General features: G+C 40.1%; 1 protein-coding gene across 2 annotated transcripts; it reads left to right on the top strand.

Annotated features, from left to right (window-relative positions):
- The first annotated feature begins 12,251 nt into the window (after window positions 1-12,251).
- PPM1D (protein phosphatase, Mg2+/Mn2+ dependent 1D) lies at window positions 12,252-66,525 on the top strand. Of its 2 annotated transcripts, none has more exons than XM_027087303.1 (6): window positions 12,252-12,949; window positions 29,705-29,933; window positions 40,705-40,829; window positions 54,086-54,276; window positions 60,308-60,550; window positions 65,025-66,525. In XM_027087303.1, exons 1-6 carry the CDS (start codon window positions 12,478-12,480, stop codon window positions 65,580-65,582), a joined length of 1,818 nt encoding a protein of 605 aa, XP_026943104.1. In that variant the 5' UTR covers window positions 12,252-12,477; the 3' UTR covers window positions 65,583-66,525. The 2 variants fall into 2 exon arrangements, with proteins under 2 accessions (XP_026943104.1, XP_026943105.1); XM_027087304.1 differs by having other exon boundaries at window positions 12,270-12,949; window positions 29,708-29,933; window positions 65,025-66,515.
- The last annotated feature ends 5,564 nt before the right edge of the window (window positions 66,526-72,089 follow it).

Below are 72,089 nucleotides of genomic sequence, written 5' to 3'. Positions count from 1 at the left end.
GGACACAGGTTCGAGCCCTTGTCCAGGAAGATCCCACATGCTGCGGAGCAACTAAGCCCGTGTGCCACAACTACTGAGCCCGCGTGCTTCAACTACTGAAGCCCGCACACCTAGAGCCCGTGCTCCGTGACAAGAGAAGCCACCGCAATGAGAAGCCCACGCACCGCAACGAAGAGTAGCCCCCACTTGCCGCAAGTAGAGAAAGCCCGCGCGCAGCAACGAAGACGCAACGCAGCCAAAAAAAGAAAAAGTAAAAACCATTTTTAGCTTGTGGGCTGTAAAAGCAAAACAGGTGGCTGGCCAGATACGGCTCACGGGCTGTAGTTTGCTGACCTAGACTTATCCTCACTCAAATATGAGTAAGAAGAAACACAACATTGTAATCAATTATACTTCAATTTATAAATATATGTATGAATAATGAGGAAGAACACTGGGTCTATGAATGTTATGAAACACAGAAGAAAAAGATAAACATGGCATACACAGAGATAGCTATATTAGCTAAGATACTTTCAGTCGTGACAGAAATCCAATCTAAACTATCTTAAGTGGAAAAGGTTTATTAGCTCAAATAACGGAGGACTGGTGAATCAAAAGGGGAAGTAATGTGGTCTTTTTCTTCCATCTCTTTTCTCAGCTCTTCTCTATGATTCAGTCACTTTCAATCCACAGATGCAAATTTAAAGAAATATATTATATTGGAAAGCTGGATTAAGCAAAAGGTTTGGGAAAAATAAAGTAAAACTGACCAATAAAGATCTGTACAAATGCATAAAATGAAAGTGATCTAAAAACTAGTTGAGAGGGAATTCCCTGGCGGTCCAGTGGTTAGGACTTGGCACTTACACTGCCGGGGGTCCAAGTTCAATCCCTGGTTGGGGAACTAAGATCTTGTAAGCCGCAGGCACAGCCAAAAACAACAACAACAACAAAAAAAACTAGTTAAAAGCTAGTTTAAAAACTAGTTAAAGAGTAAGCTGCAGGACTTCCCTGGTGGCGCAGTGGTTAAGAATCTGCCTGCCAGGGCTTCCCTGGTGGCGCAGTGGTTGAGAGTCCGCCTGCTGATGCAGGGGACACGGGTTCGTGCCCCGGTCCGGGAAGATCCCACATGCCGCGGAGCGGCTGGGCGCGTGAGCCATGGCTGCTGAGCCTGCGCGTCCGGAGCCTGTGCTCCGCAACCGGAGAGGCCACAACAGTGAGAGGCCCGCGTACCGCAAAAAAAAAAATAGAATCTGCCTGCCAATGCAGGGGACACTGGTTCAATTCCTGGTCAGGGAAGATCCCACATGCCGTGGAGCAACTAAGCCCGTGCGCCACAACTACTGAGCCTGCGTTCTGGAGCCCATGAGCCACAACTGCTGAGCCCGCTTGCCACAACTACTGAAGCTCTCACGCCTAGAGCCCGTGCTCCACAAGAGAAGCCACCGCAATGTGAAGCCTGTGCACCGCAATGAAGAGTAGCCCCCGCTCACCGCAAGGAGAGAAAGCCCGCGGGCAACAACGAAGACCCGACACAGCCAAAAACAAAGGTTGAAAAAAAAAAAGAGTAAGCTGCAGAGTGAGTAGCTTTGGATTTAAGGGGGCTTGAGGGGAGTGGGGGAAGCCTCGGAAAGGTGTGAGAGTAGAATGGAAGAGGAAGAGAATCGATCAAGGGCAAGGAATGAGGTTCTTGAGTAATGCTCTGGGCGTACAGATCCAGGAATTTGAGGCAACATTTATCCTTGTAGCATTCCTCATCATTCTTGGTATAGGGGCAGAGAAGCCGGCATAGGATTTGTTTTCGAGAAGGTGTTTGATATCCAGGTTGATAGAAGAAGGAAGTGATGTGAGGGAGGTGAAAGTGCTCCTGAAAGAGTAGTTGAGGTGATAAACCAGGGAGGTCAGACTAAAGAGTGAAGGAAGTGAGGCAGTGATAGGTTGAGAAAAGAAAGATCAAGAACCTATATGTCTCCAGAAATTTACACAACATTGTAAATTAACTATACTTCAATAAAAAAAGAAAACCTATATGTCTCTTTTTTATTTGTCAGTCAAACCTCAATAAAGCTGGGGAAAAAAAGAACCTATAGGACTCTGTATGACCTAAGAACAGTAGTAATAACAATTAGGGCTTGGAAGAGGTGGAAATAGAGAATGGTAGGTACACTGAAGTCAAAGGTTTCTATTTTAATTTTATTCTATTATTATTATTATTATTATTATATTTATTTTTGGCTGTGCTGCGTGGCTTGAGGGATCTTAGTTCCCTGACCAGGGGTCGAACCCAGGTCCCTGGAAGCACAGAGTCCTAACCACTGGACCGCCAGGGAATTCCCCAAAGATTTCTAATATGGAGTAGTTTTTAACATGGTCATGTATGAGTCTGATTGACCTGGAGTGAAACTATATGTCACTTGAGTTGCATAAGCCACTGAAGTGTGAGGTTATGAGGTTTGTTTAATGGTTCTTTCAAGGGAAAATGAAGTTATCTGGGTGCTGGCACACTTGGGGGGGGGTGGTTAGCAGTAGATAGGAGCCAGGTGCTACAAGCTCTTATAAATGTAGAATAGAACCATAAACTGGTAGATGAGAAAGAAAAGCGGTGGAAGAATTTTTACCCACCTGAGAGGAGTACTGGCTTAGTAATAATGGGAATGAAAAAAATGCAAAGTTCCCTCCAGCCCCTATAATGTGTGGATTATGGGAGACCATGAGCCCCCTAACTTGAAAAGAGTAGTCCCAGGAGCAGGATTTTTGAGATAAAACATGAAGGGAGGGGGGGAAGATTATAGAGGAGAAGAAAATGTGGAGGAGTTTGTTTATAATGGAAGTAAATATCGAGAAGGCACAGTGGAAAAATATTTTAGGGAAGAGAGCAATGGGAAGATGAGTCAGGGAAGAGAATAAAGTGGCTTTGGTCTGGAAGTCTGGGAGAGGAAAAGAGTGGGGGATACAGAAGCTAAGTGATGAGCTGCCCATATTTCGGGTAAAATCCAAGAATGATAGGTGAGTTCAGCTGGCCTCTATACAAAACTCTGGTGACCTGTTCAGGTATGTCTGATATTCTGATATAGCTATATTCAGATAAAGTCTCAGTGGATTCTGTATCATGATATGCAGGCTAGGGAGCTGGGGTGAGCATGTTGGAGCAGGTCTAGTTTGGCTCTATCATTCAAAAATTTCCAAGCCGTTGTTTACAGTACGTGTTCAATGTATACTCATTATTTGTCCAATGAAAGAGGGACTGGGTGTAACCAAAGAAAATAGGTGAAGTCTCCAAAGGACTGAAAAGCCTAGAAGATCTCAGCTATTTTTCCTTCCTTTCCCATTTCGACAGTCATAAAACTGGGAAATGGGGTGGGGCTGAGAGTTGGCCGCCTCAGAGAACTAGAGTGGCTGAGAGACTGTCCTGCCCAAAGGCAAGGGTATTGACCAGATGAACTTAATCTTGGATAGGAGGGTGTGTTTGTTGAAAGGGCGGTGGAGGAGGAAGAACTCATTGTACTCTGTCCCCTGGAACATGTTTAAAACAGTCACTCAATGAACGGTCTACATGAGAGTCAAGCTTCTGAAATGAATGTAGGGAAATCAATCCATTGACAGATGAGGTGGAGGAAAAAGTCTTTCTTTTAAACAGAGACTCTTCCTGCCCCCCACCTCACTCCCTACCATCATCTCCATCAAATTACCCAACAATTCTGACATATCCTCATCTCACTTCATCTTCTGAATTTTTTCTCACAGATATAATCTCAATGACATTGTCACTTGTCCTTTGGGGATTTCACTATTTTGTACTATATTTGTTGATTGATTTGTTTCCTCCTCTCTTTGCTGCAGTAGAGAGGTGCTGAATAGGATTACCATTAATTACTCAGAACCAGACGGAAATAACACCTCAAAAATTGAAGGTAAAGCTCTGTTAGGGAGATTGACAGACCCCAAAGTCCTGAAGTTCAATGTACACTACTTTGTCTTGAAATAATTATTTTCAGTCTAAAATTTGGGAAATAGGAAAACTTTGTTGACCTCACGCAAAAAAAAAAAAATTTTTTTTTTGTTTTTTGGCTGTGTCACGCATCTTGCGGGATCTTAGCTCCCCAACCACGGATCGAACCGGGCCCCGGCAGTGAAAGCACCAAGTCCTAACCACTGGACCACTAGGGAATTCCCGACCTCAAACAAATTCTTAACTTCAGATTTTAATCTGTTAAATGATGTATTAATATTTACCTTTGCAGAACAATTGTATTAAGCCTATGGTATATTAGGGATCTAGCATGAAATAGGCCTTCAACAAATAGTAATCATTATTATAATTTTCAATCCACATAAACTATATTACTTAAGTATCATAACAGTCCAGTTAAATAAGGATAATTATTTGGCTACCTCAATAGTAGACTATCGAGATTTTGTGTAAAATAATATGCTTAAAGCTAATAACTGGTTAATTGGTACCACGCCCTGGTGGTCACTCCAAGGTCATCTTCTTGGGATCTGAGCGAAAACAGAAAGAGCTTGTTCCTGGACTTCCCTGGTGGCGCAGTGGTTAAGAATCCGCCTGCCAATGCAGGGAACACATGTTCGAGCCCTGGTCCGGGAAGACCCCACATACTGCAGAGCAACTGAGCCCGTGCACCACAACTACTGAGCCCAAGTGCCACAACTACTGAAGCCCACGTGCCTAGAGCCCGTGCTCCGCATCAAGAGAAGCCACCGCAACAAAGAGAAGGCTGTGCATGGCAATGAAGAGTAGCCCCCTGCTCACGGCAGCTAGAGAAAGCCCGCGCTCAGCAGTGAAGACCCAAAGCAGCCAAAAATTAATTAAATTATTTTAAAAAAGAAAGAGCTTGTTCCTGAAACCATATCCTAGATTCTGAAATCCTAAGTTCTTTAATACCAAATGACAGCTACCTCATCTGATCCACTTATTTGACACATAATCTGAAGTGAATTCACATTACAGAGCCCCAAAGAGGCTATATTCTGAGTTGGTTTGAGTATATAGTCCTGGAGTTAGACTGCGTGGGATCAAACTCTACCACTTATTTTTTGTGTGACCTTAAGCAAATTATTTTCTTCAAGTGCCAGTTTCCTCATTTGCAAAATGGGGAGAATAATAGAACCCATCTTATGGCGCTATTGTGAGAATCAACTGAATTCATATGTGTAAAGTGCTTAAAATAATGCCTAGCACACAAAAAAAATGGCTGTTTTTTTGAGTATAACTCAAACTAGGGAAAGCCCACACACAGCAGCGAAGACCCAATGCAGCCAAAACTAAAAATAAATATTTTAAAATAAATAAATAAAACAAATTGTATTCCTAAATTTCTTCATCAAAGCACATAGCAACAAGATTCGGGCTTGGCAATTCCCAAAGCAGGTGTTTCTAGTTACCTGCCACAGGAAAATCTTAATAATTCTTCCACTGCACCGCATAACTTCCTTGTCAACTTGTCTGGATGAATTAATTGAAAAACATTCCTTTAATAAGTAACAAAACAAATTGACCTTTTGTGCAGTGTTATGAGAATAGCTAATTATAGAGCAATAGCCTTCACCTAATATTTATAGTTCCTGAACCCATCAGTCTCTCCCTTGCTCCCAGCTGATTTCACTCCTCCTTCGCTGAGACGATATAGGCCAATGGGCAGTAAACTCCTCAGCATCCTACCTCCCCACAAATCTACAAACTTATCTGCAACCCTGTCAATCTCTGCCTTTTCCTTATCTCCTCAGTGGTGAAGCTATCTCTGTTCTAAGGTGATTTTCTCCATTTATTTACTAAATCAATGGTTCTCAGATGTGATCCCAGGACTGGAAGCATCAGCAGTACCTGGAAACTTATAGAAATGTAAATTCTTGTGCCCCATTCGGGAAGTACTGAAGCAGAAACTCTGGGAGTAGGTCCTAGGAACCTGTTTTAACAAGCCCACAAGGTAATTCTGATGCACACTGAAGTTTGAGAACCACTGCTCTAAATTCTTACTATTCAAAGTGGAGCCCATGACTGGCAGCATTGGCATCACCTGGGAGCTTGTTAGAAATGTAGGCTTAATCCCACAGGTGACTCCAATATCCCCAGTATATTAAAGTTTGAGAAACTGCTCTAGATAGCATTCTCTTCTCAGGGACCATCCACATTCCCCGTCTCCCTTTCACTTTTTACTCTCTTTTGGATCTTTCCTGTCGGCATTTTAAAATTACCTTTCTCTTCTTTTTTTTTCCGGGCCATGCCATGTGACTTATGGGATTTTAGTTCCCTGACCAGGGATCGAACCTGGGTCCACCACAGTGAAAGCACGTAGTCCTCACCACTGGACTGCCAGGGAAGTTCCCTGTCTCTTCATTATTTAAAAACGAATTATTGGGGAGTTCCCTGGTGGCCTAGTAGTTAGGATTCCCAGCTTTCACTGCCGTGGCCCAGGTTCAATCCCTGGTAGGGGAACTGAGATCCTGGAAGCTGAGTGGCTTGGCAGAAAAAAAATAAAAAAATTATTCCCTTGACCCTTCAGCTCCTTCTCCTTCCCCTTCCATTCACAGACAAGCTTCTTGAATGACTTGCCTACACTATAATCAGGGTCTCTTGGTCATCACCTCTCACTCACTCAATCCATATCCGCCAAACTTCGGCCTTTACCACCTACTGGAACTTTTGGGGCAAAAGTAACAAGTAACCTCTTTAGCGATAAATCTAGTGAATGGTTTTTAGTCATAAACTTACTTGACCTCTCTACAGCATTTGACACTACTGACCATGTTTGCCTTCTTAACATTCTTCTCCTTTGGCTTTTTTTTTTTTAATAAATTTATTTATTTTTGATTTTGGCTGCGTTTAGTCTTTGTTGCTCCATGCTGGCTGTCTCTAGTTGCAGTGAGCGGGGGCTACTCTTCGTTGAGGTGTGGGGGCTTCTCATTGTGGTGGCTTCTCTTGTTGTGGAGCACGGGCCCTAGGTGCACGGCCTTCAGTCGTTGTGGCACACGGGCTCAGTAGTTGTGGCTCGTGGGCTCTAGAGCGCAGGCTCAGTAGTTGTGGTGCACGGGCTTCGTTGCTCCGTGGCATGTGGGATCTACCCGGAACAGGGCTCGAACCCGTGTCCCCTGCATTGGCAGGCAGATTCTTAACCACTGTGCCACCAGGGAAGTCCCCAACATTATTCATCTTATATCTTGTAACATTATTTTTGAGATGCATCCATATTGACAGAGCATAACAGTTAGTGATGCTTCTGGCTGAGAATAGTATAAAATCCAACCAAGGGTGACTTAAAGAAGGATTTTTTTCCTCACATAACAAATACTCTAGAGGTAAACAGCTGTTGGTATTTTTTCCATGGCTCAGTAATGTAAGGACCAGAATCTCTATATTTCTCTTGGCATTTCCTTCATGGTTGTATGCTGAGGGAAAAGCCAGTGCCAGCTACATTTGTCTTCAGAATCCCCCAACAAACTTCCATTTATATTTCATTGATCTTTATTATCTCAAGACCCAGGTGCAGTAGAGTTTAGGAAAGGGAGTGTTGAACCTTTAAATCCTCTACAGAGGAGACAGCAAATGGAGAAAGGAGTTATGAATGGTTGGTAGGTCAGTCAAATAATGTCTGACACACTATGCCTAAAAGAACATTCCTTCCAACTGCTATCACAGTCACATGAATACATCACATATTCTTATCTATTCCTTTTTTTTTTTTTTTTGCCATGACACTGGGCATGTTGGATCTTACTTCCCCGACTAGGGGTCGAACCCATGCCCCTTGCAGTGGAAGCACAGACTCTTAACCACTGAACTACCATGGAATTCCCTCTATTCCATTTTTTAAAAAATATTTTATTTATTTGGTCTTAGTTGTGGCATGCGGGCCCCTTAGTTGCAGCTCTCTGGCTCCTTCGTTGTGGCATGCAAACCCTTAGCTGCCGCACGCATGTGGGATCTACTTCCCTGACCAGGGATGGAACCCAGACCCCCTGCATTGGGAGTGCAGAGTCTTAACCACTGCACCACCAGGGAAGTCCCTATTCCATTTTTGATGGACGTTTTTGATTTTTGCTATTGCAAACAATGGTGCAATGAACATCCTTGCATATGTCTTCTTGTAAGTTTGTAAAATCTTTATCACCTTCATTACACACAAAAACTGGCTCTATTGAATTATATATTTTTGCATACCAAGGATTTTGAAACAAGAAAGTTGAATATTTAACTTTTTTTTCCCCTCTAATATCACTTTCCTGAGATGTAAACTCAAAGCGAGTTCACGAGTTTGTGAATGAAGGAAGGGTCTTGAGGTAATAGGAATTTCTGGGAGTAGTAAACATAAGAACAATTTTCTGCTACACATAAATCAATAAATAAACTGTCAGTGTATGAAAACTGTAATTTGAATTAGTACATAAGCAAAAACTAGGACATATCAAAAGGAAGCACAAAGAAGCAGAAATCTCAGAACAAACTACATGGGATGAAAGCAGCCCTGAAATACAGAAGAATGTGGGATGGTTCAGAGCCCACAGTGAGAGGCCCGTGTACCACAAAAAACACAAAACAAAACAAAACAAAAACTATGCATTTAAAAAAAATTTTTGGGAGTCATCAGTGAATAGTTTTTAGAGTTATAGTCCTGGATGGTGTTACCTGGGAAGAGTGTATAGGAAAAGAAGAGATCCTATGACAAAGCCTTGAGTACTCCCAACAACCTGAGGTCTAGCTGGGGATAAATAAGCAAAGGAAAATGAAAAGGGGTGGTCAGTCTATGTGGTAGGAAGAAACCAAGAATAGTGTGGTCTCTTACAAGCCAAGAGAACAAAGTTTCCAGAAAGAAGCAATGGTTTGAATTGCTACTAAGTTTCAAGAAGGAAACAGTGGTTCCCTTGCTGCTTCAGTTGGAACAGAGTCAGTAAGATCAGAAAAGTCATCATTTAGCTTTGGAAACAGAGAGGTCTGGTTATGTCATTAAAAACAGTCTTAGCAGCATTACGGGGATGGTTGCTTGACTGGAATGGGTTAGGGAGAAATTATGCAGTTGAATTGGAAGTAGACTCTAGATAGAGAAAATTCTTTTTTTTAAATTAATTAATTTATTTTTGGCTGCGTTGGGTCTTCGCTGCTGCTCACGGCTTTCTCTAGTTGCAGCGAGCGGGGGCTACTCTTCTTTGCAGTGTGCGGGCTTCTCATTGCGGTGGTTTCTCCTGTTGTGGAGCACAGGCTCTAGGTGTGCAGGCTTCAGTTGTTGTGACACGCAGGCTCAGTAATTGTGCCTCGCAGGCTCTAGAGCGCAGGCTCAGTAGTTGTGGCGCACAGGCTTCGTTGCTCCGCGGCATGTGGGATCTTTGCAGACCAGGGCTTGAACCCGTGTCCACTGCACTGGCAGGAGCCTTCTTAACCACTGCTCCACCAGAGAAGTCCCTGAGACAACTCCTTAAAAATTTTTTTGGGGACAGGGAGCAGAGAAATTGGGTAGAATCAGGAGTCAAGGTAGTTTGTTTGTTGTTTGTTAAAATAGAAACCAGAACATATTTGTACAAAGATGGAAATGACCCCATAGAAAAAGAGAAATTGATGAGGTAGGAGCAAGAAAGGATAACTGGTGGAGCAAAGCTCTTGAGAAGGAGTGAGGAGACGGGATCTAGAATACAAATGGAAGGGTTGCCTTTAATGGTAGCAAAGCCTTGGCATCATGAAGAGGAGGATGAGGAATTGAGAAGCCAGGATATTGGATGGAAAATGTAGATAACATTTTGAAGAATAAATAGTGGAAGAAAGGATTTCAGTGAGGCATGAACAAATGAAGGGGGAGTTAACAGGGATCAGTAGGTGACAGCATGTTGGTGTGGTGGCAGCTGGCATTAACGTTAAAAGAACTTGGGTTTTGTGTGTTTTTTAAAAAATATTTATTTGTTTATTTGGCTGCGCTGGGTCTTAGCTGCAGCATGTGGGATCTAGTTCCCTAATCCGGAATCGAACCCAGGCCCCCTGCATCGGGAGCGTGGAGTCTTAACCACTGGACCACCACAGAAGTCCCAAGCTTGGGTTTTTGAAGGAGGAAGGAAGAGAAATGATTTGGGGGCAACAAGAGAAGTTGGTTTGAAGATAAGAATACCTGTGAGAGGAAAAACAATCTCCTGTACTTGAAAAGTTGTAAGGGAGGTAGTTTTGCTAGGCGACAAACCAGTTTTCAGTTGGAAGAGGAAGTTGATGGGACATTTAGAGAAGAGGTTAAGAATAAAGAGGAAATGGCTGATAAAGATGTTGAAATCTGAAGGGTGGAGTGAAATGGTTAGGATGATTGGTGAAGAGCAGAGTACTGAATCAGATTAATAGAAGTAGAGAGTACCATGGAGATGCTAATCAGGGTAATGGTGGATAACCTGGAGGCTACCGGTTGTGACTGAGTGAAAAGGATTATAGAGCATGATGGAATTAACTTTTTGTAATCTCTAGGAGTGGAAGGGAAGGTGAGTAAGCTGTTTAAGATGAGTAATATAGAGAGCTACACAAACTGTTGTTTCTTGCAGGTCTTGTGTTATGGAGGGTACTGAACTAGAATTGCTAATATTTCACTTAGGTTTTTTGCATTTAGTTATAAAATATGGTCTACAGATATCTTTCCAGCGTTACAATTATTAGGGTTTAATAACAGGATTATGATTAACTTTCAAAACAAGCTGGGATTTTTTTCTAGGTGTTTTTACACTCTGGAACCATCTGGTGTAGTAGTGCATTTTGACATAGGGTATATCTTTGATTACATTTTCAATTTAATTGATCTAGTCAGACTTGCTACATTTTGAGGTGACTTAATTTATTTTTAAAAATTTATTTATTTACTTTCGGCTGCGTTTGGGTCTTTGTTGCTGTGCGTGGGCTTTCTCTAGTTGCGGCGAGCAGGGCCCACTCGTTTTGTTGTGCGGGCTTCTCGTTGCGGTGGCGTCTCTTGTTGCGGAGTGCGGGTTCTAGGCGCACGGGCTTCAGTAGTTTTGGCACGCGGGCTCCGGAGTTGTGGCTCGCGGGCTCTAGAGCACAGGCTCAGTAGCTGTGGTGCACAGGCTTATTTGCTCCGCGGCATGTGGGATCTTCCCGGATCAGGGCTCGAACCCGTGTCCCCTGCATTGGCAGGCAGATTCTTAACCACTGCACCACCAGGGAAGTCGCAGGTGATTTTATTTATATGTTTATTGGCATAAGGATTTTTTTCTATTTGTATTTCTTGTCACATGTGAAAAAAATGAACATTTTCCCCATTCCCAGTTCAGAACTAGTATCATTCCTTTTGAAAATAACTCCAAGGCTGTAGAGGAAAGGGCACCCAGAAGAGCTGATGGTGATGTGGCCCAAAACTGGAAGAGTGAACTTTGATTCACGACAAGAACGTGTGCTGTTGAGAACATACCAATCTGCCCACTCTGAGGCTTATTTTAATGCCGTTGAAGTCCGTGCAAAGGTTTAGACTGTAACCTACTGGAGGAAGACAGAAGATAACCGAACTGTTGGAGCACTGGAGCGCTGGGTAGTTTTTGTAAGCTATTTTCTGATCCCGCCTAAGGAGGAAAGTGCTGCACCCAGGGCTCGTCGGAAAAAGTACTACTTTTAACAAAAGCTGAAAAGATGTTTAAAAAAACAGTTAAGCCTTTTAAGTCTCCGACATACCCAGGTATATGAAACGAGACTGTGCAGCCGACAGTGGAAATTTCCCAAGTTTTCTTAACACAAACTGGATTTGCTCTCTCAACTCCCGGTCGGATCCATCCCACCGAAATCCAGTTCAGCTGTGGCATGCTTTTTCCAGCCTGTTCGCAAACCACCTTCCGAAGTGAGGTTTCCCGCCATTTAACTTCAAGAAATGAAGGTCTTTCCTCCCAGATTCTCTACACTCGTGGGAGGCCCAAGCCCACACGAGGCGAGCAGCGGAACGCCCAGGGCAGCAGACTGCATCATGATCCCCGGGATTGAGCAAAAAGGTGACATCAAATTGGTAGATAAGCGTTTAGCACCCGCCGAAAAGTGGGAGGGCGAAAACACCCACTGCAAAGCGAAAGCCAGCCAGGTCGCGCGCGGGCCCTGCGCCCACGGCGGGAGGAGGGAGGGCGGCCGTTGCGGGGAGGAGCGAGGGTTGAGGGCGGCCGTTGCGGGGAGGAGCGAGGGTTGAGGGCGGAGGGCGGGTTCGCTCCAACTCGACTCCGGATTGGTCGGGCCCAGAGAGCCGAGTGACGTAAGCCGGGAAGAACGTCTGATTTGTGTGGTGGGCGCGGGCAGCCGGCGGAGGCGCATTGCGCAGACGCAGCTGGTCTGCTCCTTTCCCCCTAGCGCTTCTGCCCAGCTCTGGCGGACAAGTCTCGACATCGTGCGCCCCCCCCACCTCCGGGACCGCTCCCTCCCCCTTCTCTGCGTAGTCGAAGATAAACAATAGTTAGCCGGCGAGCGCCGAGTGTGTATCCCGCCGCCGCATTCGGCGGGCTGCGTGGGACCGGCGGGATCTCGGCCAGCCTGCCATGGCGGGGCTGTACTCTCTGGGAGTGAGCGTCTTCTCAGACCAGGGCGGGAGGAAGTACATGGAGGACGTTACTCAGATCGTGGTGGAGCCCGAGCCCACGGCTGAAGAAGAGCCCTCGCCGCGGCGGTCTCTCTCTCAGCCGTTGCCCCCGCAGCGGTCACCGCTGGCTCTTCCTGGCGGCGAAATCTCGGGGAAAGGCCCGGCGGTGGCAGCCCGAGAGGCTCGCGACGCGCCGCCGGACGCCGGGGCCTCGCCGGCTCCCGGCTGCTGCTGCCGCCGCCGTTCCTCGGTGGCCTTTTTCGCCGTGTGCGACGGGCACGGCGGGCGGGAGGCGGCACAGTTTGCCCGGGAGCACTTGTGGGGTTTCATCAAGAAGCAGAAGGGCTTCACTTCTTCCGAGCCGGCGAAGGTGTGCGCTGCCATCCGCAAAGGCTTCCTCGCTTGTCATCTCGCCATGTGGAAGAAACTGGGTAAGTTCCTCGGCTTGTTTGGCGCCCGCCTCTTTTTCAGGCAGTTTGGGGCCTTTTATAGCGCCAGTCCCGTGGTCCCCCAGCACGGAGAGCGCTCTCAGTGTCAGTCGATGGGAGGGAAGACTTTTCTGGGTCTCAGCGCTCTTTCCACGGTGGAGGTGCGGGCAAACAAAGTGGCTTTGGGAAGGATAGGATTGTTGTCTCCCTTCAAACGCTCCTCGCTTTACTTCCCTCCCGCCCCAAGGATCAATGGGGAGCAGTCCTCTCCCTTCGAGACTTCACTTTGGCGGCCGCCAGCGGAAACGTGTTTGAAACCTGGAGCCAGATTTTGGCCAAAAGATGCACTGAAGACACGTTGCTATCTGGGACAGGCGAAGGAAGCGGGAGGTGGCAAAAATTAGACGAGATCGGGTGCGTTCAGGGTGGTATGGCTGTAGACAAGACGGCAAAAATTAGAGTGTTTCCTTCCGATCTGTCATAATTTTGCTCTTGAAGGACTTGTCCCTGTCGGTTGCCTCCTACTGGTGGTGTCAGTCCTCCAGAATTGATCCTGGGTGGCTGGTGGTTGGAGTAAGCTGTTGGATAATTCAGAAAGTCTAAAAAGTTATCAGCTAGCGACTTAAAGTCTTGGAAGGAATTCGCTGTGGTGGTCATGAAATGTTTCTAAGATCTTTATGCTTGTACGGCTTATGAAAAACGAAAGCGCAGAATGCGTTCCTACCGCTTAAACTGGCCGGGTTAAGGCGCTGTGTTAAATTCAGCTAGGGCTTTTTAAGAGTGCGCTTCCCCCCCCCCCCCCCCCCCCCCCACCCCGCCCTTTGGTAGTTGCCTTAGCTAATTGCTGTCAGGTCGTTCTCCACAGTTCCTAGTTAAAAGTACCTGCAAATTGTAGCTGCCCGTCAAGGTAGCAAGAGGTAAGGAATTACTGATGTGCCAAAAGGAGAGACCTTCATTTCTAAAAATTTGGTGTAGTTGTAGTTTCATCTAAGATTTAAGTGTTCTCTAAAGCAGACTATGTTCCTGTACCCAACATATGTTATCATACAGAGTTATAATTGCTTACCCATTGCTGTGAATGAATGGTCTGAATCTTTTTTTTAGAGAAAAGGTAATACTACTTCTGTCGTTTTAAAAGTCCTGTGGTTTATGGAAGAATAGTGTTGCTTTATTTTCAGCAGAGGGACAGAGACGTAGAGAAGAGTGTAAAGGTTGGTCAAATACAGAACATTTTAAAAAGGTATTGTCATAGAGTTGTAGAGTAGCTTCTTTCAAAGTCTGTTTTCTATTTGCCTGGCTTTCTGCCAGGAATTATTTGATTGACTCATAGAACAACCAGTCCACCGGTGGGAGGCGTTTTTCCATCCAATCCCAGAGGTCCCTATTATGGATTTGTTTTGTTTTTGTGTAGGCAGAGCACAGCTGAAAGCACCAGGAGTATATTCCAGAAATTTGTCATTTCATTGCTTGCAGGGCAAGTAGGAGTGGACAGCAAGACAAGATAGAGGAAGATTAGACACAAAGAACGATTTAGAGTCCTGTTTATTTTGCAGCACACTTGGGGCAAGGTGAATTTGCCGTATGTTTTCACTAAAAGGATAAAGTATAAACCCTGTTACTTGAACATATATTTTTTTAAAGTAAATTTATTTATTTTTATTTTTGGCTGCGTTGGGTCTTTGTTGCTGCACGCAGGCTTTCTCTAGTTGCGCTGAGCGGGGGCTACTCTTCGTCGTGGTGCACAGGCTTCTCACAGCAGTGGCATCTCTTGTTGCTGAGCACGGGCTCTAGGCGCGCGGGCTTCAGTAGTTGTGGCACGTGGGCTCAGCAGTTGTGGCTCGTGGGCTCTGTAGTTGTGGCTCGCGGGCTCTAGAGTGCAGGCTTGGTAGTTGTGGCTCACGGGCTTAGTTGCTCCGCGGCATGTGGGATCCTCCCAGACCAGGGCTCGAGCCCATGTCTCCTGCGTTGGCAGGCGGATTCTTAACCACTGCACCACCAGGGAAGCCCATTGAACATATTTTTAATAAAGCAGAAACCATGCTGTTAAATGTGAATGTATATGTTTTTTGACATATATGTACTTTTTGAACCAAGATTTATACACCAAATGTTAAAGTTTGCTTTGTTGCACAGTTAACCTCGTACTCCATCATCAAAACTTGAATTAAAAAAAAAAAAAGAGTATGCTGAGTATATGGAAGTCTTGACACAGGAAACTCCGTGTCAAGTTTCCACTTTTGTAATTCTCATTTGGTTATTGTAGTGGTTCTCAAACTTTTTGCTCTCAGAACCCTTTGTACTCAAAAATGATTTAGGGTCCTAAACAGCTTTTGTTTATGTGGGCTACATCTATCATATTTACTGTTTGAGAAGTTAGAACTGAGAAATTTAAAAAATATTTATTAATCTATTAAAAATAAACTTATTGTATGTTGACATTTTTAAGTGAAAAATCAGTTTTTCCCCCAAATAAATATTGAAATAAGAAATATTCTCATCTCTGCCTCTGCATTCAGTCTGTTATGCTATGTTTTCTGGTGAAGTATGTAAAGGAAAGGCAGTCTCACACACATATATAGTAGGAAAAGGGAGGAATAGTTTGTCTTTTCAGATAGTTGTGGATATTCTATACCGAAGTGATAGTTTCTTAAGAGTAGTCAAAATAGAATCTGAAACCTCATCAATGAACTTTTCTATTTTTACATTAAGAGCCATTGGTCTCTCTTGCACTTTGAATCAATTTTTTACCTATGTGTGATTTTGTGACATGGTGCATTAGTCATTTGGAAAATAATGGTTCACTGAATTACGCGGCTCTTCCAAGTATTGATGCATTTCATTATACAATATTAAAGTATCCACATTTGTTAATATCACTAATCTCTTCAGAAAAATCTTAAGGTTGGGAAGTTATCAAGTTCATTGTAGTGGACACACATATTCTAAAATACGAGGTTTTGGGATTTCACTGGCAGTCCAATGCAGGGCATGTGAGTTTGATCCCTGGTGGGGGAACTAAGATCCCATATGCCACATGTTACTACGGCCTAAATAAATAAATAAATAAGAGGTCTTAAGCAGCAGTTAGAAATTTATCACTGGCAACAAATACTGTCAGTTGTTTCTCTTGAAATGAAAAACTCACTTTGTTCATTTTGAAGAAAATGTACACTAAATGGCCAAGTCATCTTCTTATTTTTTTTTTTTGGCCACGCCATGTTGCTTGCAAGATCTCAGTTTCCCGACCAAGGGACACGGCAGTGAAAGGCCAGAATCCTAACCACTAGGCCATCAGGGAACTCCCTGCCCAAGTCTTATTAACCCATTTTATCAGTCTTTCAAGTAAAAATGATGGTCTGTGAAAATTGTGGCTACTTCATTTCATAACTCACACAATCACAAGTGCTTTTCCTCTATACAGCCCTAGTATGTAACAGAAGTCTATTATTCATGCTTCTCTTCTTGTCTTACAGAATGTTAAAAAGACATGTATTCATGGGTGGGAGTTTAATAAAATTAATTTTTATTGCATCATCAAGGATATTATTTTTTAAATTTATTTATTTATTTATTTTTGGCTGTGTTGGGTCTTCGTTTCTGTGCGAGGGCTTTCTCCAGTTGCAGCAAGCGGGGGCCACTCTTTATCGCGGTGCACGGGCCTTTCACTATCGTGGCCTCTCTTGTTGTGGGGCACAGACTCCAGAGGCACAGGCTCAGTAGTTGTGGCTCATGGGCCCAGTTGCTCCACGGCATGTGGGGTCCTCCCAGACCAGGGCTCGAACCCGTATCCCCTGCATTGGCAGGCAAATTCTCAACCACTGTGCCACCAGGGAAGCCCATCAAGGATATTCTTAAGTTAAACTGGTTTGCCTTTTTTTTTTTTTTTTTGCGGTATGCGGGGCACTCACTGTTGTGGCCTCTCCCGTTGCGGAGCACAGGCTCCAGATGCGCAGGCCCAGCGGCCATTTCTCACGGGCCCAGCTGCTCTGCGGCATGTGGGATCTTCCCGGACCGGGGCACAAACCCGTGTCCCCTGCATCGGCAGGCAGACTCTCAACCACTGCGCCACCAGGGAAGCCCCACCCCAGCACCACTTATTGAAGACTGTCTTTTCTCCACTGTATATTCTTGCCTCCTTTATCAAAGATAAGGTGACCATATGTGTGTGGGTTTATCTCTGGGCTTTCTATCCTGTCCCATTGATCTATATTTCTGTTTCTGTGCCAGTACCATACTGTCTTGATTACTGTAGCTTTGTAGTATAGTCTGAAATCAGGGAGCCTGATTCCTCCAGCTCTGTTTTTCTTTCTCAAGATTGCTTTGGCTATTCGGGGTCTTTTGTGTTGCCATACAAATTGTGAAATTTTTTGTTCTAGTTCTGTGATAAATGCCAGTGGTAGTTTGATAGGGATTGCACTGAATCTGTAGATTACTTTGGGTAGTAGAGTCATTTTCACAATGTTGATTCTTCCAATCCAAGAACATGGTATATCTCTCCATCTATTTGTATCATCTTTAATTTCTTTCATCAGTGTCTTATCATTTTCTGCATACAGGTCTTTTGTCTCCTTAGGTAGGTTTATTCCTAGATATTTTATTCTTTTTGTTGCAGTGGTAAATGGGAGTGTTTTCTTAATTTCACTTTCAGATTTTTCATCATTAGTGTATAAAAATGCCAGAGATTGCTGTGCATTAATTTTTTATCCTGCTACTTTACCAAATTCATTGATTAGCTCTAGTAGTTTTCTGGTGGCAGCTTTAGGATTCTGTATGTATAGTATCATGTCATCTGCAAACAGTGACAGCTTTACTTCTTTTCCGAATTGGATTCCTTTTATTTCTTTTTCTTCTCTGATTGCTGTGGCGAGAACGTCCAAAAGTATGTTGAATAAGAGTGGTGAGAGTGGGCAACCTTGTCTTGTTCCTGATCTTAGTGGAAATGGTTTCAGTTTTTCACCATTGAGGACGATGTTGGCTGCAGGTTTGTCATATATGGCCTTTATTATGTTGAGGAAAGTTCCCTCTATGCCTACTTTCTGCAGGGTTTTTATCATAAATGGGTGTTGAATTTTGTCGAAAGCTTTCTCTACATCTATTGAGATGATCATATGGTTTTTCTCCTTCAATTTGTTAATATGGTGTATCACATTGATTGATTTGTGTATATTGAAGAATCCTTGCATTCCTGGGATAAACCCCACTTGATCGTGGTGTATGATCCTTTTAATGTGCGGTTGAATTCTGTTGACTGGTATTTTGTTGAGGATTTTTGCATCTGTGTTCATCAGTGATATTGGCCTGTAGTTTTCTTTCTTTGTGACATCTTTGTCTGGTTTTGGTATCAGAGTGATGGTGGCCTCGTAGAATGAGTTTAGGAGGGTTCCTCCCTCTGCTGTATTTTGGAAGAGTTTGAGAAGGATAGGTGTTAGCTCTTCTCTGAATGTTTGATAGAATTCCCCTGTGAAGCCATCTGGTCCTGGGCTTTTGTTTGCTGGAAGATTTTTAATCACAGTTTCAATTTCAGTGCTTGTGATTGGTCTGTTCATATTTTCTGTTTCTTCCTGGTTCAGTCTCGGCAGGTTGTGCTTTTCTAAGAATTTGTCCATTTCTTCCAGGTTGCCCATTTTATTGGCATAGAGTTGCTTGTAGTAATCTCTCATGATCTTTTGTATTTTTGCAGTGTCAGTTGTTACTTCTCCTTTTTCATTTCTAATTCTATTGATTTGAGTGTTCTCCCTTTTTTTCTTGATGAGTCTGGCTAATGGTTTATCAATTTTGTTTATCTTCTCAAAGAACCAGCTTTTAGTTTTATTGATCTTTGCTATCGTTTCCTTCATTTCTTTTTCATTTATTTCTGATCTGATCTTTATGATTTCTTTCCTCTGTTAACTTTGGGGTTTTTTTGTTCTTCTTTCTCTAATTGCTTTAGATGCAAGGTTAGGTTTTTTATTTGAGCTGTTTCCTGTTTTTTAAGGTAGGACTGTATTGCTATAAACTTCCCTCTTAGAACTGCTTTTGCTGCATCCTATAGGTTTTGGGTCATCATATCTCCATTGTCATTTGTTTCTAGGTATTTTTTGATTTCCTCAGTGATCACTTCGTTATTAAGTAGTGTATTGTTTAGCCTCCATGTGTTTGTATTTTTTACAGATCTTTTCCTGTAATTGATATCTAGTCTCATAGCGTTGTGGTCGCAAAAGATCCTTGATACGATTTCAATTTTCTTAAATTTACCAAGGCTAGATTTGTGACCCAAGATATGATCTCTCCTGGAGAATGTTCCATGAGCACTTGAGAAAAATGTATATTCTGTTGTTTATTGATGGAATGTCCTATAAATATCAATTAAGTCCATCTTGTTTAATGTATCATTTAACACTTGTGTTTCCTTATTTATTTTCATTTGGGATGATCTGTCCATTGGTGAAAGTGGGGTGTTAAAGTCGCCTACTATGATTGTGTTACCGTCAATTTCCCCTTTTATGGCTGTTAGTATTTGCCTTATGTATTGAGATGGGGAGCGCAGAGTCTTAACCACTGGACCACCAGGGAAGTCCCCTAAGCCCTTCTTGATTTATTTAATTAACATTGAGCTTGACCTCTCTAGCTTTGTTCTAGTGCTTGTGTACTCTTGCCAAATAAAAAAGGAAAACTTAATTTATCCAAAAATTTTTATATGACTTATTTTTGTCTTGAGGCCAGGGGATTTGATAAATATAGCATAGAGTGAGAGAGTATGTGAGTATATCCTTTTGGGGTTTTTTTTGGCCGTGCCATGCGGCTTGTGGGATCTTAGCTCCCTGACCAGGGATAGAACCTGGACCCCTAGCAGTGGAAGCGGGGAGTCCTAACCACTGGACTGCCAGGGAATTCCCAACATATCCTTTTTTAAAAGTATTTTTTTTCATATTTTTATTACTTCTTGATCTTAAGTTACAGTATGTGTGTGATTTATGTATTTTCTTATGTCTGGATTTACCGTTCTTGTGTTATGCTTGCCTTCTAAGAAATAATGTTTCAAAGTTTGTGTGTGCTTCTTTAGGTTTATTCATTTGAAATAATGTTCTTATTATCCTTTTCTTTTGATAGTTCAGAGAAGATAGTGAACAACATGCAGCTTTTATTCCACTGAGCCAAAGTTCATTGACTTATGTTATCAAAAGAGCCATTAGAAAGATAACGACATACTCTTGAAATAAATGTAGTGTGATCTCTGATGTGATTACAGGAAATTTGCCACAGTATTTGTAAAGGAAGATGAAATATGGGACGTTTTGTTTTTTTAATTTGTTCAAATGAAAATCAGAGCATCTACTTAAAAGAATATGGCCAAATGAATGAATTATGAAGAAGCTGGTCCTAACCTAAATTGTTGGTTCTGGTTTTGGCACATAGTTTTCATTCTCTTAAGTTTAAAGACAGAGACGGAGACAGACAAATGCAGAAGAGGGGTGGAAGGGGTAAAGGGAAAGACAGGGAAAGCCAGATAGAACTAAACTGGAAGAAAACCTTTGTTAAATCGTAGAATTTTAAACCTGTATCTTTATTGTAGTTTGATATTTCTCAGTTTTTACCGTCAAGGACCTTCACCCTCTCGCACATCACATGTTCCGAATGAGTTTGCCATATTTATCAAGTACCAGTTTTTTCCATTTTTGTTAATCAGTCATTACTTTCAATCAGTATTAGATAATCTCTGCTACATGTTGTTGCATATATCGATAGTTCATTCCTTTTTTTATTACTGAGTAGTATGCGGTTGTCTAGATGTACCACAATTTGTTTATCCATTCACCTATTTTTTATATATATATATGTACACACACACACACACACACACACACACATATACATATATATATATATATATATATATATATATATATATATTTAGGCTGCGTTGGGTCTTCGTTGCTCCACACGGGCTTTCTCTAGTTGCAGTGAGCGGGGCCTACTCTTCGTTGCTGTGTGCGGGCTTCTCACTGTGGTGGCTTCTCTTGTGGAGCACAGGCTCTAGGTGCACGGGCTTCAGTGGTTGTGGCACATGGGCTCAGTATTTGTGGCTCGCGGGCTCTAGAGCACAGGCTTAGTAGCTGTGGTGCACAGGCTTAGCTGCTCCACGGCATGTGGGATCTTCCTGGACCAGGGCTCGAACCCATGTCCCCTGCATTGACAGGCGGATTCGTAACCACTGCGCCACCAGGGAAGCCCTCCATTCACCTATTGATGGGCATTTGGATTGTCTACAGCTTTTGGCTATTACAAATAAAGCTGTGTTGTAAAGCTTTTCTTTACAGAAGTCCACTAATAAATGTAGAAGGAATGGGGACTTCCCTGGTGGTAGAGCGGTTGAGACTCCACGCTCCCAATGCATGGGGGCCTGGGTTTGATCCCTGGTCAGGGAACTAGATCCCACATGCATGCTGCAACTAAAAGATCCTGCATGCCACAACTAAGACCCAGTGCAGCCAAATAAACAAATCCATATATTTTTTTAAATGTAGAAGGAATGATAGAACTCGAAAATCTCATTTGGTAACCATCATAATAGTTGATTCAGCCAAGAAACATCAATAAATGTTACAACTAGTAGGTAAAACTTTGAGGAACAGCTATATTACTTTCCTAGAGGTGCTGTAACAAATTAGCACAAATTGGGTGGCTTAAAACCACAGGAATTTATTCTCTCATGGTTCTGGAGGCCAGAAGTCTGAAATCCAGGTGTCAGGAGGATTGATTCCTTTTTGGAGGTTCTGAGGGAGGATCTGTTCCATGCTCTCCCCTAGCTTCTGGTGGCTGGCAGCAATCCTTGTCATTTCTTGGCTTGTAGATGCATCACCCAGTCTCCACTGTCTTTGTATTGCCTCCTCTGTGTCTTCTCCCCTGCTCTTCTCTTTTTTTTTTCTTTTTTTTTTTTTTTTGGTACGCGGGCCTCTCACTGCTGCGGCCTCTCCCGCCGCGGAGCACAGGCTCCGGACGCACAGGCCCAGCGGCCACGGCCCACGGGCCCAGCCGCTCCGTGGCACGTGGGATCCTCCCGGACCGGGGCACGAACCCGCATCCCCCGCATCGGCAGGCGGACTCCCAACCACTGCGCCACCAGGGAAGCCCCCTTGCTCTTCTCTTTTAAGGACACTTGTCTTTGGACTTAGGGCCCACTCTAATCCAGGGTGATCTCTTCTTAAGATCTTTAACCTAATTACATCTGCAAAGATCCTTTTCCCAAATAAGGTCACATTCAGAGGTTGTGGGTGAGCATATCTTTTATTGAAGTTGGGGGGGCACCACTCAACCCACTCCAAGGATATTTATGTCGTCTCAGATAATCTCCTCATGCACACTTATTAATTACAAAAGGAAAAGGATTATAGGGGGAAACCTGGTAGACAGAACCTTAATCAAGTGATCAAGAGTATCATCACTTTTAACGGGACAAATTGAAATTGTATACTGCCTGCAGGGAGAAGATCATATTTAATACTTCTGTGATATTCCTGCCAAAAATGTGTAATCTGATTACAAACAGGAGGAAATATGAAACAAACCCAAACTGTGAGACATTCTTGAAATGACTGGCCAAGTACTAAAAAGCATCAAGGAAACACTGAGGAATTGTTCCAGATTGGAAGAGAATAAAGATAAATAAAGATACATGATAAGTAAATATAACAAGGGATCCTGAATTTTATTCTTTTACTATAAAAAATATTGTTAGTATAGTTGATGTAATTTGCATGAGATATATGGATTAGATGGTTGTATGGTATTAATGTAATTTCCTGATTTTCATGGTGTATTGTAGGAATTAGATACTATAATAATATTTGGGAGTGACGGTATATTTTGTTGGCAGTTTGCTTTCTGTTGGTTCAAGAAAAAAATTCTTTGGATTATTCCTAGGGAAAAAAAAAAAAGTAAACCTGAAGAAGCAGGTCTCAGATCAGAAACCTTGGATACCTCCAGGAATCTAGGTAGCAGTTTCACCAGAGCCCTGCTGCTGGATGCATACCAGGCTATATTTATTTGTTTCAGTACAGAGACTAAATCAGAAACTTGGCAGCAGCATTTGGAATCACCATTTGATTATAATTCCCTGTCATTTTCCAAGAGCTATCAGACTTTTGCAGTGGTCAAGTTATAGACTGGAATATATCGGATCACCACCTCAGCTTCTGTTTTAATGGTGACACCAATCTTTGTTATGCTTTGAGAGGTGTGATAACGCTTTTAATTTTCTGTTTTGGAAGAGAGTATCATTGGTGGTCTTGCACTTGGCCTTTTCTACCCTAATAGGCTTTCGACCAATCAATGAAGAGCTATATTGGGAAGCTATTAGTTGCTGAGGTTATTTGGGGACCAAACTAGCTGTGGCATAGGTTTGGGATTCCATTGGTTCTGAGGTGGACTGGATTGAAAGTCCTATTTAGTACCTGACCTCCATGAGCCTTATGTCTTATCAGTGGACTGTGGCTGTGTTTTGTAGCCCCAGAATTATTATCTTAGAGCCATCGTTCAGTAGTTACTCAATGTTGTGGGTATTTCTTTTTCCTTGGTGTATAGCTACATGTGAAAATGGCCACATATCACTTTGAAGAAGGTTAACAATTCTTTAAACGTGTAAGATTTTCTTTTTGTTTTTTGTTTTGTTTTCTGTGAAAGACCATTCTGCAGATCCAATTTTTCTTCTGCCCTGTTGTCAGTGAGGTAACTGTACCAGATTTTCTTTAGGTAATTAACTGCTCCTATCTGATCTCTGTCACCTCAGGTTCTCCTATCCACAGAGATCAGGGAGCCCATTTTCATTGCAGCCTCTTCCCTTAGTATTTCTTGCCTAGAGAGAAGAGTCAGTAAAATGTGTTTAAAAGATTTTAGTGTACCATATATAAAATAGACAAACAATAAGGATTTACTGTATAGCACAGGGAATATATTCAATATCTTGTAATAACCTATAATGGAAAAGAATAATATAAAAAAAAAAGAACATACAGGGAATTCCCTGGTGGTCCAGTGGTTAAGGCTCCGCGCTTCCAGGCTTCCTTGGTGGCGCAGTGGTTAAGAATCCGCCTGCCAGCGCAGGGGACACGGGTTTGAGACCTGGTCTGGGGAGATCCCACATGCCGCGGAGCAACTAAGCCGGTGCGTCACAACTACTAAGCCTGCGCTCTAGAGCCCGTGAGCCACAACTACTGAAGCCCACATGCCATAACTACTGAAGCCTGGGCGCCTGGAGCTGTGCTCTGCAACAAGAGAAGCCCTCGCAATGCGAAGCCCTCGCAATGAGAAGCCCTGGCTCGCCGCCACTAAAGAAAGCCCGCACACAGCAACGAAGACCCAACACAGCCAATCAAGCAAGCAAGCAAGCAATAAATAAATAAACAAACAAACAAACAAATAAATAAATAAAATCTATTTAGGAAAAAAAAAGAATCTGCCTGCCAATGCTGGAGACACGGGTTCAAGCCCTGGTCCAGGAAGATCTCACATGCCACGGAGCAACTAAGCCCGTGCGCCACAACTACTGAGCCCGCGCTCTAGAGCCTGCGAGCCGCAACTACTGAAGCCTGTGCACCTAGAGCCTGTGCTCCACGACAAGAGAAGCCACCGCAATGAGGAGGCTGTGCACCGCAACTTAGAGTAGCCCCCTCTCGCCACAAATAGAGAATGCCCGCACACAGCAGCGAAGACCCAACGCAGCCCCCCCACCCAGCAAATAATAATAATAATAATAAAAAATTAAGGAAAAAAAGGACTCCGCGCTTCCACTGCAGGGGGCACCGGTTCAATCCCTGATGGGGGAACTAAGATGCCACATGCCGTGTGGCATGGCCAAAGCGGGGGGAAAAAAAGTACATAAATCACTTTTTTTAATAACAATGATTTTTTTTCAATTTATTTTATTTATTTATTTTTGGCTGCACTGGGTCTTCATTGCTGCACACAGGATTTTTCTAGTTGTGGCGAGAGGGGACTACTCTTTGTTGTGTTGTGCAGGCTTCTCATTGCAGTGGCTTCTCTTGTTGCGGAGCACGGGATCTAGGCGTGCAGGATTCAGTAGTTGTGGTTTGCGCGCTCTAGAGTGCAGTCTCAGTAGTTGTGGTGCACGGGCTTAGTAGCTCCGAGGCATGTGGGATCTTCCCGGACCAGGGCACGAACCTGTGTCCCATGCATTGGCAGGCAGATCCTTAACCACTGTGCCACCAGGGAAGTCCCCTAGTCTTTGTTTTAATGACTTATGCACATTTCCTAAAGGATACTTATGTCAGAGTTCATATACTATCAGATACTGTCTTTTTAATATACTCCTAGTTTTAAGTCATTTTTTTAAATTAAAAGATTAAAATGTAAAGTAGAAAACAAGAAAGGCTAACTAAGGAAGACAAATTAAAGAGGTAGGTTCCTTAATATATAAATTTATTGCAGTTTCAATCAGAACCTCCACAGGGTTTGTTTTTTAATTTTACAAGTTGCTTCTGAAGTTCATATGGAAAAATACTTAAGAGAATATTGAAAAAGAAGAATAATTGGCGGATACTTAAACTCCCTATTATTAAAAAGCACCATAAATAGATTAGTAGGATGAGTCCAGAAATAGATCTGAGGCAAAATGTAACATATGATAAAAGGTGACATTTCAAATGAATAGGGAAAGCATGGATTATTCAGTATTTTTAGATCATTGCGGAATTTCTTTCATAATATGTTAGTGCTTTTGACAAAAAATGTGATTTAAATATTAACATTGCTTTGAATATCCTTTTTATTTTTAGCTCTTTTTCATCTTGTTTTAGGTGCTTTTTGCAAACAGCTAAATTACTTGTATGCTGTAGGTAAATTTTATTTTCTGAATGTAGTTAAGAACCCTTGTTTCTGGGAGTTCACCTCGTTTGCATTTATTATGATAATAGATTTTTTTTTCAGGTTCTTAGCTGCAGAAAACCATGTTTTCTAGTTTGTTTGTTTTTTTTAAAAAAAAGGAAAAAAGAAAATGTTTTAGCAAGAGCTACAGTTAACCCATAAAATAATTGAAAGGACTAAAGAAACATACACCATATTCTATGCTGGGCTTCTGGAAATGACGTCTGTAACCAGACTGCAAAACTGCATGGGCTAGGGAACTGTCTGCTGTGATCTATGTTTGTAAAATTGAAGCCTTCTTCCTGCTGCTTGTTTTTCTTTTAACTTAAAAAAGGTGTGAAATATAACATAGCATGCATACATAAAAGGCCATGAAACATAAATGTACACTTTAATAAATAATCATAAAATGAATACCATCCAGTTACAAAAGAGAACATTGCCTGTACACCAGAAGCCCCTGTATGCCCTTTCTGATCTCATATTTCTGTCGTCCCCCAAGAGGCAACCACAAGCTTGACTTTTGTGATTATAGGTCTGTAGTGATTTACTTATTTTTCTTAATAGTTTTACCTCTTGTCTGTAAACATGATAGTTTTTTTTTTCTGAAGAAAATCATGCTGAATGTATTCTTTTATCTCATCCTTCTTGTAAGATTGTCACCCATTATATGTAATATAGTCTGTTGTTATGTTGAAGGACATTTGAGCTGTTGCCCGTTTTTAGTCCATATGAACAGTGCTGGTATGAACATTCATATGTATTGTGTGTCATGAATTTATGCTATATACCAATGGGTAGTGAGTAGTCAAGAGTATACATATCTTCACCTTTACCATATAATGCCTAGATGTTTTCTAAAGTAGTTGTACCAGTTTATACTCCTACCAGTAGTTGATGATAGAACATGTTACTCCACATTCTTAACTTAACTCTTGTCAAACTTTAATTTATGCAGCAATCTGATAATTATGTTGTGGTATCTCATTATGGCTTTTATTTATTTATTTATTGAGTTATTTGTTTATGGCTGCGTTGGGTCTTCATTGCTGAGCACGGGCTTTTCTCTAGTTGCGGCGAGCAGGGGCTACTCTTCATTGTGGTGCGCAGGCTTCTCATTGCGGTGGTTTCCCTTGTTGCAGAGCACGGGCTCTAGGGGCGCGGGCTTCAGTAGTTGTGGCTCGCGGGCTTCAGTAGTTGTGGCTCACGGGATTTAGAGCGCAGGCTCAGTAGTTGTGGCACACGGGTTTAGTTGCTCCGCGGCATGTGGGATCTTCCCAGACCAGGGCTCGAACCCGTGTCCCCTCCATTGACAGGCAGATTCTTAACCACTGTGCCACCAGGGAAGTCCTCATTATGGCTTTTAATTTGTATTTCCGTGATGATTAAAGAAGCCAAACACCTCTGCATGCTTTTTGGCTCTTTGGATTTCCTCATTTGTAAAAGCCTGTTCAGGACCTTTATCCATTTTTCTATTGAGTAGTCTTCTTGATTTGATTTGTTTTAGCATTTTATATATTCTGGATACCATTCTTTTGGTGTGTATATATTATAAATATATCATCTTCCATTCTGTGAGTTGTCTTTTCACTCTAGTAATCATATCTTTTGATGAACAGAAATTCTTAATTTTGATGGTAGTACAACTTCACAATCATTTTCTTATATGGCTAGTGCATTCTTTGTCTTTCGGAAATCCTTCCCCACCTTGAGATCGTAAATGTACTTTCTTGTGCATTATCTAAGCATTTTAGCTTTGCTTTTCACGTCAGGTCTTTAATGTACCTGGAATTGATTTTGTGTGTGCGTGTGTGTGTGTGTGTTTGGCATCAGGGACCCAAAGTTGTTGTTGTTGTTTTTTTATAATTTTATCCCGTTTCCATTTATTGACTGTCCTTTCTCCACTGTTCATATATCAAGTGTCTGAATATGCATGGATCTGTCTCTGTGCTCACTGTTGTATTTGTTCACTGGCTTACAACTTTTCCATACAGGTCTTATTAGAGATTTGTTAGCATTGTTGGCAGGTATATCACACCTTTCACTGTTATTGTGAATGGGATCTTTTTTCTTTAAGTTACATTTTGTAATTTTTTGTTGCTGTTTTACAAAAATAGAATTCATATTTTATATAACTACTTATATCCAGTAGCCTTATTGAACTTTATCAATGCCAGTAATCTATCCACAAATGTTTTCTTTAGGGCCTTTTTTTGTTTCTTTGTTTCGGCGACTCCACTTGGTGCCTCTCAGGCTGGTTGCTTTTCTTAAATACATAATGGTGATAACAACAAAAACTAATGTTTATTGAGCACAAACTATGTGTCTGGTGCTGTTGCTGATAGTTTTACATGTGTATATGCCTGTGTGTGTGAATTTCTAGCTTCATCAATATTGGTAGCTGTTCTGGTTTCCCTTAGCATTTGTGAAGGTCATTATTTCGTATACTGCAAGCAACCCCCTGTTGTGAGTGACAGGTCACTCTGGAGGGTGGGTTCCATCTGTGGGATGGGATGGGATGGGGAGATGCACTGTAGTGTTCAAGAGATGGCTTTTCAGCATATATAATATTGGAAAAGAAAAGAACTAGTTAGCCCAAACATATTAGAGAAGGCTTGTGGCTATAAAAGTTGTGTGGCACCCGTCCATTTGGGGAGGGGGCTTATTTCTTCTACCACATCCCCTTTGAGACCCTGTTGTCCCTATCAGCTGATGCACCACTTTTCTTAAAAGAGAGGTATTATAGTTACCGGCATCTTAGGAACTTAAATGTTTCACCTTTTACCATGCAGGGAATTTAGGCACTGACCTAGCTCCTGCAGTTTTAAATGAATCTGCCAGGCTTCTACCATCCATTCCTGACTTCAGCCTTTGCCACTGCCTCTGAGTTTGAACTTTTCTGGAACTCTGTTAATGGGGAATACTGATGTACTGCCTCCTTTACTGACTGTGCTTTTTCCTTATGTTGGATTACAAATTTTGCATTCTGATTTTTCCCTCAATATAATTATTTGTTTAAAATTCCAGGAATTCCTCAGATTTTCTTATGACCCTTCTCTGTGTTTCATGACTGCTCTGGACTTTTTCTAATATTTATATTCTGTCCTTTCAGTAGGATTTTGGTGGGGAGAATATGTCAGTGTTTGGACTTAGTTTGCTGTCTTGAACTGTAACTTGAAGTTTAATATTACAGAATATTTCAGAATTTTAAATGATAGTGAATATAGTCAGTCAGTATAGGTTTTGGAATTAGGTATATGGGATCTTTGCCACTTAAAATACTTGAGTTATTTTGAGCAAATTTCTTAACCATTCAAAGTTTTGGTTTCCTCATCTGCAAAATGAAAATAATGGAACTAATCTTACCTATCACTTAGGTGTATTATATGAGATAATACAATACATGTAAAGCTCTTAGCACAGAAAGTGGTATCCAGTAAGTGCTCAATAAATGTTATTTATTAGATTATGAATATTCAACAGTTGTTTTAAAAACAAATCCAGTAGCTTTTTCTGAAAATCTTCTTGAAGTGAAATTAATAAACAGATGATAAGCTGCTAGCAGTATGGTATCAAAACTTTTAACATATCCTTGCCACTAAATGTAATTAAGACTAAGACTTATGTGGAATTAGTAAATCTGTGCTGTAACATTTTTCTCCTAGGATCAGCTTGATGGTCATAATATAATTGCATTATTTATAAAATTAATTTATTAATATGTGAATGAAGGGATTAATACAAGTCCTTCTTTAATAGCTTTCAAAATATTTTTCTTAAATATTTTCCTATGCTAATTCAAAATTTAACATGCTAATTCAGCATATGTTGGCATTTTTATTCTGCCACAGGATTAATGTATACACCTGAAAGAGTAAAATGTTTTATTTTTTATTACAGCAGAATGGCCAAAGACCATGACAGGTCTTCCCAGCACATCAGGGACAACTGCCAGTGTGGTCATCATACGGGGCCTGAAGATGTATGTAGCTCATGTGGGTGACTCAGGGGTGGTTCTTGGAATTCAGGATGACCCAAAGGATGATTTTATCAGAGCTGTGGAGGTGACACAGGACCATAAGCCAGAACTTCCCAAGGAAAGAGAACGAATTGAAGGACTTGGTGGGAGGTAATTATTGTCCTATTTTGTCTTTCTTCTCTTGGTTCTATTTAGTCGTTTTCTGCTTTATTTACCAGATTGACCTACTCCTCCCTTTTAATGAAGTTACAGATTTTCAGTTTGCCTGATGAAGTACTTATGTATGTTCATATTTATCTTATTATTTTGAGTTGACTGTTTTATTTCTGATAATGGCTCCAAAGGGAAATAATATTTTAATATTATTATTATTAAATAATAATAATAATATAACTAATAATAATAATAATTTTGTTACTCAAGTAACAAAACATACAAGGATTTATTTAAAACCTTTTACATAAATACTGATCAGCATGCCCTTCAGAATCTGGACAGAGCAGCCCTTATAGTTCCAGAGTAGAACAATTTGATATTTATTTCTTTAGGCTGCGCTGGGTCTTAGGTCGTCTTTGTTGCAGCATGCATGCAGGATCTAGTTCCCCGATCAGGGATCGAACCTGGGCCCCTTGCACTGGGAGCTTCGAGTCCTACCCACTGGACCACCTACTCTGGGGAAGTCCCCCAGAGTAGAACAATTTGAATCTGTCTTTGGGAATAGAATTTTGTTAGAATTAGCTTTCAGTTTTTCCCTTTTATTTCTGAGTCATATATGCTGCAAACCTCTGTTTCAACTTATTGTCTCAATATGTATCGAGATAGTTTGTAAACTATGAACTGAATTTGACTTCAGCATATTTTTATGCTACGAACTAAAATGTAAGATTATTCTAAAAATCAGAGGAATGAGTAACATAAGAAAATTTAAAAATTATTCCAATACTAATTTTTAAAAATCAAGGATTAAGGCAAGTTAAACAGAGTTTGGTGTTTTCTAAATAATCATTCTAACTCAAGTCTTACAATGATATTATTACTTGCCTCCTCTTTCTTGCTTTTTTTTTTTTTTTTAAGAAGCCCCAGGTTTTTGTCGTTGTTTTTTCTTTTCGGCTGCATCGGGTCTTAGTTGCGGCATGCAGGATCTTTCATTATGGTATACAGGCTTCTCTCTATTTATGGCGCGGGCTCCAGAGCGGTGGATGGGCTCTTTAGTTTGTAGCACGTGGCCTCTCTCGTTGAGATACGCGAGCTCAGTAGTTATGGCGTGCAGGCTTAGTTGCCCCACAGCGTGTGGGACCTTAGTTCCCTGACCAGGGATTGAACCTGTGTCCCCTGCATTGGAAGGCGGATTCTTTACCACTGGATCACCAGGGAAGTCCCTCCTCTCTTTCTTGCTTTTTTTGTTTTGTGGTACTGGGGCCTCTCACTGTTGTGGCCTCTTCTGTTGCGGAGCACAGGCTCTGGACGCGCAGGCTCAGCGGCCATGGCTCACGGGCCCAGCCGCTCCGTGGCATGTGGGATCTTCCCGGACCGGGGCACGAACCCGTGTCCCCTGCTTCAGCAGGTGGACTCTCAACCACTGCACCACCAGGGAAGCCCTCTTTCTTGCTTTTATTAAATCAAAATGGTCTTTTTCAGAGAAATAATAAACTGAAGGAAAGAATTAACATCCTTAAACTACCAGGAGTTCAAAAGATAAGTAAGAAAAACACTAAAACTCTGCTGCCTTCAGATAGATGGATAATGGAGAGGAAGTTTGAACAAAAACAGATTCTCAAAAAAATAGTATAAACATTCGAAAAAATGTTTAACGTTATTGAAATGAAATTATATTTTTTGCTGTTGGGTTAGCAATATTTTTGTTGTAATGGGTATCCTGTTGATAGGATTATATATTGGTATGACCTACACAAAATATAACACCACTAATTTTAAATGTATATAGACTCAGTAATTTAAGGAATCTACTCTAAAGAAGAAATATGAAATGTGGACCAAAATATCTGAATGGAGCTATTGATTGCAGCTGTGTTTATTGACTGTTAATTTAGCTGAAAATAACTTGAAGGCCCAACAGCTGGAAAATGGTTAAGTACATTTAATATATATTCATAACATTGGATATGATATGAACATTAATTTTTATATGTAAATTTTAAAAAATCATGGTGTTATGAAGAATTTCAAACATAAAAGTAGAGGTAGGGGAATTCCCTGGCAGTCCAGTGGTTAGGACTCTGCACTTTCACTGCTGAGGGACTGGGTTCAATCCCTGGTTGGGGAACTAAGATCCTGCAAGCTGCGTGGCGCAGTCAAAAAAAAAAAAAAGTAAAGGTGGAATAGTGTAATGAACTCCCATACGTATGGGGAATTTTTCTTTAATATATGATTTTTTTTCCCTGTTTCACTGAGAAATAATTGACATATATCACTCTATAAATTTAAGACATGCCACATGATGGTTTCATTTACTCATATTGTGAAATGATTACCACAATAGGTTCAGCTAACATCCATCTTCTCATATAGATACAATAAATAGAAAAGAGAGAATAAAGGAAAAAAATTCTCCTTGTGATGAGAACACTTAGGATTTATTGTCTTTAAAACTTTCCTGTATATAATGTAGCAGTATTAACTATAGTCATCATGTTGTACATTACATCCATAGTACTTATTTATCTTATAACTGGAAATTTGTACCTTTTGACCACATTCCTCCAATTCCCCCTTTCCCCTACCAGGAATTTTTAATAATATAGGAGAATGCTTATTGGTCACAATAAGCAGGATATAAAATTACATTGCTAACTCTTTGTCTCCATGGAGATTGTACAAATTTATACTTATATCATCAGGATACGTGGATGACCCTGACAACAGTTGATCATATCCAGTTGTAGGTTAAAAAAAGGCATCTTGGTGATGTTTTCATTTGCATTTATCTTGAGAAAGGTTGAATATCTTTTTATTTAAGAGCCATTTATACTTCCTTTTCTGTGTTTTTTTTGTTTATATTCTTTGTTCATTTTGGGGGAGAGTAGTTAGCCTTTTTTGTATTAATGTGTAGGAGCCACTTAGACATTAGAGAAATTAGACTGATATAATTGATGAGTTTCAGATGTTGTTTTCACAGTTTGTGTTTTGATTCTGCTCCTGGAATATTTTTCCATGTGGCAGTTTATTTTAATGTAGTTAAATTGATCAGTCTCTACCATTATGACTTTTGGGTTTTGTGCCATACATACAGTTCCTTCACTCTGAGGTTATTAAAAAGTCTTCTATATTTTCTTCTTGTACAGCAGTTATGAATACTTTGGTCTTAGGAACCCTTTACACTCCTAAAAATTGAGGCCCTCAAAGAGCTTTTTGTTTATATGGGTTATATGTATTGATTCTACCATACTAGGAATTAAAATGGAGACATTTTCAAATATTTGTTCATTTATTGAAAAATAACAATGTTAGGCTCATTATTTGTTAATATAAAGAAAATTTTTATGAAAAAATAGCTGTTTCCCCAAAACAAACATTTGAGAGGATTGGCATTGTTTTACATTTTTTAAAAGTCTTTTTATTGTCTCGCTTAATAGGCGACTGCTAGATTCGTGTATTTGCTTCTACATTCAATCTGTTGTGATAAGGTATTTTGGTTGTAGTATCTGAAGTAAAGTCTGGTTTTACAGAGATTTATAGGTGGAAAATGGAGACTATTTTAAAAGCTTTTCCATGTTTTGGGGGTATTCTTCTTTGATATTATTCTAAAATTCACGAAGAGGGAGTTTCTTAAAGGTTAATAATAGTGTGGTATCTGAAATCATATCAGTGACTTTTTTCATACTCTTTCACTGAGAGCCATAGGTATATCAGTTACAACCAAGAGCCATTGGTTGAATAATATCTTTATCCATGCATGATTTTTTAATTAGTAGATTTTTGTTGTTTAAGGCAGTTTTAGATTCATAGCAAAATTGAGCAGAAAGTATAGAGAGTTCCTGTATACTCCCTGCCTCCTTCTACTCGCATAGTCTCTTCCACTATCAGTATCCTTCCCCAGTGGTACATTTGTTACAATTGACGACCCTACATTGACACATCATTATCACTCAAAGTCCATAGTTTACGTTAGGGTTGCTTTTGGTGTTGTGCATTCTAGGGTTTGACAAATGTGTAATGACATGTATTTACCATTATAGTTTCATACAGAATAGTTTCACTGCCCTAAAAAGCTTCTGTGCTCTGCCTATTTATCCCTTCCTCCCTCCATTTTTTTTTTTTTTTTTTTTGTGGTACGCGGGCCTCTCACTGTTGTGGCCTCTCCCGTTGCGGAGCACAGGCTCTGGACGCGCAGGCTCAGTGGCCATGGCTCACGAGCCCAGCCGCTCCGCGGCATTTGGGATCTTCCTGGACCGGGGCACGAACCCTTGTTCCCTGCATCGGCAGGCGGACTCTCAACCACTGTGCCACCAGGGAAGCCCCCTTCCTCCCTTCTTACTCCTGGCAACCACTGGTCTTTTTATTGTCTCCATAGTTTTGCCTTTTCCAAAGTGTCATATAGTTGGAATCCTATAGTATATAACCCCCATGCATGATTTTGAAACCTAGGTATTGGTCATTTATAAAGTATTGGTTAGCTGAGTTATGTAGATCATCCAAATATTGACACATTTTATTATACAATATAGCAAATCCTGTAACTGCTCAAAAAGTCCACTGTATACACATGGTCGTAGTATTGTTATGAAAATAATTTTGAGGGCTTCTCTGGTGGCGCAGTGGTTAAGAATCCTCCTGCCAATGCAGGGGACACAGGTTCAAGCCCTGATCTGGGAAGATCCCACATGCCGTGGAGCAAATAAGCCTGTGCACCACAACTACTGAGCCTGCGCTCTAGAGCCCATGTGCCACAACTACTGAAGCCCTCGTGCCTAGAGCCTGGGCTCTGCAGCAAGAGAAGCCACCGCAGTGAGAAATCTGCACACCAGAACGAAGAGTAGCCCCCGCTCGAGCACAGCAACAAAGACCCAGAACAGCCAAAAAATAAATAAATAAATAAAATTTTAAAAAAGAAAAAGAAAATAATTTTGATCTTGCAGACTCCCTGAAATGGTCTGGGGGACTCCCGGCGTCCCTGAACCATATTTTGAGAACCACCTTTCTAGTATTTGTGTGGTTTCATCATTCACATTTTAAGCAGTCCCTCTTTTAAATTTTTCTTTAATTAATTAATTAAATATGGGGTGTCCGTATTGTATCTTTGTTGCTGGGCGTGGGCTTTCTCTACTTGCAGCAATCGAGGACTACTCTTCGTTGTGGTGCACGGGCTTTTCATTGCAATGGCTTCTCTTGTTGTGGAGCATGGGCTCTAGGCACACAGGCTTCAGTAGTTGTGGCACGTGGGCTCATTAGTTGTGGCACGTGGGCTCTAGAGCGCAGGCTCAGTAGTTGTGGTGCACAGGCTTAGTTGCTCCGTGGTGCATGGGATCTTCCCGGACCAGGGATTGAACCCATGTCCGCTGCATTGGTAGGTGGATTCTTAACCACTGTGCCACCAGGGAAGTCCCATCATTTACATTTTAATCTTATAGCTCTGGAATTATAAAATTAAAGCTGAGTAGTAGGGATATGTTAATATTTTTTTCTCATTGGCCATTGGTAGCCACTTGAACAACCATTCCTTACTGATTAGAAGGCTTACCAGGCATAAAACCCTTCTTCAATGGGAAGATGATCTTGAGTTTATCCTCTTCTAGCACTCTTTCTCTGGTTAAGATAAATATGGAATGTCAGCTCTGTTATAAGGCAACATTGCTTATTTTAGAATGACCCTTGAATGGAACTGCATCTGGATAGGAAAGATTTTGAATGGACCACAAATTTCTCTTGGGAAGCAGAGACCTTAGCTGCCATGTGTACATGCAGTTTGACTTGTGCAGGGACGAGCAAGTCATGGGCTGTTAAGATACTGATTCTTATGGCATACGAAGCTCACTTGTGGTGCCTAGAAATTGGCTCCTGGATTTCTGTAAGGATCACTGCTGAAGACAGCACGACTGAAGCAGCAGTGCTGGCATACTCTGTTTCCTGTCCTGTATGCTACAAAGTTAAATGAGCCTGGTTTCATGCTATAGTTTATTTGATCCTATGAGTGTGAAGGTCAGTATGTATCTGAGACCAATACTGATAGTTATGCAAATTGAGCTTTGCAATTATATATATTTGGGTCTTTTTCTGGGCTTTATTTTTTTTATTTTTATTTTTTTTGCGGTATGCAGGCCTCTCACTGCTGCGGCACCTCCCACTGAGGAGCACAGGCTCTGGACGCGCAGGCCCAGCAGCCATGGCCCACGGGCCCAGCCGCTCCGTGGCATGCAGGATCCTCCCAGAACGGGGCACGAACCCGCGTCCTCTGCATCGGCAGGCGGACTCTCAACCACTGTGCCACCAGGGAAGCCCCTGGGCTTTCTTTTTTTAATACTGTATATTCGTGCACCAGTACCATACTTATTTTATTTATTTTTATTTTAATAAATTTATTTATTTATTTTTGGCTGCGTTGGGTCTTCATTGCTGCTCGAACCCGTGTCCACTGCATTGGCAGGCGGATTCTTAACCACTGCACCACCAGGGAAGCCCATATTATTTTAAATTGAGGCTTTATTTTAATTTTTAATATTGGTAGGCCTGACTCCTCTCATTAGTCTTTAAAAAAATGTTTTTCTTGACTGTTCTTTATTTTTCACTATGAATATTAAAATTATTTTTATTTTAATAACTTCTTTTAGAGTTTATTTTTTTGTCCTGTTACTTAAAATAGCATCTGGATAGTTGGACAGATGCTGTTTGCCATTTGAAAGCAGGTGTCTTTTTGCACAAATCGAACTTTTTTTTTTTTTATTTTTAAAATAAATAAATATTTATTTATTTATTTATTGTTGGCTGTGTTGGGTCTTCGTTGCTGTGTGCGGGCTTTCTCTAGTTGCGGTGAGCGAGGGCTACGCTTCGTTGCCGAGCGCGGACTTCTCATTGTGGTGGCTTCTCTTGTTGTGGAGCACGGGCTCTGGGCACGCAGGCTTCAGTAGTTGTGGCACGTGGGCTCATTAGTTGTGGCTCGTGGGCTCTAGAGCACAGGCTCAGTAGCTGTGGCACACGGGCTTAGTTGCTCCACGGCATGTGGGATCTTCCTGGACCAGGGCTCGAACCCATGTCCCCTGCATTGGCAGGCGGATTCTTAACCACTGTGCCACCAGGGAAGTCCCTCAACTGTTTTATTGTAAGTTATTTACTCCTTTCCCTCTGTCCTCACCCTGGGCAACTGGCCAGTGCTCTGTTTTTCCAGCCTTCTGTTGCTGCTCAGTCATCCTTTTGCATATCAGGCTGATCCTTTGTGTATGCCATTAGTCATGCAGGACAACAGCAGGAAGTGCAATAAAAGCAGCATCTTTTGCAACATTTCTTTGGTTTTTTGATTCTGGATTTAAAACTTTGTTTTAGCCAGTGCCCTTATTTTGTCATTTGTTTCTGAGAAACACAGAGACCATAATATCTTTGAATATTAAGTATCTAGAGAGCTCCTAGGAGAGTTATGTTGGAAGCAATTTGCGTAGGTACTGTAATTACTTAAGTATTAAGCCTTACTTTTTAGGGAGCTGGTTTAGGAAAGAACAATAGGGCATAAGGTGTTAGGAAGGCAGAATGTTGGTGTCTCTTCTCCTGGAACTCTTATGTTTCACAGATTCTTGTGAATTGTAGATTCAATGTTTACTCTCCTGTTTGCTTTTTGAGGATCAGCATTGAAGAAAGCATAAAATAACAGTGATGGCCTTCGATACTCTTACTATGACCAAGAACAATGTTGCTTTCAGTATTACAAATTAAACTAATTCCCAAAAGGGCTAGTAAATGAACACCTCTCTTGAATTTCTCTTCTAGGTTAATGTTGACAAAGTTTTCTGCTCATCCTGTACTTGCTGCATTCCCCCCTGTTTTGTCCAGTATAGTAGCCACTAACCACATATAACTGTTTGAATTTAAATATAAATTAATTAAATTAAAAATTGAGTTCCTCATTTGCACTAGTCACATTGACAGTGCTCAGTTGGTGGACATGGCTAATGCCTGCTGTATCAGACTGTGCCTAGTGAACATTTCCATCACTGCAGGAAGTTTCATGAGACAGAGCTGCTCAAATCTCCTGGCCTGCCCTTGTCTCATGAGCTTGTTTTCTACTTAAGAAAGATGATTGAGGCTGTTCTCCTTCTGTCATATTCATGTTTTTCTGGGCTCAGAGGAAGATTTTTTTTCTCATTTATGAAGGTTTATGCCTTTATTTAGGTTCTCTTAGAACTTGTGTTCCATTTGTTATCTCTTCTCCCTAGTATCTTCATTCCTTTGAAGTTAGAGCAGAAATAGAAAAGCCACAGATGGAGGTTAACTTGGAGGCTGCTGCTGAGGTCTACAGCATTTCATACTGACATTCCTGTGGAGATGGTCACCACTATCTGTCCTGTCTTCAGCTTTCCATATCTTGAAGCCAGTTTAGTTTCAGTGTTCATCAGGTTTACGGGGACAGAGTCATACTACTCACAGTCAACATAGTAAGCTATTAAGAGACTCATGTATACATCAGGATGTCATAGTACTCATTAATAATGAGAACAGTAACTGACAAGAAGACCACATATTATTGTCAGCTGGCCTGCCATAGATGAAATGAAATTTCAGATTATAATCAGAGGGTTTCAGTGTGCACGTGGGACCTTAGTGTGAAGATTTAATTCAGTTATCTTAATGTCATCTATCTTTGAGAGTTCAGAATCCACTTGTGTCTTATGCATGTATCTGTCAGGTGAACCTAATATCAGGCAGGCTAATACTGTTTCTTGGGAATGCTCTTTGCCACTCTTCCCCTCACCTTTTTAAAGCCTTCCAGGGGAGCATTTTTCTTCTGTTTATTTATTTTTTAAAATTCCAGGCAGATTATGATTAAATTGATTTAAGGGCCAGTTTCCCATTTCAGTCGTTCAGGCATAGGTTGAGAGACCATCTCTGTTGAGTTTTATTACTTTTTTGCTGCAATATTTGACTATATCTCAATGTTTTAGGCACCCTGGAGTGTACTGACTTCTTGTGTATTAATTACAGATTTCTGTTGCTCCAACACCAAATTTCTAGGCGGGTTTTCTTGTTGTGTAACCCCCAAATCTATATTTCTACAGCTGATCTGTTTCCAAAGTCTAGTCTCACTTCTAAATACAAAAATATCTAAATACATAGGTACTTCTATTGAGAAATTTATTATTAATTCCTCAGATCAAAAATATTAAAATTGAAGTTCTATTTTCAATACCCCTAAATCCTTCAAAAAGTATACAACCTTTTCAATTTCTTTTATCATTATGTAATCCCTCTTCAATTTTAACCACTTCTTCCTCCCCTCAGTTTTTTTAGTTATCAAATTTTCTTGCTTTTTTAGAGTCATATACTATAATGTTGATTGCAGCATCATTTACAATAGCCAGGACATGGAAGCAACCTAAGTGTCCATCAACAGCTGAATGAATAAAGAAGATGTGGCACATATATACAATGGAATATTACTGAGCCATAAAAAGAAATGAATTGAGTTATTTGTAGTGAGGTAGATGAACCTAGAGTCTGTTGTACAGAGTGCAGTAAGTCAGAAAGAGAAAAACAAATACTGTATGCTAACACATATATATGGAATCTAAAAAAAAAAAAAAAAAGGTTCTGAAGAACCTAGGGGCAGGACAGGAAAAAAGACGCAGACATAGGACTTCCCTGATGGCGCAGTGGTTAAGAATCCGCCTGCCAATGCAGGAGACACGGGTTTGATCCCTGGTCTGGGAAAATCCCCCATGCTGTGGTGCAGCTAAGCCCATGTGCCACAACTACTGAGACTGTGCTCTAGAGCCCACGAGCCACAACTACTGAACCCTGCATGCCTAGAGCCCGTGCTCCACAACAGGAGAGGCCACCGCAATGAGAAGCCTGCTCACCACAATGAAGGGTGGCCCCCTCTCGCTGCAACTAGAGAAAGCCCGTGCACAGCAACAAAAACCCAACACAGCCCAAAATAAATAAATACGTAAATAAATTTATTTATTTTAAAAAAAGAGAAAAGACGCAGACGTAGCGAATGGACTTGAGGACACGGGGAGGGGGAAGGGTAACCTGGAACGAAGTGAGAGAGTAGCGTGGATATATATATACTACCAAATGTAAAATAGATAGCTAGTGGGAAGCAGCTGCATAGCACAGGGAGGTCAGCTCGGTGCTTTGTGACCACCTAGAGGGGTGGGATAGGGAGGGTGGGAGGGAGACGCAAGAGGGAGAGGATATGGGGGTATATGTAAACATATAGCTGATTCACTTTGTTATACAGCAGAAACTAATACAACATTGTAAAGCAATTATACTCCAGTAAAGATGTTTTAAAAAAATCCAAAAGAAACACAAAATGAATATCGTGGCAGAAATTACTAAGACCACTGAATCCCACTGAAATGGATTTGAAAAGGAAAAAATGTATTATGTCCTATTGCAGTAGTCTATTTCTGTGTATTTCCATTTGTGTGTGTGTGTGTGTGTGTGCCTGTCACTGGATCTTAAAAAAAAATTATCTTGCTTTTTTACATACATGATATCTACTCATTTCTATTCCCATTGCTTCCATTCCATTCTGTCTAGCCTACCTCAATAACCTCCAAATTTTCATCTTAATCTACCCTATTTTGTCTTTGCCTTCTGAACAGGAGCTTTGGTTTATGCATCTTTGTATCTGAAACAGATAAGTCATTATTTTGCAATAATCTGATTTTATTAGCTATTTAACACGTTAAACTACTTTAGTTGTTATATTTTAATCATTTAGAGTATTTATGTGAACTCTATTTTTTAGCGTGATGAACAAGTCTGGGGTGAATCGTGTAGTTTGGAAACGACCTCGGCTCACTCACAGTGGACCTGTGAGAAGGAGCACAGTCATTGACCAGATTCCATTTCTGGCAGTAGCAAGAGCACTTGGTAAGTAGGACTTAATATTTGGTGAAATCATCTTGGATTTTCTATAATATATGGTGGTAAAATAAAAGAGAAGACTGAGAATTAAACCCTCATTTGGCACGTAATGAAGGTATAAATATGACATTATAGTAAATGATTGAAAACCTAATTATAGTAAATGATTGAAAACCTAATTAAAGTATGGGTTTCAGTGCCAATTGCTCTTTGATCATGAGTTATGTTCAATGTTTTGCTAGTTCCCATTTATTTCTAGGGAAGTAAATGTATGCCTAGGCTTGATGTTAGCCTTAAAACTATTTCTAAGTGTCCTTCCCTACTTCAGCCCTTCATATTTCTCTTCAGAGCCTTCAAAGCTCTTTTTTTTCATTAGCTAGCAAAGTAAATTGTACATGACAAAATAAACATGCTTATTTTCTGTTCTACCTGGTTTTGAAAGGAAGGCTAGAGGATTATAGCTATAGAAATACCTTACCTTGGATGTACTAATTAAATTTTCTTCTAAGGAAAATTTCTTTTAGAAAACACCACTTTTTCCCTTCTCTCCTTCTTCCTCTAACAGATACTTGAGAACTGACTTGGTGCCAGGCACTGCCTTAGGCTTTGGAGAGATTATACAGATAGACTCTGCCCTCAGGGAGCAAGACTAAGTAGTTGGGGAGATGGGCAATAAAGAAGGAAACTTGTCCTGAAAGTAATATAACATTGCAAGTCAATTATACTTTAGTTTTTTAAAAAGTAAGCTTGTAAATGAAATAATTACAGGTTAGGAAATATGAAAGTCCTATGATAAAGAATAATTTAGAAGGTAAAAGCTATTTTAGATAGTGTGATGGAAATGATCCTTTTAGGAAGTGTTATTTTATCTGAGATTTTATGGCTGAGAAGGAGTTATTCTTGTGAAGAGCCTGTTGAATATTCTAGGCATGGTTCCTGAATTGGGAAACAGCGTGGCCTGTTGTAGGAATTATCAAAAGGCAGGGGTTAAGGAGGCAAACATGAGCCACAGATGTTTTCATTCTAGTCTAAGGGCACTGGGAAACATTGAAGGATATTAAGCTAAGGAGTAACATTATCTGATTTGCATTTTTAAAAGATCATGCTACCTATCATGTTACTATCTTTGTTCATCTTTGGTGATCATATACATATAGTCCCAATATTCATGGAGCCTATAATCTAATGGGGAGAATAGATAATAAACAAGTGAGAAAATTATTTTAAAAAGCATTATAAAGGAATTAAACAGTATGATATGCCACTGATTGGTGGGAGGGATAGTGGGTAGCAGAGGAGGGCTACTTTGGAGAGGATGATTAAGGAACATTCTTTTATTTATTTATTTTTTAATAAATTTATTTATTTTTGACTCCGTTGGGTCTTCATTGCTGTGCGTGGGCTTTCTCTAGTTGCAGTGAGCGGGGGCTACTCTTCGTTGCGGTGCGCAGGCTTCTTATTGCGGTGGCTCCTCTTGTTGCGGAGCACGGGCTCTAGGCGCACGGGCTTCAGTAGTTGTGGCACTCAGGCTCAGTAGTTGTGTCTCACGGGCTCTGGAACGCAGGCTTAGTAGTTGTGGCACACAGGCTTAGTTGCTCTGCGGCATGCGGGATCTTCCCAGACCAGGGCTTGAACCTGTGTCCCAGCATTGGCAGGCAGATTCTTAACCACTGTGCCATCAGGGAAGCCCAAGGAACATTCTTTTAAAAAGTGATATTTTGAGTGAGTAAGACCTAAAAGGAGGAGAAGGGGCCAAGTCAAAGCAAAGCCATAGCACTTGCAAAGGCTGTTAGGCAATTAGTGGACATTTGATTTTGGAGGGATGGTGGTGCGGGTTGTGTAGCATATATTCTTTTTTCCTACTGAATAATGCCCTGACTTCCTTTTGGGAAACTGTATCTCCCCTACTATGTGCAGTTTTAGTTTAGACATTCCTATTCAGGGTCCTTTTATAAAACATAAAAGGTCAGGCATATGGCCCCAGCTAGATCAGTTAGGTTCCCTGTTCCATGATTTTGAGTTGTGAATCTAGAAAGGATAAACATTAAAAACCAAAAACGTGGTTGGAATGAATTCATCCTAGTGATACTGACCTCCTTTGGCAGTGCTCATTGATGTGGTTGGGTTTTCCTGCCTAGTTGTTTGGAATTGCCCTGTCTCCTTGCCTGGTTCTCCAGCTTCTTGTCTACTGTGTGAGCTACTTGATTTTCTTCTGAGTTGCCTTTTTGGCCTAGGTTAACCTGAGCTGGAAATTGTTGTTTGTTAGCAATGAATCCTAATGCAGAAAGGAAAGGACTTGCTGTCTTTAAGGACCAAGAATGAAGCCAGTGTGAGAGAGAGGAGGTAGAGATGTAAGATGAAGGCGGGGATGAGGACACTTGCCTGATTAAGAGGGTGGCGCAGGCTAAGGTAAGGAGTTCGGTGAAGACATTACCAGTGGTAGGCAAAAACTAAATCCTGCAAGGCTTTCTAGACCATGATAAGGAATTTTATTTTAAATGCTTTTGGGAAGGGATTGAAGAATAGGAGAGGAAGTAAGCCATAGTGGTTAAGAGGTAGCCTTTGGAGCCAAAATTCCTAGTTTCCAATCCCAGTGCTGTTATTTACTGTACAAACTTGGGCAAATTACTTAATATATTGTGGCACAGTTTTTTCAGCTGTAAAGTGGGGCCTGCTTCATACTGTCATGAGTATTGGGTAACTTAGCACGTGTAAAGTGCTTAAAATAGTGCCTGGCACATAGTAAGTGCTCTGTAAATGTTAGTTGTTTTTATTACTGTTGTGTACTGAAGTAGGGCAGTGACATGATCCAGTATGTTTTTAAAGCATCATTTTAGCTGATCCAGCTTGTTTTTAAAAGATCATAATGGCTAAAATTATAGGGTAATAAAATTGGAGGCCAGGGTCCCATTTAGGGACCTGTAGCAGTATTCTAAGCACTTTACATATTTTACAGATTTTTGTCTGCGTTTCCCAAGCCATTCATTCATAGTATACATGTGATATAATTGATCCTCCAATTGTTAGCAAGGAGAAAAAGGGGGCAAGGTGGATGACAGATAGTCAGCTGCTATTGACACTTCAGGTAGATGGTAAATTTCCAGTTAACTGTTGCCATTTGTAACATTAGTGAGCTTAGGAGGAAGGCATGGGAGGCAAGGAATTAATATTACTAAAGAAATAGAGGGAATTTTTGTGGGGAACTCAACACGGACTGAGGGCAAGGTCTTACTCCAGGTTCAAAAGTAAGGTGAACCTTCAGTTTAGAAAGTAGATGCCAATTTATTTTGTATATGTTAAGTGTGTGTGCGCCAAGCATTTCAAGTAAGCCTTGAAACCCTTAAGTGATTGTGGAGAGGAAGAGAAGGAACAGGTGATGGAGTGGCAAAAAGAGCAGAAAAACCAACTGGTTTTCCTGTTTCAGACATTCCTACTTAGTTCAGATATAGCTCTGGAGTAATTCAGACAAGAAGTAATTCAACCTGCTTGAATATCTTCAGTAATCTTTCCTTAATGTTTCAAAGTAGAAATTCTTGTATTATTAGACAATTCTGTGAGTTAAAATCTGCTTCCATGAAGCTTTCAGACAGGGCAGTGTACTTCCTTTTCTTTTTGCATAATGACAGTCATTTACCTATTCAGAATCGGCTAGCATGTTTCTCTAGGCTAATTTCAGACCCTTCATTATTCTTGTCGTATTCCTCTAGATGTTTCCTTCAATAAACGTGATTTGGGAATTGAGGACACTGCAAGATGTGGTCTGACCAGTTTGAAGTACAATGGAAATATTTAGTTCCTGCTACCTGAACATTGTACTTCTAATAATGGAGTCCAAGAATCCTGTCATTAGCTTTTTGTAATCTTAACACATTAGTTGGCTTATTAAGCTCAGATCTCTAGATATTTCTCTTATGAACTGCTACCAGGTCAAGTTTCTCTTTTATGTACTCTGTTGGTTTTTATTGGGATGGTGTAAGGGTGGGGAAATGGAGACTGAATAATTGCATTAGATGAGTTGCTGGTGAAATGTATTTATCAATACAAAAGGTACTGATTAATAGATTGGTGTGTATTTAGAGAGAGAGATCTTGATTGATGTGATGCTGTTTTTCTTCTTAGCTTAGTTTCAACATTTGTTAACTACCTAGAGAAAGAAATAATGTGCGTGGTCCTCGATTTTGTATATTATACAAATATTCAAAAATACTTAGGCAGCAAGATATTAGCATTGTTTAACTACTTCTAGTTGCCAGAGAGAAAAAATAGTAATTAGAGAGTAGAGAAATCAGACACTTTGACTGGGTGATGACAGTTACCATCACTAATGAGGAATAGTTGGACATTGTATGCCTCCAGATGTGTGGTACACATATCCCCTATGTAGTACCCTGGTCAAAAATGCATAGCCTCAATCTAGATAAAGGAGGTTAAAGAAATGTTACAAGTAAAGAAAAAAAGAAGAAGAAAAGAAATGTTACAAGTATATGCTATTCCTGATCCTAGGCTGGATCCTATAAAGGATATTATTAGGCCATCTGATAATTCAGAATATGGATGGTAGACGGTATATTAGGTAAATATTATATTAATATAAATTTATGAAGCTGATAACTGCAGTGTCCTTATTCTTAGAAAATACACTTTGAAGTATTTAGGGATAAAGGACCATTATTTAAAATATTTTTTATATATACACACAGAATCTTTTTTTTTTTTTTCGGTACACGGGCCTCTCACTGTTGTGGCCTCTCCCGTTGTGGAGCACAGGCTCCGGATGCACAGGGTCAGCGGCCATGGCTCATGGGCCCAGCCGCTCTGTGGCATGTGGGATCTTCCCAGACCGGGGCACGAACCCGTGTCCCCTGCATCGGCAGGTGGACTCTCAACCACTGTGCCACCAGGGAAGCCCCAGAATCTTTATATATATGTAGATTGAAAACAAGCGAATGGGGCAAAATGTCAACAATAGATGAATCTGAGTAAAGATCGGTGTTCTTTGTCATAGTTTTATTTTTATAGCTTTATACATTTGAAATGATCTCCAGATGAAATGTTTTTAAAAATAGGCTGGCAGGGACTTCCCTGGTGGCGCAGTGGTTAAGAATCCGCCAGTGAATGCAGGGGACAGGGGTTCGATCCCTGGTCTGGGAAGATCCCACATGCCGCGGAGCAACTAAGCCCGTGAGCCACAACTACTGAGCCCGCATGCCACAACTACTGAAGCCCACGTGCCTACAGCCCATGCTCAGCAACAAAAGAAGCCACCGCAAAGAGAAGCCTGCGCACCAGAACAAAGAGTAGCCCCCACTTGCCACAACTAGAGAAAGCCCGTGCACAGCAACAAAGATCCAATGCAGCCAAAAAAGAAATAAACTTAAAAAAAAATGGATAAAACCACATACAGAGTCCCCACTTCTTTGTGATTGTTTATTCATTCACCAAATATTTATTAAATGCCTGCTGTGTGCCAGGTATTGCTATAGGTTCTGAGGATTCTGCAATGGACAGGTGAAAATTCCTGGACCCATGGAACTTACTTTCTAGTGAGGGGAAACAGATGATAAACTAAAATAAATAAGTAGAATATATATTGTGGTATATAGTAAAAAGTGCTAATGTGAAAAATAAAGCAGGAAACGTTGTGGGGGTGGGAGTGTAATTTTCAATGGGATTGTCAGGGGACTTCCGTAGTGGCACAGTGGTTAAGAATCCACCTGCCAGTGCAGGGGACACGGGTTTGAGCCCTGGTCCGAGAAGATCCCACATGCCGTGGAGCAACTAAGCCTGTGCGCCACAACTACTGAGCCTGCGCTCTAGAGCCCACGAGCCATAACTACTGAAGCCCGTTGGCCTAGAGCCCATGCTCTGCAACAAGAGAAGCCACCACAATGAGAAGCCTGTGCACTGCAACGAAGAGTAGACCCCTCTCTCTGCAATTAGAGAAAGCCCACAAGAAGCAATGAAGACCCAACACAACCAAAAATAAAACAAACAAGTAAATAAATGGGATGGTCAGAGGAGGTCTGAAAAGATGACATTTGAGTGAAGAGATGAGGCATCAAGGTCTGTGGGTGTTTGGGGCAAGATATTAGGCAGAAGGAACAACAAATATAAAGTGTCCTTTTTATGATTTTTTTTTTTTTAACTGAGCAGCTTGAAAGGTGGAGTTGCCATTAACTGATGTAGCAAAGACCAGAGTATATGTAGCAGGGGGAGGTCAGTTCAGTTTTGGACAACTTACCTTCAAGGTGCTAATCAGACATTAAAGGGGTGATATCCATTGGGCTTCTGGTTATGAAAATTGACTAGGTGAGGGCCAGGCTAGAGATATCAGTCTGTGGCTGAATCAAGGGATTGAGTGTAGGTAAAAAAGGGGGGAAAAAAGAAAAGGGAAGGGTCCAGTGACTGAGCCCTGAGATACTGTCACTGTTAAGAGGTGGGGGCATGAATGGAAGAACAGGGAAAACAAGACTGAGAAAGAGCCACAGGTAAAATACAAGAAGGTTCAGGAGAGTGTCCTGAAAGCTAAGAGAAGAAACTGTTTCAAGAAGGTATTTCGTTATATGTCAGTTATACCTCAATTAAAAAAAAAATTTCAAATACTGTTGATAGTTCAGGTAAAGGAAAGACTGAGAAGTGACCTTTGGGTTTAACAATGTGAAAGTCATTGGTGACCTTGACAAAGTAGCTTTTGGTGGATATTGAGACCACAATCGTGACTGGAGTTGGTTCAAGAAAGAGTGAGAAGGGGAAATTTTGATATAGCAAGTTTTAGACACTCTTCCTAGGTTGGGAAGGAAGAGATGGGGCTTTAGCTGGAGTAGAAAGAATAGCGTCAAGAGAGGGTTTGCTACTGTTATTTTTAAAAGGGAAGAAATAATAACAGTTGATGGGAAAGATCGTCTAGACCAGGGAAAACTCCATGTAGGAGATAAAATACAATTGCTATAGTTATTTCCTATGACAATTACATTATTGTAACATAATTTTGTAAACAAATGTATGGAAATAAATGAATATTTTCATATAAAAAGACGTGGGAGAGATGGTTTTGTTTTAGTAATGGAAAAAAATTGCTTCTGCTTTTTCTCTTGATTTTATTTTTCTATCACATATTTTCTCAAATATCTTTTTTATTTTTTTAAACTTTATTGAGATATAACTGACATACAGCACTGTATATAAGTTTAAGGCGTACAGCATTTAAAAGAGAATATCCTTTAGATTTGAACATTTAAGCTGAAAGAAATGCTTTGTCATATTACTTTTCCTGTCTTTATTTTGGCACTTGGGGGGAAAAAAGTTAACTATTTAAGTTCTAGCTTTCTTTTTTTTTTTTTTTTTTTTTTTTTGTGGTACGCGGGCCTCTCACTGCTGTGGCCTCTCCCACTGCGGAGCACAGGCTCCGGACGCGCAGGCTCAGTGGCCATGGCTCACGGGCCCAGACGCTCTGCGGCATGTGGGACCTTCCGGGACTGAGGCCCGAACCTGCGTCCCCTGCAGCGGTAGGAGGACTCTCAACCACTGCGCCACCGGGGAAGCCCTCTAGCTTTCTTTTTAAGTTTAACTTGTTGCATGGTAATTCTTATTGGCCCATAGTAAATTAAATTATAGAATTTAGCACCACTCTTACGGTTAATAGTCATTTTTCTTCCAGTTTTTTGGGAAAGAGAGAAGTTTGCTTATCAAAATTTGTACTGATGATGATCAAAATTACCTGAGTGCAAATGTAGCAAAGGTGTCTCCTAGTGGCTGTCCGATGGAATTGCATGTGAGTCTTGCAATTCATTTATTCATTGAACAGATATTTGAGTGCAGTATGTGCCAAGCACAGGGTCTTTGCCCTCATGGAAGCTTACAGTTTAGAGAGGGGAGAGGCATTCATCAAATGATCACAAAAAGAACTGAAACATTACAACTCTTAACTATTTGTATATCTGTTAGTGGGAACTTAAAATGGGAGTATTTTACCTAACCGGAGAGGCCAGAGAAGTGATGTTTGAGCTGAGGTCTTAAGAATTACTAAAAGTTAATAGAAGAAGAAAATGTGTTCTAGGCATAGGAACTGCATTTGTGAACAGCTCTGTGATAGGAGGAGGCATGGTGAATATAAGGGACTCTGATGAAGGGTAGGTGGAACAAAGATATGGGAACAAGAGGCATAGATAAAGTCAGAAAATACTGCATTTTTATAGGCTGTGGTTAAGAGTTATGCAAGAGTAAACTATTGCAGAGTTGGGGTGGGAAACATAACTAGGTAGGGGGGTGTGTGTGTGTTTTAATTATGGCAAAATACATATAACAAAATTTACCATCTTAACCATTTTAAGTATACAGTTCAGTGGTATTAAGTACGTTTACATTGTTGTGCAACCATCACCACCGTCAATCTTAAATTTGTGTTTTAAAGAGATGATTTTGGTTGCAGTTTTGAGGATGGATTAGGTGAGGCAAAAGTTGCTGGGAAGCTCTCCACGGGAAGCCACTCACAGAGCTGGAGGGGGGTGGGGGAGGAATGTTGAAATTCCCTAGGATAAGGACCACTAGGTGTCCTGCACATTGCTGGCTGCAGTATGCCCCAGCAGCAAGCAGAGAACATACTGAAACCAGAAGAAAGGCCTCTTTCTCATCTGGTATCACTCCAGTGCCCCTATTGAAAACAAAAGGGAAATGGCCATTGAGCAGGCAACCAACCTCTGCCACAATGTTCAAGGCCCCTCCCTTTAATATATAGAGGAATGACATTCCTGTGATCCTATAATGGTGTACAAACACTAGGCCAATAATAAAATACTTAGTTCAATTCTGATTCTTACTTATTTGATCTCAGGTAAAGCCATGTAGATTACCTGAACTGGCAAAATAAGGGAACTGGCTCTATCTTCTGTTCCTAAATCTAACTATGAATACAGATCATATGGTGAGTTCATTAAAAATTCAAATTCTAGGGACTTTTACCGGCAAATATAAAGCAACTTGAGCATCAAAACGATAACAGGAATAAGTTATAGTATAATGAGGAAAAAAAGAATCCCTAAGTCCATACTGGTACAAAAAGATTATAAAGAGGTAGAGAGAACAATGGAAAGTTCTTCTTTAGAGAAGACAACTAATAAATGTAGTTAGTGTCCTAATTCTATCATCAGTTTACAACCGTGACAATAGCACTTGATTCGTGCAAGAATCATTAATGAATGCTAAAATGTGGCATATTTTGGTGAGGAATAGGATATTTCACACAATCTCAAACTATCACTGTATAGATTACTTAGGGCATCTTTACAGTGCTGGTAGGCAGCACTTTAACTGAATGATCAGGCTTGGCATTGCCAATAATAGGACAGACTGACATTTTGTGCCTCCTAATGTGACATACTAAGAAGGCTATGACTTCAGCATTGTAGCATTCTGGCCAAAAAAAAAGTTTAACCTGAACACAAACCCTTATATCTAGCCTGCAGACACGAGGAAGCAGTCAGACAAATCCAAATTGAGGGTCACTGCAGACAACTGGCCTGGACTCTTTTGACAATTGTCTGTCAGTGTCATGAATGACAAAAACAAATCACAAAACCTGGAGAATTGTTCTGGGTTAAAAACAACTAAAAAATATGACAACTGAATGTAATGAATGATCCCTGAGTGGATCCTGGATATTAAAAAAACATTATTGCGGGAATTCCCTGGTGATCCAGGGGTTAGGACTTGGCACTTTCACTGAGGGGGCCTGGGTTCGGTCCCTGTTGGGGGAATTAAGATCCTGAAAGCCACGTGGTGCGGCCAAAATAAAAAAGGCATTATTGGGATAACTGGGGAAATTTGAACATAGATTTTATATTACACAATACTGGATCAACATGAAATTTTCTGACTGTGGCTACATAGGAGAATATCCTTATGCTCAGGAGATTAAATAGGAGATACACCATGTTATTGGGTTGGGAGATATAATATTGTTAAGATGGCATTTCTCCCTGAAGTAATCTATAGGTTCAGTGCAATCGCATTCAAAACCCAGAATCTGGGGGGACTTCCCTCCTGGTCCAGTGGGTAAGACTCCACGCTCCCAAAGAGGGGGCTGAGGTTTGATCCCTGGTCTGGGAACTAGATGCTGCATGCATGCTGCAACTAAGCATTTGCATGCCACAACTAAGAGTCCACGTGCCGCCACTAAGAAGTCCTCATGCCACAACTGAAGATCCCTCATGTTGCAACAAAGACCCAGTGCAGCCTAAATAAATAAGGTAATAATAATATTATTATTTTTTTAAATATATTTTTTTAATTTTTGCCTGCGTCAGGTCTTAGTCATGGGATTTTTGTTGCAGCATGTGGGATCTTTCGTTGCGGCACACAGGCTCCTTGTTGTGGCGCACGGGCTTCTCTCTAGTTGTGGCTCACGTGCTCAGTAGTTGTGGTGCATGGGCTTAGTTGCCCCACAGCATGTGGGATGTTAGTCCCCTGACCAGGGATCAAACCCGTGTCCCCTGCATTGGAAGGCGATTCTTAACACTGGAACACCAGGGAAGTTCCAGTAAATATTATGAAAAACAAAAAATAGAGTTTGGGAATTCCCTGACGGTCCAGGGGTTAGGACTCCATGCTTCCACTGCAGGGGGGCACAGGTTCACAGGGAATTAAGATCCCCCATGCCACGTGGCCCAGCCAAAAACTAAAAATAAACAAATAATTAATTTAAAAAACAGTTTCAGAAATTTAAGTTAGGAGAAATGCGCCTTTCTTCTGGAAATGTATTGAGGTTTAGTGAGAAAGAAAAAAGAGATTGGCAACATATTGGGGGCTAGTGATTTCGGAGTTGCGAGCTTGAGAGGACAATTTTGTGGAAGGAGTATACATATATATTGGGTATATATCCGTAGACATCTCTAGAAGGATACATAAGGACAATAGTTGTTCCCTACGTGGAGAACCAGAAAGGACATGAATGGGAAAGGAGATTTTTGTATCTTTTGGTTTTCGTGCCATGTGAAATAAACAGGTAACTTATTTTAAAATATTTTCAAATTTATAACAATATTAATGTTAGTTTATATATGAGAAATTGTGACCCTTCTTTGAGGTCATATAGTTTGCATTAGATTCAAAATTGGAATTTCTTTTTTAACCTAGATTTTAAGTTTAGACATATTAAGGATTCTGCTTTATATGAACTTATGTTTTTACTTGGAGTGGCAATATTAATTTCAAATTTTGGGGGGCAAATTGCTTTTGAAAGCTTTTAGCATCACATATGAACCCTGTAATTGCTATCTTAAAATTTATCTTAACTGTTTCCATCCATGTTCATTTTTATAGTTTCATCAACCAGGGAGTTTTGTTTTACTGGTATAAAGAAATAAATGTGTCTTTGTGAGGTGACCTGGATTATAATTAGCTTTTAGTGGTCATATGTGTTCTCTTTTGTTACTCTGAAGGATGAATTGCCCCTTTCAAGAGGCTGGTTTAGCAGTGAATTTTGCTATTTCAGAGTAGAGTAATTGATTTGAATTATTCTTTCCTTGGACTCTGAGCATATTTGGATTGGCCAGTATTTCTGATGAGAGGTATGATGACGTTTAAATAAGGAAAGGAGAGGACAAAGAGCTTCCTCTTGTTTAGCAAAAGTCAGACCTGCTTAACAGCGGCAAAAACAATTTATCCTCTTGTCTGAAAACCTTTTGCTCTTAATTAGGTCTTTCCCCAAAGTATTTCACAACAAATAAAAGAGGCGGAAATTAATGTTTTCTCCTTCTTGTCTCCTCCTTCCTGTTTTTGGACGCAGAAGAGTTTATATTGTCCTACTTATTTATCTTATGTATCACAAAAGAGTAGATGGTTTCTATAAATTTTTTTTTCTATTTCAGTTTTATTGATCTTTTAGATGACCTGAGTCAACTAAAGCTTCTTTTATGTTGAACATTTTGAGGTGTACATCTAATGCGTCTAAAAAGCAGAAGTGTTAGGCATTGTTTTATGTGGAGCTAATCAAGAAGGAAGATAATTATTTAAGAATCTTCTTTTACTGGCTCACTGAAAGGGTGAACTATTGATCTCCAAAGGCTAGTCATTGATCTCCAAAGGCTAGGTAGGTTAAAAGCATAAAAATGCTCATTTTTATCTCTGGAATTTTCTTCCAAATGACTGGCACCCATCCTTTCAGTTTTGATGTAGGTATTTTCTTGACCTAGGGGGTTAACAGGAGGTTTTCAGTTAGCCACTAGGACTCTTATTTGTAGAGCAACGTCTCCACATTTTATCTTTTTTTACAGTTATCTTAGTTAATCTTGGCCCTTCGCTCTTCCCCATACATTTTATTTTTTTCTACTTTTAAATATATTTTTTAAAATTTTTATTGGAGTATAGTTGATTTACAATGTTGTGTTAGTTTCTGCTGTACAGCGAAGTGAATCAGTTATACATATATCCACTCTTTTTTAGATTCTTTTCTCACGTAGGTCATTACAGAGTATTGAGTAGAGTTCCCTGTGCTGTATATAGAGTAGATCCTTCCTATACGTTTTAGAATCAGCTTGTCAGATTCTACAAAAGTCCTTTTGGGATTTTGGATGGAATTACATTGACATTATAGGTTATTTTTGGAAGAATTAACATCTTCATAATGTTAACTCTTCCTACCTTTGATTATAGTTTATTTCCCCACTTATTTAGATAGTCTTTGGAATCTAATTGTATAATCTTGTCCATAAAAGATTTGCACACCTTTTATTAAATTTCGCAGTACCTGATATTTGGTTCACTGTTATAAATGGAATTGTTTAAAATTTTACATTTTCCATTTCTTGCTATTATATAGAGATACAGCTGACTTTTATATATTGGGTTTGTATTTAACAACCTTGTTAGTGTTCCTGTTCTGATAATTTATCTAACTTCTTTTTGGTTTCCCATGTAGAAATAAAATTATCTTCAAGTAATGATAGTTTTATTTTCTCCTTTCCAATTCACATATATCATTTATTTTTATTATCTTACTGTGTTGAGAAGGATCCCTCATATAGAATTAGAAGAGAAGTGGTGATAGAAGGCATACTTTTATCAGGTTCATAAGGGAGTTACCTTTTCAAATTTCTAGTTTGCTAAGAAGTCTTTTTTATTTTCAATCATGAATGGATTTTGAATGTTATCAAATGCTTTTCTGCATCTGTTGAGATGAACATGTAGATTTTCTTCTTTAATCTGTTGATATGATACTACTAGCTTGCAAATAATACTTCTTGCTTTTTCTGCCTCCTGCTCCCCAGGTGATTTGTGGAGCTATGATTTCTTCAGTGGTGAGTTTGTGGTGTCACCTGAACCAGACACAAGTGTCCACACTCTTGATCCCCAGAAGCACAAGTATATTATCTTGGGGAGTGATGGTCTTTGGAATATGATTCCACCTCAAGATGCCATCTCAATGTGCCAGGACCAAGAGGAGAAAAAATACTTGATGGTGAGAAATAACTTAATTCGATATTATTATCTACACATTGTTCTGGTACTTTTGTCAGGGGTCTTGAATATGAACTAAGGATGTTCACCTTGAGTAGATTTTTGCATTTGCCCTGGCTGTAGAAGAAAGTAAAATATAGATTTCTGAAGCTTATTAGGAGAACAAGACAGGAAATAGATGAATGAAACTAGATAACAAAACATACAGCCACTGACTTCATTATGAGCAGCCCTTGACTTCCTGGCCTATGGAACCCTCACCGATCCTTCTTTTTATAAATTGAGATATAATTCACATTCCATAAAATTTACCTTTTTAAAGTATTCAGGTCAGTGTTTCTTAGGGTATTCTCAAAGTTATGTAACTCTCACCACTAATTCCAGAACATTTCATCACTGCCCCCAACAAACCCCATAACCATTAGCAGTCATTCACTATCACCCCTGTTCCCTGGCAACCACTAATTTTTTTTGTCTCTATGTATTTGCCTGTTTTGCATACTGCGTATAAATGAGATCATACAGTATGTGGCCTTTTGTGTCTGACTTCTTTCACTTAAGCATAATGTTTTCAAGCTTCATTCATGTTGCTTGTATCAGTACTTTATTCCTTTTTATGACCGAATAATTTTCCATTGATGGATATATAACATTTTATTTATCCATCCATTCATCAGTCAGTGGGTACTTTAGTTGTTTCCACTTTTTGGCTATTTTGAATGATGCTGCTGTTAACATTCATGTACAAGTTTTTGTGTGGACATGTTTTCAGATCTCTCAGGTATCTACCTAGGAGTGGAATTCCTGGGTCATGTGGTAACTCTATGCCACCTATATTGTTTTAGTCAATTGCAAACCTAGAAACAACCATCAATGAGAAAATTCTTTTCTTTCCTTCCTGGCTTGCTTAAAAGTTGATCTTCATTCTGAGCAATGACAAAGTAAGGAGATTTGGAAAGTGCAATGTTATTGAAGGCAAGGAAAGAGAGTGTTTTGGAGTAGTAGCCAGCAATGTCAAATTCTACAAAGAAGTAGAGGCAGATGGATGAAAACAGGGTATTGGGTTTTACATTTAGGATCTTTTATTATTAGTGACCTTCAAGGATGAAGAGTTTCGGTTGAAGTGATGAGGGCATTAGCTAGCAGACTGGAGTGATGATGAAACAGTACTTTGTGAGCCTAGGAAATAGATGTAGTGAGTGTTAAGGAAGACAAGGGAATGTGCCATGGTTAGCTTGAAAAGATAGTGAGGGTCTTGAAAGCAGTTTTATAGTCTTACAAGAAAGATTGACAGAACAAGAGAAATAAGGGATGTTGATGGAATGAAGGTCCAGAGCACATCGAAGTAACTGGAATCAATGGCTCCTTGGAAAAGATTATCTTTTTCTAAGATGGGAGGAATGGTAAAGCTATATTTTGGGGTGATAAGGAGGCAACATGAAAGAACTTGTATTAAATTGCCTCCATTCATTCCCTCAACTAACATGTTAGGCACTAGGTACAAAGGAAGCAAAGGTGAATAGAATATGGTCCTTGCTTAGCATTTACCATATTATTACAAATAGGATATATAGCTAGCTATCAGTACCATTTGATTGTGAGTTGTTTAAAGATAAGAGTCATGTATCTATTCAATTTTACAAACTTGGGGCTAGCATGATGCATTTGGTCAGTGATGTCAGATATAAAAGAAAGATTAAATAAAATAAAGACTATTTTGTCTATTGGAGTTTGTTTGTTTGCTACGCCGGCTTGCGGGATCTTAGCTCCCCTACCAGGGATCAAACCTGGGCCCTTGGCAGTGAAAGCGCGGACTCCTAACTACTGTACTGCCAGGGAATTTCCATGTCTATTGGATTTAGAATTCTTTAATGATGAGAGAGGAAGAGAGAAACATTTCAGTGGCATGATGAAGCCAAAAGCCAGTTTTATTGGGTTGGGAGAACCTAAGTGTCATAAACACCTAAGTGTTTTTAGAATGAGTATTGAAGGAAGCATTCATCTAACAATATTTATAACAAGTGTTGAGAACTGAGAGGGAGAAGATAGGAAACTTATGAGGACTGCCTAAGGAAGTTTCATGGATGAGAGTGGTATTTGAGCAGGTCTTAAAGGTGGAGTTGAATTTACCAGGTAAAGAGATGAAGCGAGGAGAGTGAAGCTTTCCAGGCAAAGGAATAGAATGTGTAAAGTCAGAGGGAAGAGACAAGTACAGCACATTCAGATTTCACAAGTAACTTGATGTGATTCGAATACAGGAGGCAAAAAGGTTTTGAATGGTCTGTTATGAAGGTAAGTCTTAATAGTCAGGTAGTGGAAAGTATTGAAAAGCTGCATTTTAGATACGCATTTTAGAAAGCATACTCGTGGCAGGGTGGAATAGAGGGCAGATGATAATGGATGTGAGAATTCTGTTTATTAGGAGGTGTAGGAAAAACATCTTGCCCCTTACTAAATTAAACTGATGCAAAGTTGGCAATGAAAGAGAATGGGTGTCAGCAGTGAGTGATTAGTGAAGAATCCCTGAGAGAAGGTGAATTTTGATGAATGGAATCATATTTATAAGGTCTGTCTCTGCGTCTCTTCACATGTTGATTCCTATTGACAGTATCTGATTTGATTTTAGTTTTATTAATTAATTAATTAATGGCTCCCTTGGGTCTTTGTTGCTGCACGCGGGCTTTCTCTAGTTGCAGTGAGCGGGGGCTACTCTTCATTGTGGTGCATGGGCTTCTCATTGCGGTGGCTTCTCTTGTTGCAGAGCATGGGCTCTAGGCATGAGGGTTTCAGTAGTTGTGGCATGCGGGCTCAGTAGTTGTGTCTCGTGGGCTCTAGAGCTCAGGCTCAGGAGTTGTGGCACATGGGCTTAGTTGCTCCACGGCATGTGGGATCTTCCCAGACCAGGGCTCAAACCCGTGTCCCCTGCATTGACAGGAGGATTCTTAACCACTGCACCACCAGTCCTGATTTTAATTTTATTTATTTATTTATTTGTTTGTTTGTTTATGGCTGTGTTGGGTCTTCATTTCTGTGCAAGGGCTTTCTCCAGTTGCGGCAAGTGAGGGCCACTCTTCATCGCGGTGCGCGGGCCTCTCACTATCGCGGCCTCTCTTGTTGCGGAGCGCAGACTCCAGACGCGCAGGCTCAGTAGTTGTGGCTCACGGGCTTAGTTGCTACGCGGCATGTGGGATCTTCCCAGACCAGGGCTCAAACCCGTGTCCCCTGCATTGGCAGGCAGATTCTCAACCACTTGACCACTAGGGAAGTCCCCTGATTTTAATTTTTAAAAAAATATTTATTTATTTGGCTGCACCCGGTCTAGTTGTGGCTTGTGGGATCTAGTTCCCTGACCAGGGATAGAACCCTGGCCCCCTGCATTGGGAGTGCAGAGTCTTAACCACTGGACCACAAGGGAAGTCCCTGACTTGATTTTTATTAATGGATCTATTAGGCTTCCTCTTTGGAAGCTGCTGTTATGTTCCAAATGAAAATTTTTGCAAGCTTGAGCTAAAGCAGCAATGGATTAAAAAAAAAAAGAAAGAAAAAAAAACATATGCACATACAAGCCAAAAAGAAATATGGGACTCCCCTGGTGGGGCAGTGGTTAAGAGTCCGTCTGTCAATGCAGGGAACACGGGTTAGAGCCCTGGTCCCGGAAGAGCCCACATGCCGTGGAGCAACTAAGCCCGTGCATCACAACTACTGAGCCTGAGCTCTAGAGCCTGTGAGCCACAATTATTAACCCCTGTGCCACAACTACTGAAGCCCGCGCACCTATAACCGGTGCTCCACAACAAAAGTAGCCACCGCAACGAAGAGTAGCCCCCGCTTGCTGCAACTAGAGGATGCCCGCACGCAGCAATGAAGACCCAACACAGCCATAAATAAATAAATAAGTAAGTAAGTAAGTAAATAGAAATGTAGATGTTAAAAAAAATACATAAGTGGTAGAACTGACAGAACTTGGGTTTTAAGGAGGGAGAATATTATGACACCCCAACTTCTTAGTGGTGGCTGGAAGCTGTTATCAAGAAGAAACACATTATTTTGTGGGGAGGGAGGGATAATTCATATAGGCATGTTGAACAGGACATGCCTTTGGTTCATCTAGATAGATATTTTCAGTAGGCAGTTACTGAAAGGCAATGCCTGGAAATGCTAATTTCAGTGTTAACGGGAGTTAAAGTTGTGACAATTTATGACATCACCTAGTGAGACAGTAGGGTGGAAGAAAAGGACACAGTGTTAAGGGCGGCCCAAATCAACAGAATCCGTGGGCTGAGGGAAAATGCAAGTAAGGTAGTAGAAATGGCTTATGTAGATTCCTTTTTTACGGAGCTTTGCTGGGAGGGAAACAGGCACACTGAAAAAGGGAAAGGTAAAGGAGTCCTTCAGTGAGTTCTCAGTGAGCTAGTATTTGGAGAGTGGTGCAACACGTACACTGGGGAATGTAATAGATTCATGGATTACAGATTAATGCTGCCTTTCATCAATTGTGAAGTGCATATTTTTTCATATTAGAAAGGGGGGAACAAAGCAATGTTTAAAAACATCTTTACAAAGTGGTACGTTTCTTGCGAATGCAAGGATGGCTTAATATTAAGATTTTAAAGGAGCTGAGAGGAGTTTTTTGCAGTTTGCCATCATTAATGTGTTGGAATACTGTAATATGACCAAGATCAGACAATCCCAAATAAAAATGATTCCCTGTTTCCCAAGGAAAGAATGAAAAAAGCCCAGTTCTTTATTCGGTTTCAATATATAAACTTGAGGCATATAGCTGACAGTTAAATGACATACACGTTATATATTTTTTTAATAAAGTGCTTATAGTATGGTAGTACATTATATATTATTACATAGTATACATTATAGTACATTAATATTTTGTACTTACAATACATTAATATATGCATTTTTTAAATTAGGGTATAGTTGCTTTACAATGTTGTGTTAGTTTCTGCTGTACAATGAAGTGAGTCAGCTATATGCATACATATATCCCCTCCCTCTTGGACCTCCCTCCCACCCGCCAATCCTGTCCATCTAGGTCACTACAGAGCACCGAGCTGAGCTCCCTGTGACATTAATATATTTTATTACATTACATAAAATAACATATTAATTAAAATTTTTTTCCCCTTATAGTTCATGACACATTTCTTTTTCAAACATTTCCACTCATTTTCATTATTCAGTTATTTCTAGAGGTATTTTTTAAGATAAGTAATTCTTTTCTGGAGCACATCATTTTCTTTTCTGTTCTTTGAAACTTAGCAGTTATTAAATCCATGTATGATGCTGTAAGTTTTATTCCAAGCCACATTTATTTGTATAACACAAGTTCATTTAATTTTTTTTTGTTTTTTTACTCTGTTTGTATGTATTTGATCTCTATACTATAACCACTCATTGTATTGCTTTTTTCTTCATAGGAGTGACATTAGCCATTTATATATCTATAAATGGCTATGTGTGTATATATATGTCAATATATATACATATATCTATGTATGTATATATATATGTCAATATGTATACATATATTTAATGACCACTTTTATTTCCTTGTCTCTGAATTTTGTTCATATCCTTTGACAGTTTTTATGTTGGGATTGTCTTTGATTTGCAGAAGCTCTTATTTTAGGAGGAAATTGGCCCTTTGCAATGAGTATTTTTGCCATGTGTGATTATTTCATTTGTGAATTGTTTATCTATTATAACTTGATATTTACTTCCCCTTTTTAGATTACTTCTGTATAACTTTTCCTGAGTAAGTTTACAATGAAGACCAAGTTTGCTACCAAAAAGATAAAAATACAGGTGAAATTTAACCACAGGATAAGACCTTGTCTTATTATTTTTTTAATTCAGAGCAATACTGTTTTAGCATAGTTATGGGGTTTGTGGATAAAGTTTGAAATTTTAATTGTTTATGTAGGCCATGTTGAACACGTGATTTTTCACTTGATACAGGTGTAGTGGCAGCAAGGTCTGAGTTGTTATCTTCCTTCTTATTCTTTTAAAAACAGGGTGAGCATGGACAGTCTTGTGCCAAAATGCTTGTGAATCGAGCTCTAGGCCGCTGGAGGCAGCGTATGCTTCGAGCAGATAATACTAGTGCCATAGTAATCTGCATCTCTCCAGGAGCGGGCACTCAGGGAGATTTCACCAATGAAGACGAGCTCTATCTGAACCTGACTGATAGCCCTTCCTATAATAGTCAAGAAACCTGCGTGATGACTTCTTCTCCGTGTTCTACACCACCAGTCAAGGTACACAGTTCTCTAGAATTTAAGTTGTAATAGAATTTCTCTGTTAGTATTACCTGAAAACAGTTTTCAGATTCTTTATATAATAGAATTTCAGATTTGAGCTACTGTCAAGAAAGTGATAGATCTTTGCCATGTAACTTATTGTCAGTAGGCCATCTACACATAGGTACTATACTGAATGCCAGCTGTATGTAGAGCACCTAATAGAAAAGTGATTAGATATGGCCCCTGAAGAATATTAACAATATTAATATTTGGAACTTATTGACTCCCTTCTGATAGTATGAAAGTTTGTAAGCATTTTTTATGATGCACTTCCATATGTGGTATTTCATTTGAACCTCATAACCCTGAAAGCTAAATAGTGCAGATGTTATTCCATTTTATAGATAATATAACTGAGATATTGAGCAGTTTGAATAAGATCATACAGAATCAAGACTGAACTGGACCTTAGGATATAAGACTTTAGAACTGGTTGTCTATTAACATGGATAAGAAACATCATTCCTATTTCTTATCCATGTTAATATTGAATGAATTTAAGATGTGCTGTGAAATAAACAAGTTTAAATGCTACTGTATTTCCCTTTTTCTGATTTCATCCCAATTTTTTCCTGCTAATAATTAGTAATATGGATAACTGTTTTGATATACCTGGCCTTCTGAGAACGTGCTTTCAGAAGAATGACCAATAAAATGGGAAACACAGTGGAATTTTTTTTTTTTTTTTTTTGCGGTACGCGGGCCTCTCACTGCTGTGGCCTCTCCCGTTACGGAGCACAGGCTCCGGACGCGCAGGCTCAGCGGCCATGGCTCACGGGCCCAGCCGCTCCGTGGCATGTGAGATCGTCCCGGACTGGGGCACGAACCCGTGTCCCCTGCATCGGCAGGCGGACTCTCAACCACTGCGCCACCAGGGAAGCCCCCACAGTGGAATTTTATGTCATGTATTCAGGCAGTTTTTTAAGATGTTCAAAGCTACACAGTACAAAGAATTTATTTAATTTTGGGTATTGTGATCCTATATGGAGTACTTGGAAGTTTACTATTACCACTTTCCTATCTTTTACTTCACTATATATATGGCAACTTAATTTTCCTTACATGGACTCTTCATTTAGAAATTGACAAATTAATATTTTATGCTTATTTTCTTAAAAGAATTTCTTGTCAAAGCTTTCTTTGCTTTGAAAACTCTTGAATAATAATGCAGATTGAAATCTTTTAAAGTCTCTTCATTCTCTTTGAGTGTTATGAAGGAGCTTATGTTCATTTGAGAATTCGCTGGTTTCTGTATTTGAATGTATTCATTACTTTCGTGTTTCCTAATGTGTTTGTATTTGAATAACTGAACTTTAGGCAGTACAGAGAAGGAGGCGTTAAGGTGGAGGTAAGGATGAGGGGATAGAAGATATTGTGATAGGAATAAATACTCTTAATATTGATCTCAAAACTTATTGCCGTCTGTGGATTGGCATTAGTAAAATTGAACATAAATTGCACCTAGAAATAATTTTTAAAACATACTTTAAAATTCTGAAAAATAATGATCTAACAATTTTACTAAAGTGAAGCTTAGGAGATTTATGTATGCACTGACTTATATGTAGGCGTGGTTGTTTGTTAACCATCTGGCCCCACCTAAATATGAAAGAATATTTAGAGCCGTTCAGAACAATCAGTATTGTTGGCTCTGGCCTAACAAGTAAATAAAGACAAATCTCTGCCCCAAAGATTGTGTTTTGTTTGTTTATCTTAACCATGGCTACTCACAAGTATCTCTGATGTATTTCATTGTTACAGTAATCCTATGTTTAGTAACATCTAGATATAAATGACATTTTGGTTGATTTTGAATGGTTTTTAAGACCTACCCACATTTAGACTAGGCACTTGAGACTAGGTTATCTATCTATAGACATGTGAACTTCTGTTTGAATCTAGACAGAAGATTCAACTTCTGTTTGAATCTAAGCTAAATCGGTAGTCAAATCCTTGTTTTCGGACAGATAATAGTAGAAATACTTCTGTTTGTGATATATTACTATGGCACAGATTTCTTTATCCTTTCTTTAGGGCAAAACTAAATTTAGCTGTTTTTTAAATAAGCCAAGAGCTATAGGAAGGAGGAATTAGGAAAAGAGTTCTTCCAGAGGATTAACACTTAGTTTCAGTTGTGTTCTAGACACAACTTGTAATTAGTTGTTTACTGTTGGATTGTAAAATATATGGAGCTCTCAAGAAAGCTGATCTCTGAAGTAGTGAAACTTTTAAAGTGTGAGTTTTTAGGACGTAACCTCTCAATATCACAAGTGTTTTATGAGCATGTAAGAAGGCTTAGCAATACAGTAGTCATTAATCTGGGATGAGTCTAGGAAGTCTAGGCAGTTGCCTGAGCTAACAGATGCAATGTATTTCCACAGAATGCCAATAAAAAGAGAAGGAAAAGTTCAAGGAAAAAGTGGGGGAAGAAAAGCCAATGCACCTGTAGTATCAGAATAATAATTTGTGAATTTAAAAAGACACAGCACAATGGAAATTACAATAAATTGTGTTAACTCTGACATCATCCCATTGTTTTTCTTTTGTAAAGGAATTCCATCTAATGTCTAACGTTGTTGCATAAACTAGAGCAATATGTTCTATTTCTGTAAGTGGCTTGATTAGTACCTTTCTTCTTGTGCCTAAATTAGTGATGTGCTTGTTTGGTAGTAGGAAGCCTTCTGTCTACAGAATTTATCTGCTGCCTGGTCTTGTTGCAAATCCTTTTTCTATATTAAACCAAGATGAACTTTTAGTCAAAAATTACTAATGACTAGTTTTCTGTGGTCAGTCAGAACATGCTTGTGATCAGGGTAGTAGGCATTGGAATCAACCTAATGCAGTGGGGATAAATTCACAGACAAGTTGTTGTTGATATCATTGAAAGCCAGATGTAAATATTCTAGAACAGAGACTGTCCTGTTATCCGTTCTCAACACTGGTATTTTGAAATAAGGTTGCTGCCCAACATCTAGTCAGTGTTAAAACAGATAAGAATTGGGCTTTCAGTAAACCATGTAGTATAAAATAAATAAATGAGCCAATGACCCCAGAAAGGAAGAATATATTCTTAGTTTTTTTTTAAAAAAAGGTAGCAGCATTCTATTTGGGGCAGTACCAAAATAGGAACTTTAGGGTTTCTCATCTCTAGCCTCCACTGGACCTAAAGTTCATTTTTTTTCAGTAAAGCATGTTCATGTTACATGGTTAAATTGAAATGCGTTTGGTTGCTTCAATTTGCCTTTTTCTTTTTAAATCTAGAAACGTTAAAGGGAACATTAGTTTTATAAATATGCTTTTTTATAGAGCACTTTCTCGAAAGGCGTTTATTCCTAGGGGATTTTATATCAGAGGGCGACCAGATAATATGTCTTTGTTTACCATTCTACAAAATGGTTTACTTGGGCTCTTCAGAATATATTACTATTTTAATAAATTTGATTTGATTGAGAGAGGAAATGATTGAGGGAAATGTTACACACTTGGGCAAGAGATAGTATTTATGCTTAAAATTTGTACTTAAGAAAGTATTAAAGCAATGTTTTTCTAAAATATTATAGTGGAAGATTTGTATTTGATAGGAAGAATGTTCTTATCTGTCTGGAGATGGGAGGATACTCTGAATACATATAGATCTGAGGCACTACACCTAAAGGAGTGGTGCATATCTGAACCTCCTGTGAAGCTTTTTAAAAAACAATACCTGAAAGTTTCCATATGATTTTCACTTATATCTTTTTTAAAAAAATAAATTTATTTTATTTATTTACTTTTGGCTGTGTTGGGTCTTTGTTGCTGTGTGCAGGCTTTCTCTCTTTGCAGTGAGTGGGGGCTACTCTTTGTTGTGGTGCGCAGGCTTCTCATTGTGGTGGCTTCTCTTGTTGCGGAGCACAGGCTCTAGGTGTGCGGGCTTCAGTAGGTGTGGCACGTGGGCTCAGTGGTTGTGGCTTGCGGGCTCTAGAGCGCAGGTTTAGTAGTTGTGGCTCATGGGCTTAGTTGCTCCGTGGCATGTGGGATCTTCCCGGACCAGGGCTTGAACCTGTGTCCCCTGCATTGGCAGGCGGATTCTTAACCACTGTGCCACCAGGGAAGCCCTCACTTATATCTTTGAAAGTTGCCCCAGCCATACTCAGTACATTCCCATATGTCCTGTTTTCTCAAATAACAGAACAGTACCTAGTGTTTGGGAGATGGGTGCAAAGCAACAGTCTGAACTTCCATTATGACAGAGTTGCTTTAATGTTGCGCTTCACATTTTCCACACTACTGAATATTCAGAAATTAAAATATAGAAAGTAGGAAATAAACCCCCCAAATAAACAAATTTGTCACTTATTCTAATGAAATCTTTTCATTTCCCCTGAATTCTAGGATACGCTGAATTCTAGGATAAATTATTTCTTACTTTGTTTACCTTCTTGTTTTTCAGTCACTGGAGGAGGACCCATGGCCAAGGCTGAACTCTAAGGACCACATACCTGCCCTTATTCGTAGTAATGCCTTCTCAGAGAATTATTTAGAAGTCCCAGCTGAGATAGCTCGAGGGAATGTCCAGGCTGCAGTCATATCCTCAAAAGATCCAGAGCCACTTGAAGAAAATTGCACTAAAGCCCTGACTTTAAGGATACATGATTCTTTGAATAACAGCCTGTCAGTTGGCCTTGTGCCTACCAATTCAACAAACACCATCATGGACCAAAAAAATTTAAAGATGTCGATCCCAGGTCAAATGAAAGCTCAAGAAGTTGAAAGAACCCCTCCAACAAACTTCAAAAGGACATTAGAAGAATCCAACTCTGGCCCTCTTGTGAAGAAGCATAGACGAAATGGTTTAAGTCGAAGTAGTGGTGCTCAGCCTGCAAGCCTCCCCACAAACTCACAGCGAAAGAACTCCGTTAAACTTACCATGCGACGCAGACTTAGGGGCCAGAAGAAAATTGGAAATCCTTTACTTCATCAGCACAGAAAAACTGTTTGTGTTTGCTGAAATATATCTGGAATTTTTTTTTTTTTTTTCAAACTTCTAAGAGGGCTCTTTGAATTTGGTGCCGAAGTTGAACTTTTTTTAAGGGGACAAAATAAAAATAGTATACAGTTTGACTTTTTGGAATTCAACAGTTTTATCCTGGCCTTGTACTTGCTTGTATTATAAATGTGAATTTTGTAGATGTTAGGGTATAAGTTGCTATAAAATGTGTGTAAATTTGTATCCTTCACACAAACTCAGTCTCTTACTCTGATACACAGTAAATGTAACAACAGGGCTAAAGGTTTAAAAAAAAATCAAAAGAATCTATTCGATCTTAGAAGTACATTTAAACTTTTAAATATGCTTATTAAGAAATTTGTGTAAGTCACTTGTGATGAAAACTACACAACTTTTTAAAGTAAATTATGAAGCAAACTGGAAAAGTGATGTATTTTCATAGTGACCTGTGTTCCACTTAATGTTTCTTAGAGACAACTAGTGTCTTTTAAAAATTATTCTTTATTTCTGATTTCATAATTCAGAACTAAATTTTTCATAGAAGCAGAAGTGTTGAGCCATGCAAAAGCAGCTGGGTTTTAGTCTCCTTGTCCTAATTAAAATACTATGCAGTATCTCTTATTTCATTCAGTAGCATTTTTTCTAAACATTAATCATCAGATTTGCTCACCAAATCTTTGAAGTAGAAGGAGGTAGGTTTGCCTAAAAAGATGCCCTTCTCAATCATCCCAGGCATTCAGTGGCATTAGTAGGTCTTAAAAGTAGCTATATCCTCTTCTAGTGTTTGCATAAAATATGTGAAGTTTTTCTTGCTATGTCAATAACGGATGGTGCTGCTAATTCCCAACATTTCTTAAATTATTTTATATATCCTATGGTTTTCATTGATTATATGGACATGTTTGTTCATCTAATAAAATCAGTGAACTGTTACTGATGTTGCTGGATTTTTGTTAGTGGTTTGTTTAAATGGTGTATATTAACTTTTTGTTAGGCCATGATCAAGCTTTAGAGTAACAACTTAAAATACATGTAATGTTTATTTTTGCAATCTTGACTTTTTAATTTTAACTTAGAGTACATCAAATCAGGCTAAATATACAATAATAAGTATATGGTTAGATCAGTTGTGGCTTATAAGAGTTTGATGAAATATTATGTAGCAATTAAAAATGAATAAAATTATTATTTGGTAATATAAGAAAAAACTAAAAGGAACTAATACCAAAATACTAAGAGTATGTTCTTTTGGTGTGATAAATTGTTCTACAAAGAGAAATTTTTTAAATTTATTAATTTAGAATAGGACTCTAAATGAGACATTGAAGAGTTAATCCATGCATTCAACATTGACCATGCACCTACAGTATCCTAGGAACTGTGCAATTGGAAGCACACCAGTTTTCCATAAGAGGATTAATTGAGGGCTTCCCTGGTGGCGCAGTGGTTAAGAATCCGCCTGCCAGTGCAGGGGACATGAGTTCAAGCCCTGGTCTGGCAAGATCCCACATGCCACAGAACAACTAAGCCCGTGCACCACAACTACTGAGCCTGTGCTCTAGAGCCTGCGAGCACAACTGCTGAGCCCGTGTGCCACAACTACTGAAGCCTGCGTGCCTAGAGCCCGTGCTCCACAACAAGAGGAGCCACTGCAATGAGAAGCCCGCACACCGCAATGAAGAGTAGCCCCGGGGCGTCCCTGGTGGCGCAGTGGTTGAGAGTCCTCCTGCCGATGCAGGGGACACGGGTTTGTGCCCCGGTCCGGGAAGATCCCACATGCCGCGCAGCGGCTGGGCCCGTGAGCCATGGCCGCTGAGCTTGCACGTCCGGAGCCTGTGCTCCGCAATGGGAGAGGCCACAACAGTGAGAGGCCCGCGTACCGCAAAAAAAAAAAAAAAGAGTAGTAGCCCCCGCTCGCCGCAACTAGAGAAAGCCCGCGTGCAGCAATGAAGACCCAATGCAGCCAAATAAATAAATAAAAATTTCCTTCAAAAAAAAAAAGATTGAGAACCAGTGGTTCAGGTGAAACATTAATTTTGGCTAGTTTTTCAAAACTAATGAGTTTGTTTTTCGGATCTTTCCAAGGTAATGACATATAGCAAGTAGCATATACTTTTGGAGTCAATTTTTTGTGAAGAATTTTTCCAACTTTATTTTTCAGATCAATTTTTTAATGTAAATGTCATAGCATTCTTTCCTAGGTCACATTTATAGTGCCATAGAGTCCAGTTCCATACCATACTAATAGCTGTCTAATACTGGAAACATTTTTGGTTTGAGATACATAACTAAAAGGTAAAATTAGCTCTCTTTTGTATGTGTACCTAGGGCTGTTTTTAGGCCTTTAACGAGTTAAAGATGTTATGCAATTAACAAATAATGTTTTAATGTTTATATTATTTTTATTAAATTTTATTTGCCTATAATGTATACATCAGTAGTATAATGCATGATGCAAAATTCATGATTTATAAAATGGTACATAATGAAACTACCCTCACCTTAGTCCCCAGGGTAGCCAACCAATCTGTACATAGACATGCAACTATACATCTGTTTCTCTCTTAATCTTATATCTTAAAGATTTTTCCACATCAGTACATCACAGCACCTCCTCCTTCTTTCGTATTCTACTCTGGATATGTTATTTACCTATGCCACTACTTAACCGTGTCCACTGAAAGGAAAACAAACACTATTTCTTCCTTTACTCACACTCAAAATACTTAAGATGCCAGATGTGTGGGTTTTCCTACACCAAGCAATGCTGCAATATTCTGCAGACACCAACTGGGTGTCCTACAGTTCAGTTCAGTCTGACACTATCCATCTGATCCCACAAGTTAAGGGCTCAGTCTCATGGTGCTGCCCCCACTTCAGATGCCAATTGCAAGTCCCAGGTTGTCACCTACTCTTCTGACTGGCTGACTATAATTCAGCATTCCCACAATCACCACCTCAGGTTTGATACTTTGCTAGAACAGCTCACAGAACTCAGGGAAATGTGTTTACTGGTTTATCATATAATAAAGATATAGATGAACAGCTAGATGAAGAGACATCAGGAAAGTCCAGAAGGGTTCCAAGTGTAGGAGGTTCTGTCCCCATGGATTTGGGTTGTACCACCCTGCCAGCACATGAGTCTGTTCACCAGTCTGGCAGCTCTCCAAACCCCACAGTTCAGGGATTTTCATGGAGGCTTCATTATATAGGCATGATCAATTATTAACTTAATCTCCAGCTTCTTCTCCCAGGAGGAAGGTGGTGGTGTTACCGAACTCAGGTTCTGCTGCTCGCCGCTGGAAAACCAATATTCAAGAGATGAGAGTGTTGGTTGGAAAGGAAGAGTTGCTTTATTCAGGAAGTCAGCAATCTGGGGAGAAGACGGACTGGTGTCCAAAAATCAACTTTGAAGATTCTGCTTGACCGTGAAAGTTTTAAAGGGAGAATCATTTTGGGAAGAGGGATCAGACTTCCCACGTGCAGACTTTCTTCTGATTGGTCGATGGTGAGGTAACAGCCGTGTTCAAGGAATCTTGTGCTCAGCCTTAAGTTACCATTCTCCACCCGAGTGGGGGCCATAGTTCCTACAGAACTCAAAGATATTGTTATCTTCCTTGAGGAGAAACCAGGACCCTGCCCCACAGCTGCACTATCGTTTCTTGACTGCTCCCCCTTTGTTTCTGCTTTCCCTCCCCTTCCCTGCTAAGCAGCAGTTTGAAACTGCTCTTTGGAACTCAGGGAAGGTCAGGAGGCTGAATGAAGCCTATTTCCTACAAACAAGAAATGGGGGACATGGAAAGGATTTGTACCAGATATGTATCAGAGGATATGTACACCCCTTGGGGAGGAACTAGGACTTTTATCACTGAACTATTGTTTCTTGACTGCTTTTCCATTGTTCCTGAATTCCCTCACTTCCCTTAATATCATTAATTACTGAGACCTGTTCAAGGGCAAGCTTCGTGACCAGGCTCAGGTCACAAAATGGCTTACGCCAAAATAGTTTCTCTTATGTCAAGAAAGCCAGGCCTGGTTCTCTTTCTCCAAGGACCCCCTACCCTATCTGCTTACAGTTCTTTATATCTTCTCTTTTTTGAGATTTTCTGTTTTTCCATTCATGTCGAGTGTTCACAGTTGCTTGCAAGAGCATTTGTATAATATTGGTTTAAAGTGTCAGATATTATTCTTTGTCATTTAGGTATTGGCATCTGTTAATTGTTTTTGTCATGCAAATTGAGGTTTTCCTGGTTCTTTGTATACCATGTAATTTTGGATTCTATCCTAGACATTTGAATATTATGACAATCTTATTTAGCTCTTATGGAGATCATTGTTTTAATAGATAGTCAATCTGGTTAATTCACGCTGTTGCAGGAAAGAAAGTGGGGCACAAGAGGATGGTCACGTCCCATCCCAGGTCTCAGGCAAGTCCCTGGGACGGCTGCTGAGTGTGGGTTCTTGGCTTCGTGCAGGAAATAATTCAAGAGCGAGCCATAATAAAGTGAAAGAAGGCTTACGCAGGGAGATACACACTGAATGTGGGTCATCTCAGAAGGCCAGAGGCTTAAGGATGTGGGGTTGTCAGGTTTTATAGTGGTGGGTAATTTCATAGGCTAATGAGTGGGAGGATTATTCCAACTATTTTGGGGAAGGGGCGGGAATTTCCAGGAATTGGGCCACCGCCCATTTTTTGGCCTTTTATGGTGGGCCTTGGAACTGTCATGGCACCTGTGGGTGTGTCATTTAGCTTGCTGACGTATTACATTGAGCATATACTGAGGCTCAAGTTTTAGCGGAAGTCAATCATCTGCCATCTTGGACCTAGTTTGTGGTAACCAGTTTATGTCACATCCTCAATGGCTGTCATTCTTTAAAAGGTTGTGCCCTGCCCCCTTCCTGTCTCAATGCCACATATTCCAACACGCCTTCTGTGGTCTGTGGTTTCAATATCAGTTCATTTTCCAAATCCTTTGCCATTGTGTAATTTGATCTGTCCCATGTGTTCATCACCCAGTAGCTAGTTGGGGACCTGGGCAGTGAGCTATCTGCCAGTTAAGTTCTCAAAGTCTTTAATATGCTGATTAAGATCAGATTCATGCCTAATGTACTCAGTGGGGTCGCTTTCCTGAGCTCCTCCCTCTCTACAGTCTCCATGGTACCTTCCCTTTCTTTGGGGTTCTTCTTTTTCAGGCAGAAAGCTGAGGCTTCAGGAACCATGCACTTCTGTCACTTTGCCTGAACTTGGGACTAAATGGCTTAACATCTTTGAGTTTTGGTCCCCACCTGTAAAATGCAGATAATGCTACTACAATGGCAGGTATATAGTGCTAAATAAATGTTTATAAATGTTTCCTAATATTAAAATTTTAGCTTCTCAAAACTGTTACTACATATTCAGTTTTCACTGATTTAAAGCAATCTTTATCCAGGTTTACGTATATGAGGGGAAGATAAATTATGCCATGGCCATCATTAAAACAGTTGATGAAACTAATTTTTGGTCTTTGTTAATAGTTTTACTTTCTGGTATCTTTAATTATAAATACCAGCTCCAAATTGTAGGATAAATTACTGGGGTTCTGACATGAAATTTTTCCTGTTAGTGAGCAGAGTCTTATGGAGAATAGAAATGTAACAAATAATCACTTCTGTCAAAGAGTTTACATTTTAGCTAAATAGACAATAGACTTATAATCATGCAGAAATATATAATCACGCACAAAACAGTTACAAAGTAGTACTAATGTGTCAAAGATAAAGGGTAACCATACTTCATGGTTTGCAGGGGACAGTCCTACTTTACCTTATTTTTTTGGTTTAATTATTAATAGAGCCTCATTCCATGAAGGCTTCCTAGGCAGGATGACAAATTACATGGCCACTTTATAAATACTAGTTTCAAGAGAATAACAAAGCAAAAAAAAATTATCACTGTATTTTCAGAAAGTTTGCTGGGCCTGAGAATGAGCAGAGTGGGCTAAAGAGATCTGTGGGTTGGGGTGAAGGGACCCAAGATAGTAAACAAATACTTAGAATTTCAAATAGAAATGTGGGAAATGGTGTTTCAGAAACCACAGTTATCTAGTAATATGCAGGGCAGACAAATGGCAGGTGTTGTAATTAAAGAGATGTGAGGTTATATAACCTTGGATTATGTTGGTTTTGCAATTCTGAAGTTTAGAATTATAATTTTTAGGCGATTACCACAAATGGTAGTGTTCAAAAGTTTCAGCCTGATGAATGCACGAGAGAATGTCCATGGAGTGAGTAATTAATGTATTTTTACCTCACAATTAGAGGACTTTAGAGAAATGTAATTTTTTAATAGACATTTTCTAGAGCAGTTTCAGGTTCACAGCAAAATTAGAGCAGAAGGTACAGATTTCCCATATACGGCCTGCCTTAACACACGTACAATCACCCTTGCTACAACATCCCCAACCAGAGTGATACCATTGAACAACTGACGAACTTACACTTGATGATGATTTTTTTACCTGTTTT

Source organism: Aethalodelphis obliquidens, unplaced genomic scaffold (assembly GCF_003676395.1).
Source record: "Aethalodelphis obliquidens isolate GAN/ISIS:26980383/991018 unplaced genomic scaffold, ASM367639v1 scaffold58, whole genome shotgun sequence".
NCBI classification, from domain to species: Eukaryota; Metazoa; Chordata; class Mammalia; order Artiodactyla; family Delphinidae; genus Aethalodelphis; species Aethalodelphis obliquidens.
The sequence above is the reverse complement of the archived record's forward strand: the minus strand, read 5'-3'. Positions and strand labels throughout refer to the sequence as shown.

What these genes read in the sequence shown, in the direction of transcription:
- PPM1D (XM_027087303.1), top strand. Translation starts at nt 12,478, where the DNA reads ATGGCGGGGCTGTACTCTCTGGGAGTGAGCGTCTTCTCAGACCAGGGC. An exon ending in ATTGAAGGACTTGGTGGGAG is followed by an intron (nt 29,934 to 40,704) that starts GTAATTATTGTC and finishes TCTATTTTTTAG; the next exon opens with CGTGATGAACAAGTCTGGGG. An exon ending in GGCAGTAGCAAGAGCACTTG is followed by an intron (nt 40,830 to 54,085) that starts GTAAGTAGGACT and finishes CCTGCTCCCCAG; the next exon opens with GTGATTTGTGGAGCTATGAT.